Source organism: Lotus japonicus, chromosome 5 (assembly GCF_012489685.1).
Source record: "Lotus japonicus ecotype B-129 chromosome 5, LjGifu_v1.2".
NCBI lineage: Eukaryota > Viridiplantae > Streptophyta > Magnoliopsida > Fabales > Fabaceae > Lotus > Lotus japonicus.
In genome coordinates, this window is record NC_080045.1 from 11,911,568 (window position 1) to 11,972,515 (window position 60,948).

Sequence of the window (60,948 nt, forward strand, 5' to 3'; positions counted from 1 at the left end):
TGCACAATTAAGATATCATCTTTATAAGTCTTGCAAAAAAGAGTTGTATCTACTTTACCCCTTACAAACTCATTCTCCAGAAGGAATGAGCTAAGTCTCTCATACCATGCTCTGGGAGCTTGCTTCAGACCGTAGAGTGATTTCTTCAATTTGAACACATGGTCTGGTTTCTTCTCATCTTCAAAACCTGGGGGTTGATGAACATAGACTTCCTCTGAGATATAACCATTTAGGAAGGCACTCTTTACGTCCATCTGATGTAGAACTATGTTGTGATTTACTGAGAAAGAGATCAACAGTCTGATTGCCTCCAGTCTTGCTACTGGAGCAAATGTTTCAGTGTAGTCTATTCCTTCCTGCTGGCTGTAGCCTTGAGCAACTAGCCTTGCCTTGTTTCTGACTACATCTCCTTTCTCATTCAGCTTGTTTCTGAATACCCACTTTGTTCCAATAACATGGACACTCTCAGGCTTCTTCACTAAGCTCCAAACATCGTTCTTGGAAAATTGATTCAGTTCTTCTTCCATGGCCAGAATCCAATCCTTGTCCTGAAGAGCTTCATCTATGGACTTGGGTTCAATTAAGGACACCAATCCTTTCAGACTGAGCAAGGTCTCTTCAGAAGGTCTGAAGGCAGATCTGGTTCTGACTGGTTCGTCTTTGTTGCCCAGAATCAATTCCTTAGGGTGAGCTGCAGTGATTCTGCTCTTCTTCAGAGTTTGTGAGTTAGAGGGACCAGCTTCTTCCTCTGGTTCATCTTCCTCTGGCTCATCTTCCTCTGGAGCTTTGCCTTTGTCAGAAACATTAATGCTTAAATCTGCAAACTTTTCAACTAGCTTTGACTGGTCAGAGTCAAGCTTATCATCAAATCTAACATGAATAGATTCTTCAATAGTCTTAGCATCAGTATTATAAAATCTAAAACCTTTAGATCTCTCAGAGTAACCGAGTAATAGACACTTAGAAGACTTAGCATCAAATTTATGCAATCTATCCTTAGTATTGAGAACATAACAAACACAGCCAAAAGGATGAAAATAAGAAATGTTGGGTTTTATGTTCTTCCACAATTCATAAGGAGTCTTATTCAGAATTGGTCTCACAGAGATTCTGTTCTGAATGTAACATGCTGTATTTACTGCCTCTGCCCAAAAGTGCTTAGCCATGCCAGTTTCTTGGAGCATGGTTCTAGCCATCTCCTGAAGAGTTCTGTTCTTCCTCTCAACAACACCATTTTGTTGAGGAGTTCTGGGACAAGAGAAATCATGTGCAATTCCATAGGAATCAAACAGACTTTCAAACTTGTCATTCTCAAACTCTCCACCATGGTCACTTCTGACACGCACAATCCTACAAGCCTTCTCGTTTTGCACTTGAGCAATGAAGGTAGAGAACACAGCATGAGACTCATCCTTGCGGGTTAGAAACTTTACCCATGTCCAGCGGCTATAGTCATCAACGATAACCATCCCATATCTCTTGCCACCTATAGACTCAGTTTTCACTGGTCCAAAAAGGTCGATATGCAGAAGTTCCAACGGCCTTGAGGTTGAGACAACATTCTTTGCCTTGAAAGGGACTTTGGTGAATTTGCCTTTCTGACATGCTTCACAAAGAGCGTCTGAAGCGAATTTCAGATTGGGTAAGCCCCTGACAAGGTTTAGCTTGCTCAGCTGAGAAATCTTTCTCATACTGGCATGCCCTAACCGTCTATGCCATACCCACTGCTCTTCATTAACAGACAGAAGGCACTTCACATTCTGAGCCTCCAACTCAGATAATCTGATCTTATAAATGTTGTTCTTCCTCTTGCTGTTAAACAGAACAGAGCCATCGATCTGACTTACAGCCCGGCAGGACTTTTGATTGAATATAACATCATAACCCTTGTCAGCTAATTGACTTATAGACAATAAGTTATGTGTTAAGCCGTCTACCAATAACACATTATCAATGCATGGACTACTATCTACACAAATAGTACCAGTACCAACAATTTTACCCTTTTCATTTCCTCCAAAGCCAACTTCGCCTCCAGGCTTAAGTTTTAGCTCTTGGAACATACGCCTTTCTCCCGTCATGTGACGCGAGCATCCACTGTCCAGATACCATGATTGGTGTTTCAGTGGAGCTATCAAGGATATCTGCAACATAGATAATCTTGTCCTTAGGTACCCACTTTCTGGGTCCTCTCTTGTTAGTTACCCCAGAGGTTCTGATCACCTTGGGTGTCTCAACATGATATTTTAAAGGAATATTTGCATGATATTTAGTCATAGAGAAGGATCCCTTTTTAAGAGGATGTTTAGCAACTTTAGCAGGTACAGGATCAGGCAATATGGTACCAGAGGGAACAAAGCATTCATACAAGGATTTAGCTTTAGACACAGAGGGCTCATTTCTAATTGGTTTAGAATAGCCAATGCCATGCATTCCATTTCTGCTTACGCCATAGATCATTGAAGCCATTAAGCTTCTATCCACGCTTTTAGCTAGGAATCTTTGAAAAGACTTTTCATACTTAGATTCATTTCTACAATCAGAGGCATCACAGGCAACAATTTCTTCTAACTTAGCAATCTGGTTCTTAAGCACAGAGTTAGAATTGATCAAAGCATGATTATCATTTTTCAGATCAGAAATAATTTTCTCATGTTCAGAAGGAGTCTTGGAAACAGCAGATAAGTTCTTTTTCAGCTTCTTATGCTTAGACAATAAGGAGTTATACTTATCCATGATATCAGACAATGCATGTTTCAGTTCAGAGGTAGAGAAAGAAGCGAATACCTCATTTTCATCGTCTGAGTTAGGATCTCCTTCTGATTCTGAGTCAGAGTCAACAGCTTCCTTTGACTCTGCTCCTTTGTCTTTGACAATAGCCATGAGTCCTTGGACTTCACCATCAGAGTCAACATCCTCTGACTCTGATTCATCAAATGTCACCATCAGACTCTTCTTTGTCTTGAAGTGCTTCTTTGGCTTCTTGTCCTTCTTCAACTTTGGACAGTCACTTTTGTAGTGCCCTGATTCTTTGCACTCAAAACATGTGACTTCCTTGATTGATGACTTCTTCTGGCCTGAGGACTCATACTTTCCTTTTGCCTTCCCAGAGCCTTTGTACTTGCTCTGCCTGTGCTTCCAGATGCGGTTGAGTCTCTTGGAGATCAGAGTCAGCTCATCTTCATCAGAATCTTCTGATGCTTCTTCAGATTCCTCTTCTTCAGCTTGAAGAGCTTTTGACTTCTCAACCTTAGCCTTTTCAGATTTGGATTTCAAGACTATGGACCTTTTCCTCAGATCTTGCATCTCTGAGCGCTTCAGCTCATGGCATTTCAAAATGCTGATGAGTTCTTCTAAACTCATATTCTCAACATCTCTCGTGAGCTCTATTGAAGTCACCAAAGGCATCCAACTTTCAGGAAGACACCTGATGACCCTTATGACATGATCTTTTGTTGTGTAGCTCTTGTTGAGAGGTCGTATGCCAGCTACAAGCAACTGAAATCTGGAGAACATTTCTTCAATGGACTCATTTGGCTCCATGATGAAGGATTCATACTTTTGGATCAAAGACAATGCCTTTGATTCTTTGACTTTCTTGTTTCCTTCATGAGACATCTTCAGAGATTCGAAAATGCCTTTTGCAAACTCACGATCTGTAATCTTCTGGTACTCTTCATAGGAAATAGCACTTAGAAGAATTGCTCTTGCTTTGTGATGTTGTGAGTACAGCTTCTTTTGATCTGCAGTCATCTCTGACCTTGGGATCTTCTTGCCATCTGCATCGACTGGACGCTCGTAGCCATCCACAATAATATCCCAGAGATCTGCATCGAAACCCAGAAAGAAACTTTCCAGTCTATCTTTCCAATATTCGAACCTTTGACCGTCGAACATAGGAGGCTTTGCATTGTAACCATCTCTTTGAGTTTCACTGGTGGTGGCAGCCATTGTTTTTCACACCGGCCCAGATCACTGAACACTGTTAGGTGTGGTAATCAGAACTTGCGCTCTGATACCAATTGAAGGTATGAAAAACGGTAGAAAGGGGGGGTTTGAATAACGTTTTCAGTATAAAACTTCCACCTTAAAGATTTTGACAAATCTTTCGAGAACTTAAGTGCTAAAGATAAGAGATAGGAAAGCACACAAGGATTTTATCCTGGTTCACTTGATAAATCACTCAAGCTACTCCAGTCCACCCGTTAAGGTGATTTCTTCCTTCTTAGAATGAAGGCAATCCACTAATCAGGTAAGAGTTACAACTGCACTTGAAACCTACAAGTGACTAACAATTACACTGACTTAGCTCACACTAAGATTCACTCTCTTAGTCTTCTCTAGGATCCGATCAACCTTGATCTCCTAAAGGAACTAAACAAACTGTTTATCAAGAAATTGTTTACAAGAGATTTGCTTCTAAAAAGCTAATAGTAAACTCAATGAATTTCAGATGAAAGAAAACTTAGAAGATTTTGAATATGTCTTGCGCGTGTGAAAATGCTTCTAGCCGTTTCTTTCAGTCTTCAGCCTCTTTATATACTCCAAGGATTAGGGTTGAGCGATGCATTGGAAATGCTACCGTTGGAGGGCAGTTCTGGAAAATCCAGCTTCTGCTGTGGCTGAGAACGTTAGGTAGGTCGTCAGGAAGGTACAGTTGCTTTTGTACTTGGATAGCGACGCGACCTTTGAACCTATGAGACTTCTGATCAGGGGAATGCTTCATATTGGAACTTGTGAAGCCGGTTGATCAGAGTCAGAGGGAAAGCACAGATCCTCTGACCATTGTATCTTCTGATTCTGAACTCAGAGGGAAGAACATGGCCTTCAGAGTTTCTTGCTTCTGGACTTCAGAGTTTCCACTATTCAGCTTCTGCAACTTCAGAGTCTTCTACACCATCAGAACATCTGAACCTTCAGTGTTTCTTGGTTATCAGAACTTCTGGATCTTCAGAGCTTCTAGTGACTGAGTCCTCATCAGAGTTTGTATAACTTCAGAACTTCTGAAGCTTTTCCACTGTTCATGCTGAACATGGTGAATGCGAAAGCGTTGCTTGGGTCACTCTTTATACACAGTGCTTCTGATTTGTGTGAGATTGAGTTGAGGTCAGAGCCTGTAAATAGCACACTCAGAAAAACACGTTAGAGTACCACAATTGTTCATATCAAAAGGTTAACTTGTAATCATCAAAACATAGAGTTGTACTACTAGATCAAAACTTGATCTTACACTTAAGACCAGAAGTTCTAAGTGAACGGTCCAGATGCTGAAGACTTGAAGTTCTGAAGATCCAAGCAACCTCGTGACTCTAGTTAGAAGCTTCACTAGTTCCAATGAGAAGCGCCTCTGAAGATCAGAAGTCAAAAGCAAAAGGCATGGGTCACTATCAAAAGTACAACCGCAGTGTACTATCCAGAAGTCCTCTCCAACGGATAGAATCCTTCAACGGATACATCACGTGAAGCTTGGAGTATATAAAGGCTGAAGAAAGAAGAAATAGCTAAGAAACTATTTTGCAATAAAAAATACACTCAGCGAATACCTTAGCAATCTATTTATTCATTGTTCTAAAATCTGTTTACACTTTCTTTTTTAGAAGCACTTCATTGTAAACTCAAATTGTTTCAAATTGGTTTGTAATCAGGTTAGGTTAGAATCCTTGAGAAGACTAAGACTTGTGTGTCTTAGTGGTTGCTAGTTCATATGTGTGTTAGTCACTTAGCAAGTTGTGCTAGTCCAGATTGTAACAACCTTTGATTAGTGGATTACCTTCGTTCAACGAAGGAAGAAATCACCTTAACGGGTGGACTGGAGGTAGCTTGTGGATTTTCAAGTAAACCAGGATAAAATCATTGTGTCATTCTCTCCTTTATCCTTTGCACCTTCTATCCTTTGAAACCGAGATATTTTCTTGAATTTTATTTGCAAAACTTATTCAAACTCCCCATTTCTAGTGTTTTTCATACCTTCACTTTTCTACATCGGACGTCTAGTATAATCGATGTGAAATATATACATTTCACATCGGTTGAGACAAAAACACCGTTGTGAAATATATACATTTCACATCGGTTATGTTTGACAACGATGTAAATTCGCCTTTGTTTGTTTTTTAATTACTTATTTTACATTCTCAACCGATGTGAACTATATACATTTCACATCGGTTTAGACAAAACACCGATGTAAATTCTCAACCATTTTTTTTTCCGTTTGCTTTTTTTTGCGCTTTTTTTACACTAATTTAAGCTGAATATATATTTTTTTAAATGAAAATTTATTAAAATAAAAGAGATCTTGAGAACACACTCTCTCAAGTGAGTTAAACATCAAAGAAAAATACATAGCAAAACAACAAAGAAACATAATAGACTAGAAAAACTAGAACAAATCTAATTAGCACAAAAACTAACTAGTAAAGACAAGTACAAAAAATAGTCAACATATCAATAGAGGCGTGCAAGCCAGCATGAGCAAAACAATAGAGGAAGAGACCAGCAAATATGGAAGAAACCAATCTGCTCCAAGTTAACTATTCTAATGACCTTGATAAAGGATGTGTTAATCAGCACAATACACACACACATCACAGCAACAGTTCAGTAAAAACAGCAACAACTCAGTAAATTAATGCCCCAAGCAGGAAAGCCACAAGCACCATAAGCATAAATCAAAAGAGCACCAGAGAAGAGCAACTTTGAACCTTGTAAAAAGATGCAATAAATACAGAGATCAGCAATCTATGATATAATGTAGTTGAGAAATATTAGCTAATTTAGAAAACAAGTTGCCCAAGGGATAAAGCATGAGCCAATACAGGGATTTCAGACAGTTTAGGCACAAACTTTAAATACATACCAGATAAATTCTAAGGTTTAAGCAAGTTGAGAGATGAGCAACTTTGAGCCCTGTAAAAAGATGCAATAAATACAGCGATCAGCAATCTATGATATAATGTAGTTGAGAAATATTAGCTAATTTAGAAAACAAGTTGCCCAAGGGATAAAGCATGAGCCAATACAGGGAATTCGGACAGTTTAGGCACAAACTTTAAATACATACCAGATAAATTCTAAGGTTTAAGCAAGTCAAGAAAACAAGTTTTTTTTAGAAAGCAAAATATATATATTCATAGATAGATGAGGAAATTGACAAGATTAACAATCCTCCTCAAAGGGAACAAGAGCTCGCAAAGCCAGAAAGGAGCAAAGAAAGGAAAAACAAAGGAACCCCAAGAACCGGAGAAGAAAAAGCCCCCAATGCCTAGGAGAAAAACCGCAAAAGCACCCAAAAGCCCACCCGACAAAAAACCAAAAACCCAAACAATCCGCACTAACCACTAGCAAAACACCCCAAAAACCCGCCAGGACTGAGAAAAAACCAGCCAAAATTCCAATCCTGCAAGGGAGAAAAACCAAAAGGGGGCGCAACACACCCTCACCAGAAAGCCAAAAACAAGACCCCATAAGCACCCATACCAACCCAGCAAACCAGCGCCAACACTAGGGATCTCCGTAGAGACGAGGATGAGTAGCAATGAGGTGGTCAGCGAAGCTCTGAATGGCTTCCTCCTCAGGACCGATAGGGACGACTCCAACTTGTTTAGCAATTAGAAAGTCCCTACGAGCTCTTGTCAGAGCACGGGCAGAGCCACAAGCTTCCGGGAGAATCAGAGAAGACTCCTCTACCACCGGTTGCACGACGACCTCATCAACCAAAACCCCTTTGACCTTCTGATTTCCTGCTGTCAAGAAAACAAGTTGCCCAATTGTTTCGCAAATCATACAACTCTTGTTCTGTTAATGTCGTTAGATCATTGAATACCTACAATTTGTACAATAGGTTAAAATACATGTTTTGTGACATTTTGATGAAGAACTCAAACAGTGAGACAAATAGGGAGACAAACATTTTACTTATCATAAAATTAAAATTCCTCCATTCAAAACTTAGTAATATTAGCAGAGACAATGTCAAGCATATTCTTCATCACATAATATCCACAAACATTCCCATCAGGCTGCAACCTTGCCTATAAATGAATTCGATTTTTATACACTGAATATATATATATATATATATATATATATATATATATATATATCAAAACAGTACATATTACAACCAGTGACAAGAAGCATAAACAGCAACAGCAAGACGCAACCATAATCTACACTACACTTACTTTGGGACGAAGCCATTAAGACTTTTTCTATTACCCTTGGCCAATTGATAAACCTCCATAGCTCTATATCAAAAAAATTAAAAACAATCATCAAAGTATGTTATACATTTTAGTGTAATAGGACATAATAATATATAACAAAAGTGACATAAAATATACACTTACTTTGTAACAATATCCTTCATTGGTGAATGAAAATCATTGTTTAATGAACAAAGGAGAACTAAAGTATTGTCTTTAGGACAAATGATTATTAATTGTCTACGCGTGGAAGAACAATTAGTGTGTTAAGTAAGATACATTTGGATTAAAAATAAATAAGAGAAAACACAAATTCACATATACTTACGAAGCAAGATATGGTGCTAAGTAACACACTTTGTCCAAATCACGTAACTTAGATTGTATGTATGTTTGAACTTTCTTTTTAGTCTTTGGGGCATTTGGATTAAAACCCATGATTACTGGGTCCAAAATTTCAAACACTTCTAATTTGTTACTTTCGACACATAGATGATGGATATACCTGAATAAATTTGAAATTAATATTGAATATTTCAATCATGAAAGATAATAGTAAAAATAAAAGTGTACTTACGTGCACCAAACTTATAGAATAGAACAGTCAAGCCAAGCCTCACCCACCAACAACTCTTTAATAAACTTTGGTGAAATCCAAAAGTTTTCTACACCAGGATCATGTTGTAATGGTAAACATACATGTTGTTGCTCTTTCAAAAAGATGAATAACACTCTCTGAACATTGTCAGTGTTCGAGTCCTCCTTGTGATTTTCTTGTGCGGCAGAACAAGAACCTTTTGTGTTTCCATGCACAAGAACATTTTGTTCTCCTTGTTTGTTGGTTTGGGAGATTTCAGATAAACCCATAGTCTTAAGCGTCTCCATAAATGATTGTTTCATCTTCTCATTCGCTATGGTCAACTGTTGTTCAAACTCTTCTTTACATTCTGCTTTAATTTTTGCTGCAAGTTTCACCTCAAGTTGTGCTTCAATCTCCTTAACATCTATGGATTGTGTTGAACGTGAAGACCTTCCAAAGTAGTTGCTTATATTAGAAAATCGTCCAACACCACGAACACGGCCACCATGCTAGGATGTTCCAATTGCCTTTGTCAAGATATCATCACGTCCTTGTGAAACAAAGATTCCTTTTTCAGCCTCTTCAACTAGTGAGTCCTACATTTGCAAAACACAAATTTCCAGAACACATATAAATTTAATATTTCATTAGTGGCAAAGAAGGATGCCGCATACAAGGAACACACACAACCATAATCAGAAAGTAATCATGGAAAAAATATTTCACTTACAATTTTCTCTGCAACAACTCGTGTAGCCTCTGATGTGTATTCCCCCCTCGCTTTTGTCGTGCTCTCTTCCATTTGTCATGACGTGACGATGGAGATGGAATACAATCTAATTCTCCTGATGCGTCTAGTTCTTGTCTATTTTCATTAATCATTTTCTGCTCAAGCAAATCATATCCTCCACGAGATAATGTATGTGGGTAAAGATTCTTAGCCACATTATCCCTACCCTTTTGACTTTTTTCCTATTATACATTAAGCTAAAAAAGTAAGCATCATATTATGTACAGACCCTAAATCAAGCTAAAGAAGTAAGCATAGAAATAATGAAAATAACATCAACATATGTACAGACCCTAATAGATATTTTGTCAAAATGAAGAAACTCAAATCAAACACATCCAACATTCTTTTGTGTGCTTGCTTGCTTATGATCATGAATGTCATCACTTCTGTTTCTCTGAATAATATAAGTTTTTTTTTCACTTTCTATACTCCCAATGAACTACTTTTTTCCAAAAATAATAAATAACAATTAGTTTCATCCCATCTCTAATTTATATGGAATAATAACAAAGCCTATAAGTGGAGAAACCATTTCTATATCTAATGAGTAAATGCTTCATTAAACAAGCAGAGATCAATGTTAATCTAATCCACTTAATATTCCTGTTGCATTAGATCATTGGTCATCATTTCAGTTCTTTAAAAAATTCCTTTATACCATAAAAATGGCATGCTAAATTGTTTATATAACATCTCCTGTATCATATTGCATTTAAATTATCAGAAGGTCAATTCCATTTTGTGAGTGTCTGTAGTTCCTAAATCTTGAGATAGTGAATTTCCTTTCTTTGGGTAAAAACCCTCCAGATGTAGGTGATGTTGCACCGAACTGGGTTACCAATTCTCTGTGTTCTTCTTTATTATTTTGCTGGTTTTACTGTGTTGCTATTGTTGTTGTGATTTATCACGTGCCTTATGTTGTCCGCGTTGTCCTGGACATTGTGTTCGATATCTGTCCTGAGCGTGAACCAAAATTTTCACAAACCGACCTCCCTTCGTATGTCTCAGTGATAACATAAAATTGAGCAAATGATGATGTACCTAATACAAAATTTCATAAAGAAACTAAGCCGAGAATAACTTACTCTCCATGCATTATTTCATGCCACCAATAAAACTTTCCAAGTTCCCATTACATAATGTCTACAAAAACACACTCGAATATCAATGCAAAATGTTGAAGATTTAAATATCACACATGATTCCTTGCAGTCCATGAAGACAAACCATCCAAGCATTTCTTGCATCCATGTCTTATTTTGTAACATACCAAAGGACTTTTCTAATGTATCATTATAAGGAGTTACTACAAGCAACACATTACACGGTGAAAAAATAATTTCTAAAGAACCAACTCTAACTAGCACATCTCTAGTTAGTTCCATGAATTCTAAAGAGAACAGATTTAGAATTGAATCACTTTAATAGTTCCAGTTATCCTTGTCGGCAGAGCTTCACACCATTCATTAAAGAATGCATCTACCTCTACTTTAGCCCTAGAAGAGCGAGGTCGCTTACATGGAATTCTTGGTCTTCTCTTCTTTAAAGCCTGCATGTATTAAATAACATGACTTAAGTACTTCAAATGATGTTTTTTAACTAAAATTATTACTATTTATATTATATAAGTCAATAATGATAGACATTAATTTGGTGAATTCAAAAGCAAAACTTTTCCTGAAAACTGCTTGCACTTTTTTCCTGTATTCCTGTATTTTTAAATATTATGTATTAGTTTTGAAAGTTGTTGTTGCTTTTCAATTTTTTTTTATTTTTATTTAGAAATGACTAAACCGCACTTCTAGTTTTCTAAATTATTGATTCAAAGCAAAAATCTTAAAGAAAAAAATAGAAATTCCTACCCAAGTAAAAAAGAAACAAGTACAGTGGTGTACTAATAAGTGGGACATCAATCTATCGATTAATTAAATTGAATACTTTCAAAGATCTTTTGAAACTAACATCTAAAAGAAAATTATTAAAAAAATTACAAAGCATGTGAAATTATAACTAAAGAGACTTTTAATGAAAAAAATTCTCATACCTCATAAAATTTGCTTTCATCAATAGATGATATTGTTATAACATTTTTCAACTTGATGCCAGCTACATGTCGATTACTCTCAATCACGTAATCAACTAGATCAGGAAAATTCATTGTTGTAAGTGTTGTTTTTGCAGCTTCTTCACATATCTTATTCATAAGTGGAAGTTCTGCCATAGAGCCCCAATCTTCTAATACAATGGTGACCCTAGTACCAATCTAAATCCATGGGAAAAAGGAAATGAATTAGACAAACAATGGTTCAATAATTCAAATGAAACAAGAAAAAAATTGAAAATGATTTGAAGACATGTAGATAGTGTATACATCCAATAGACACTCGGGGTGAGAAATGAATAGAATGAATAGAAGTAATTGACGTGACGTATCCAAGAAGAGATAGATATAGAAAAAAAAAACTCAGATATCTATTAGATGTCTGCATTGTTTGCATGTTCAAGTATTAATATGACTAAGAAAATGCATGATTGTTCATTTTTTCCCGTACTGGAACCAAAATCAATGTACTGGAACCAAAATCAATGTTAACGGAAAAATAATAATAAAATAAGAGAAAGTGGTAAAGTTACCTGAGGGTATATAACCATCTTTTGACCTTGAACATCCTTAAATTTATCAAACCAAAGAGATATCCATAAACTTTTGGAACTGAGTGTGTGATTGAAGTCAATCATGAACTCTTGCTGATGGATTATTTTCTCAAAGATTGGGACAGAAAAAGAGGGATCATACCAACCGAAATTGCAGAAACTGAACGAAGTCAAATTTGGAGCATTAATATCAGTCATAAGAACATCGAAACATCTTCTCATGGCCAGTTTCCTCAGTTTTTGACTCAAAATTGTTATCTTAAAGAAGTGCACACAACTATCAAGCACCAAGGACTCAACGTTTGTGCATTTGGAAAATATGCGGCTGAAGGTAGAACCTCGTATGGTGGAATTGCACAAAGTTAGATCCTTTAAGGTTTCACAAGTTTGTGAGTCTATTTCCAAAACCAAAATAAAATCTTCAGACCTGCTTCTCTTGATCTCGGACAATACAAGCTTCTCAAGACCTTGTGATTGGATCTCAACACTCGTGAGATCGTGACAAGAACCAATCTCTAGATATTTGAGATGACTAAGACCAGACACCTTCAAGTTCTCCAAAGGTTTGCAATCAATCAGCCTTATTTCCCTTATCACAGGGCAACCAATAAAGAACCAATCAATGCCACTTTGGTTGTGTAGCATCACATGTTGTAAACTTAAACTCTGGAGGCTTGAGAGCTTCATACCCCCAGAGGGTTGCGCTAGACTCAAACCGCCTAACCTTAACACATTTAAGGACTCAGCATTGTAGATGTGATGAAATATTTCATACCGAGGTTTAGCACCATTTGTGATATGGAACTCGAACTCATTGATAGTGCTAGTCTTAGATACTAGCTTTATACACTTTTCGATCTCCTTTAGCGCGCTGTCTACGAGGAGAACATCTAAGCATAGCTTGAATTTGAACATAGCCAAAGGTTTTCCTTCGTTGCTCATGTTGCTCACTTTGCGTTGCATGAAGTCCTTAAACCACAAACGAGGAATAGCACGTAAAGTGTGGTCGATATTCAGGTAGGGAAGGGAAACACCAAACGATTTCCATGCCTTTGATAGGCAAGTGGATCGAATCATATCAAGCATGGCCAGTCGACCGAGAATGTTGTGGATGATTTCTTCCGGCAAGATCGAGATACGATCCACATTGCTATTGAAATCTTTCATCATCAGAATTGAAGAATTTCAAATATTCTAATTAGATATTTGTCTTAGAGTTGAACAAGTTGTTTTTGAAGACAAAATTGCATTATATATTCATAGAGTTGAGAAAACATTAATGATAAAATTAATAGGTTAAAATATTTTGACTTAATGTAATAATGATTTTTAAAATTAATATATTAATTATAAATCTTAAATAGTAAATTTATTTGTCTTAATCATTAATAGTATCTTTAATAATGAAAAAAATAACAAAAAATAAAATAATAAATATTTATAATAATAATTTATAATAACAGTTTAATAAGCTTTCCTTAAAAAGGATACAGTTACTTTTGACCATAGATATTGGGTAGTCATTTTAAGATAAAATTTTAGCTTATTTAGTTTTATCTTAAAACACATTAAAATTGACCTGACCTAAAATTAGTAATAATATTAATTAAATTTAAAAATATTCATTTATCATCAATAAATTTTTATGTAATTAGTTATATTAATTATTAATTGTAAATCATTTCTCATATATAAAAATAATTAATATTATTAAAATTTTACTTAATAAGTAAATTTGACTTGACCAGTATATTAATAACAATATTAATTAATTAATAATAAAATTTATATTATTCATTATATTAATTTTGAATTGTAAATAAATTCAGTTACTCATATTTAAAAAAAAAATTAAATTTTAATTAGGCTAAAAAACACTTTTGGCCCCTGATGTTTCAAGTTTGTGCAAATTCTGCCCCTACTCTATTTTTGTCGATGTTTTTACCCCTCATGTTTTCAAACAGTGCACCGTCTACCCCTCCGTCAGTCAAACGTTAAAAAACTAACGGAATGAGCTGATTTGGCTTTTTTTTTTAAATATTTTTTGGACCTGCCACGTGGAAATTACAAGTGAAATTGGAAAAAGGAGGCATGAGAGATTCAAACTCAAGACCTGTAAGTAGCAAAACATGCATTTAACCAGTTCAGTTACATACATAATTAATATATACATCAAGCAAATTTAATTTATATCATTTCCTTGATCATCATCAACTTCATATACTCCTCTTCATCTCTCTAATCCACTCAGGAACCTCTTATGAGAAAGCTCGACTGACGGAGGGATAGACGGTGCATTGTTTGAAAACATGAGGGGTAGAAACGTCGACAAAAATAGAGTAGGGGCAGAATTTGCACAAACTTGAAACATCAGGGGCCAAAAATGTTTTTAAGCCTTTTAATTATTAATGACAAAGTAAAATGGATAGAACAAATATTAAATTCTATTTTTAATATATAAAAATTATAAATAAATAGAATATATATATATATATATGTATATATATATATATATAAACGTAAAGTTGACCTAAAATTTTTTAAATGCTATATTTAATATTATAATATATGAATATTGAAAAGATAAGATAAGAAAATAATTATTAATAGAAATATATAAAAGTAATATTGACTTGACCTTCACATTAATAAAATAATTATTCATTTATTAACAATTTTTTTATATTATTAGTTCGTTATATTAGTTACTACTAGTGTTTCTTACCCGTGCGTTGCACGGTGAGTTTTGTTTTATTATTTAGGCATGTATCATAATTTATAACAAAATTGTCCAATTTTTTTACCCGCGGGTTGCACGGGGAATTTGTCTATTGTATTTGATACATCGATTAATATTTTAAATTATTAAATATTTAAGATGCTAAGAATGTAAGAACAATCATGATAAAGATGTAGATATTTAAAGAGCACAAATTCAGACACTCAATTTTAGTGTTTTGTAAGCATACACTGAATTAACTAATATAAAGATTTTGAAAAACACATAAGTTTATAAGCCAAAAGCTTTAAGTTTTGCATATGTGAGGTATAGCTGAACTTTGTTTGTGAAGATCTTCGTGTTGCATAAAGAGTAATGTTTTTGTGTTTTAGATATGTAACAATACATAAATATATAATTATTGTTTAAATTATTAAAAATACACTTAAGTTATAGAAAAAGTGAATTTTTATTAACTCGTACAAATTTTCATTTTTCATGTAAAATGTTCCTCCCCGTGAGATCTCGTAACTCTAATTTATTATCACTAAAAATCTAGGTCATAATTTTAAAGTACATATGTATTAATATTTTTTATTCCTACTTTTTTTACTATCAAACTATTATAGTTATATACATATATAAATATACACTCTTACAATTTTGAAAACAATACTAAATTAATTATATTAAATTTTTTCTTTCAAAATAATATCAATCAATTAGTTTAGAATATAATGATTGTATATAAAAACGTATAATAGTACTTTTTATATAAAAAAAAGATTCTCACGTAGGTAGTATTATAGTAGTTTAAAATTAAAACATATCAATTGAAAATTATACGCAAATACAAACAACAGCCGCTTTTAGGTTTCAGAAGGGTAAGCAGTAGATACGCAAATGCAAATCTAAAATTTAAAAAGGTAATAATTAAAGATAGATAAAAACTACAAAAATCTAGCAAATCACAATTAAAACTCATAAAATCCTGAATTAATTAAAAATTCAAAAATTCAATAAAAATACCATAAAAATTAATTAATGCTCTAAAAAATAAATAATAAGATAAATTAAGAAAAAATCATGAAATAAACAAACTAAATCCTAATCAAATCTAAAATTTAAAAAGGTACTAAATTAATATATATAAAAACTACCAAAATCTAGCAAATCACAATAAAAACTCATATAATCCTGAATTAATTAAAAATCCGAAAATTCAATAAAAATACCATAAAAATTAATTAATACTCTATAAATAAATAAAAAATAAATTAAGATAAAATCAAGAAATAAAAAACGTAAATCCTAATCAAATCTAAAATTTAAAAATGTATTTTTTTATGAGAATTAACCTGAGAATTACACGTGAATTTTTTTTTGTAATAAAAACAATATAATGAAAAAGGTCATTGAGATAAGAATATAAGGAGGATAAATGTCGACGAAGAGAATGGGACTTAGGGCCAGCCGAGATGGGGAAGAAGGAGAATTCGAAGAAGAAGAATGAGAGAGAGTTGAAGAGAGATTTGAGAAAAACCACCCCTTAAGCAAGTAAAAGGACATGACATATCTCATATAAAAAAGAAACTCAATAGATATCATATTAATTAATTCAGAAATATGAGAATCCATACATAAGTTTTTCCATCATAGATCGTAGCACCAACCTGAGCAATATCGCGAGTCTCAAAGGTAATCACACCGCTGTGCCATGGGATTAACTCCGTCATTACGAATACTTTATTCAACCTACAAATCAAGGAGAAAAAATCACAAATGTTATTTAACCCAAAAGTCCTAAAAATGCAGAGAAGCCAAAGACATATAAGGACTCTGTTGAATATCTGTTAAGATTTAGTTTATTATTAATCTAACAAAGAGATAAAAAGAAACTAAATCTATCTAAACCTATCTCTATTTAAATAGATATTCTCTCTATTTAAATAGATACTAATTAAAGACCGTTATGTCATTTATCAATTGATCCCATAATAAGAACCATTAAGTGATCTCAAAGGGAAAACCAATTCAGTTACAATTAGCTCAAAATTAGCTAAAGAGTTTTTCTTATAATAAAGAAGAAAGTACGTCATGCACTACCTAAACAAACATCACCTAGTTAACCAAATCATAAACCATTATCAATTTATCTGTATAAGAAAAAAAATTTAATTTTCTCTGAAAATTTGAAAAGGCAAGAATACATTAATAACCCCTAACTAACCTAGCATTCCCTAAGTAATTTACCCTTCTACTACATCCTAATATGTGACTTTCAAGTTCCGATAGGTAATAGTCCAAACTTTTTTTTAAAACATAAATGTTGATCATATTTGATATATTTCTAACACAATATAAATTGCATGATTTAATTCTACAACTTGGGTCAAACCCAAGAAATCAATAGAAGTTCAGTTCCATGGTTCACCTACAGAGTCTAAAAACATGACAAGGTAGATAAAATCATCTACATATAAAGATGGTTCAATTCAATTCATTCCATTTTTGGCTGGAGCAGCTAGCCAGAGAAGGTAAGAGAAGCCATGGCAGCATGTGTATTTGGAGAAGTTCCAACCAATCATTTTTCAAAAAGAACAAATATTACCATTAAACGCTAAGTTGTGATCTCATGTAAATCATAGAAGAGCAACGGTTAACATACCAGGCAATAATTAAGGAGTAATCTAGGTAAATCTTAGATAATTAAAGTAAATCTTTTAAAATTTTAATATTTTATGAAAACGTTACCCAGACTTAAAATTACCTTTAAAAAATCAGTTTCAAGATTTGTTATGGAAATAAATTTTAGGTGAAGAAAAAATTTATTTTTAGAGTATTAATTAAATTTTTTGTTATTTTTATTGAATTTTCGAATTTTAATTTAATTAAGACTTTTATGATTTTTTATTGTGATTTAGTAGTTTTTATTAATTAATTCAATAAAAATACCATAAAAATTAATTCATTCTCTAAAAATAAATAATAAGATAAATTAAGATAAAATCATGAAATAAACAACTTAAATCCTAATCAAATCTAAAATTTAAAAATGTACTAAATAAATATAGATAAAAACTATCAAAATCTAGCAAAACACAATAAAAACTCATAAAATCCTGAATTAATTAAAAATCCGAAAATTCAATAAAAATTAATTAATACTCTAAAAATAAATTAAGATAAAATCAAGAAATAAACAACCTAAATCCTAATCAAATCTAAAAATTAAAAAAAATTATGAGAATTAACCTGAGAATGACATGTGGAAATTTTTTTATGAGAATTAACGTGAGAACGACACGTCACTAAGAATTAACGTGAAAATGACACGTCACTAAATCAGCCTGATAGAAGTTCTTCTTTTCTAATATATATTGATTGATATTGATTTGTAAAACTTTTCTATTTCTCATTATGAATGACTACTTGAGAATAAAATTTAGAAACAATAATGATAATATATTTATTAGTTAATTAATTATTATTAACATTTTGTATTATTCATTATATTAATTTTAAAAAGTGCATTTTTTCATATTAAAAATTATTTTCTAAATTTTAATTATTTATGACAAAGTAAAATTGACTTGAACAAATATTAAATTATATATTTTTTTAGTCTTAACCAAGGTATCCCCACAACCGACAGCCGTGAGACTAATCCCTCGCCCCACGGTCACCGCACTAAGCGGTAGGGGGCTAGCCAATGAGTTTTTTCTAATATTTAATATATAAAGATTATAAACAAATATAATTTTTATATATAAGTACATTTGACGGGAAATTTTATTAAATTCTATATTTAATATAGTAATATTTTTTTTGATAGGCAAATGTTAGTGGGTAATTGTTAGTAATTACAAATGTTTCTCCCTCTGAGTTTGAACCCTGAACCTCCATCTCCAACACCTATTATATAAATATTAAAAAGAAACATAAGAATATATTAATAAAATATATGATGAGGATATATACACGATATATGAATATCAATTAATAAATATAAGTAAAATTTACTTAGGTGATGATGGAAGGATTGGAGGCTCAAATTTGGGTATATCACCCTACTTCTTGCTAATTATGCATTAGAGTATTAGACATTGCAAAGCTTTGGATGTGCTGGAACATTCGAGGACTAGGTGGGGGTTCGGAATATGCATGCGAGGCCTTGGAGTTTGCTACAAACTTTTAATAGAATAGATTATTTGATGCCTCTGGTAAATTGTTTGGGGGAAATCATATATTAAAGGAAGGCAATACTCACTACTACAGAAATGACATTTTGCCACGCCTCAATTGCCACGGTTATGGGCGGAACCGTGGCAAAAGCTCAATTGCCACGGTTATAAGCGGAACCGTGGCAATAGAGATAATATTTTATTATTTATTTTGAGGGACCGTGGCAATTGAAATTTTCTGCCCAATTTTTCCTCTCCCTCCCACATTCTCCAATTTTTTTTAGAAGAAAACCCTAAAGATGTGCAAACCCTCTCCCTCTTACGCTCTATCCCACTCTCCAGACTCCATCGACCTGCCGACGAAGCTCTGATCTGTTCCCGTCCCTCTCCAGACTCCATGCGGCAGTGGAACGCATGTTGACGGAGAGGCGAGAGAAGAACGGAACAGAAATCGCCGCCCTCTTCCAGCAGCTGCTGAGAACAACTTCGACGGAGAACGGCGACTTTGTCGGAGTGGGGGACGAAGTTACAAGGTGCGCTGCGACTTCGATGGAAGAGAAGGTCTGGGTGAGGAAGCAAAAGCGTCGAGAGGGACTGCGACCTTGGGTGAACGGCGTGAACAGAACAGCCAAGCATCTTTTAACTGAGTTCTATTGAGTAATTTCTTACATGTCTTGGGCTTTTGGTTAATTATTTCATATTAGACAACCCTTTCACTGAGAGTTATACCTCAGCTAAGCATAACTTTGGTTAATTATTTTCCATTTTCCTCTTATCAGAATGCCAAAGAGCTTTTGAAGTCACAAGGAGCAAGAGTTCTACTGATATTTCAAAGCCTGAAGCAGTTGTGTTATCAGGCCCTGATGCGAAGTAAGATAGTAGTTATGCTGGAGTAGATTTAGGCAACCAATTTCTTTTAGGGAAAGATTATTTTAGAAGTAAGAGTGTACCATTTGAGCTGTACAAAAGGCGCACATCTGTATTTGTTCGCAGAGAAACTTTTCTAGACATTATCTGTGATGCTCTGGCTGAGTACAAGTATATGGGTCCCAACCAGAGAGAAGACTTGGCTCTAGCCTGCAGGTACCACCATTGTTTTATATCTTTATGTGGACAATATTTATCTACAGTAACCTGAATAGAAGCAAGGAAAAGAATAAGTCTCACTATCGTTGCATCATATGCTTGGATCTAATGGAATCTATTAAGTTATATGATTAGATATGGTTTGCCTTGGTTTCCATTTTCATGATCAAGGAGAGATGGAACAGATAAAGGAGAGATTTGTTAAATTGCTATTGGGGGAGGATATGTCTGGTGGAGGAAAGGGTGTTTCATCAACTCTGGCACTGTCAAATGCATTCCCAAACCTTGCTGGTATGTTGACTTTTTACTTTCTTTATATGCTGCCTGCTTGAATCATGATGGATAAACATTATGATGTTACTTCCATTTTCATGAGCTCTTGATAGAAGAAATGTTTCAAATAGCTCTTGTCAGTTTCTCATTGTTTTCTTGCTGAGAATGCAGCTGCTGTTTTTGGTGAACAAAAGCGCCTAGAGCCGATGCTGCCCAAGAGGAAAGCCAGATGGAGAAAGGAAATCGATTGGCTTCTATCAGTGACAGATTATGTTGTTGTGATGGTTCCTACTCAACAAAAATCAAAAGATGGATCCAGCATGGAGGTAACCCTCCTCACTCACCCTAGTTTTCCAATGTTCCTTATTGTCCCTATGATAGTTGCTATATGATTGATCCTCATCTTTGAATGAATAGATGACAAGTGGTGGTTACCTACACCTAAGGTTTGCTAAAGTTCATTTGACTGAGGGAGCACACGCACACACTTTTGCAATATAGTATAAATAGGGGTAGGTGGGTATATTTAATGAACTTTAGAGATCATTTTATCAGGTGGTGATATAGGCTGCCGAACTTAGGTTTGGTTTGTTTTGATTATGCTTAAATGTCATTTTGGATATGTTTGATAATATACATGTTATTTGTTATTTCTTGCATGTACATGTTTTCGTTTTCTTGATAGTGAAAGTATGCTGGTAACTCATTAAAACTAAGATATGACCATCAAAATCACAACTGATATCACAGTTTGATCTGTTGTTTCAAATTTCTAATGATGATTATTATAAAAACAAGGTGATTCATACCCTTTTCGTGATCTGATTTCGGATTTGAATTTCAAATGCATGATGTGTGGCTTAACTATGTACTGGGTGTTTCACATCTTTTCTTTCTATTAATATATAATATGGTTTATTCTCAAAAAAACATATTGATAAGGCTGGGCATGAAACAACCAGCAAAGTACCAAAATACAATTTTCTGATATGTCTTATACCCTGAGTAATCAAACAAAAAGGTATATTCAACTAGCATTACCGCATTAGTATCATCAATTTTATAGGTTTAATAGGCTAATTTGTTTAATTGAGTGTGGTGTGTGTTTAGGGTTCTCATCCCTTAGCTTTGCAGTTACTTTCACTAATCTCCTTTCTGTGCGTCTCTTTTTCTTGTTTTCGGCTGCCTCAATTCATAGACATGGTCAAGGGTGTTGATTTTCTAGTCAAAGACCTCAAAGGGAGAATTAGATTTTCTTTTCCTCAAAAACCTTCTTTTTATGCAATTTTTAGGAGAGCAATCAAAGAAACATCATTTCAGACTCTTATATTAAGTTGGAATGTTAATGATTAGGAATTGTTTTGGCGTGCAAGTAGAAGACTCAATACATTAATGAAATGGAAGGAAGAAAATGATAAATGGTTCCATGCTTCAAGGGCCCAAAATCCCATCAATTAATCAAGAAAAAGTGAAAACATAATCATCCCATATCCAATTCCACTTCTAGTTAGATTATTTTGTGTGAGGCTCTCGGCAAGTATCTGATTTGTCTTTGAGGGATGATCCTTTTATATTGCTATGCTGCTATTGCTTCTGCCCCTCTATATTGCTATGTATTTTGAGTTTCTCTTGGATGGGTGCTGTTTCATAGCTTGACCCGAGGAGACTGGGATTTCTATGTTGTTGTGCAGCATTTGGCTAGGCCAAATTTGGCTTCTCTTGTTGCGTTTTTCTTCTTTAGTTGTTCTTTTATTTTTAGACTAGCTAGTTTTCCTTCAAAACTGTGCTAGTGCAGTTCTTGTACTCTGTTTTTGCTATTTTAGTAAATCACATATGTAGTTAGTTGATTGCTTAATTAACCATTGATTAGTTAGATCTATTACTGTTTTATCTTCATTACTATTTGATAACAGCTATGAATATGTACAAGAGCTGATTGTAGTAACTCGAATCTGACTTCAATTATTGCTTTTGGCTTTGTTTGATTAGATTTATTTGAAGTTGTAGATCGAAGAGCCAAACTGGTTGCCACTGACTTAGAGGACTAGTCTGATTCTAAATCTCCAGGTCTGACTCTTTCCTCTACACCCTATATTTTTCAGCAGTTAACTCATAGTGAATACTTTATCTGTAATTGGGCCCGTGTTTATTGTTGTAAAGCTATGCTTTCAATATGATCAAAAGATTAAACTTTCAAAGGGTAAATACCTGGTGATAGTCCTTACACCTACATTGACTAAATTCTTAATTTTTCCTAATTTTAGTGTGACTCTAAATTTTGTTACTTTTACCATCATTTTGCAGTACTTCTCTGATTTTCAATTTGCCTTCTACGATGAGGATCAACTGAATGAAATTAAAGAAGAGTGAGCTACTTATGCGTTAAAGAATTTTGCATAGTGTGGACTGCTATGCTTTGGTGATTTCAAGTAGTGGGGGTGTTTGGGGATGTTGTCAAGCTGCTGTTTTTTCGTCGATAAAAGAGGCTGATGATGAGTCAATCTCATTGTTGTTTTTTGTTGTTCAAGCTGCATGTTTTGTCATTGTTAATTCATGCTTTTAACTTATGTAGCTTGCTTGTTTAATTTCTTGAGAGAGTATGTTCTCAACAATTAGTATTGGTTTATTATTGTTATGTTATTTGAGTAATTCTCTTGGCTTTAATATGTGAATGTTGTTCTCAACATGAGATTTTATGTAATTTATTTTTCTTGAGAAAATGGACTGCAATTTATGCACAGACCAGGTTAAAATAAAAAAAGAAAAAAATCTAGCTGTATTGCAACGGTTAAAAAACTGTGGCAATAGAAGCCATATATTGCCACGGTTACACGCTTGACCGTGGCAATATGTGGACTCTATTGCCACGGTTAAGTGCGTAACCGTGACAATATGTGGACCCTATTGCCACGGTTACCCTTTACGAACTGTGGTCATAGGCGAATCAATTGCCACGGTTCGCCCTTGAACCGTGGCAATTGAGCAATTGCCACGCAGGCTATCGCCACGGTTAAACCGTGGCAAAAGGGCGTGCGGAACCGTGGCGCAAAGCCTTTTCTGTAGTAGTGACTTTCGTTGTTTATCTTGCAAATTAGGGATGATGTGAAGTTGTGAACGATTAGACACAGTTTGGTTTTTGTGTGAGCCTATGTAAACTGCTGGGAGATTCAGGTATTCTATGGTCATGGGACTTACAAAAGGTGGATCGTGGGTTTGCTGCTGCAGAGATTAAATTATTGCATTATTCTGGCTGTTTTGAGACTTCATTATACATTTATACTGGCTATTTTTTTTATGTGATTGGTCTGATTGAATTGAAATTGGTATATTTGGCTAGGCGGTTTCAAGCTAATTTGAATAGGCATGCAGGAGGATTTTATTTCATATGCATACATCAGGTTGGAAATAGCTCATACAGATTGACACTTGGAGTGCATGGTTATATGGTTAATTGGTTTGTTGGGGGACTACATGCTCATTAGCGATTCATATAGTAGATTACTGTTATACATGATGCAGTTTTTGGATCATTATTTTGGCTATTGTTGGAGCTTAATTAATGAATATTGGCTGGAAGGAGGAAAAAGCTTATCTCTGTACGTGTGTGAATAAGATTGGTATGGGCTATCTCACTGCAATACTGTTTGCATGCATGTGTACTGGTGTTTTATGTTGTTGTGTTTGGAGGTCAAGGAGTTTATGACTCATTGTTGGGTTTATTCTTATTGGTTGCTAGAACTAATTCTGTTAGTAGAAGAGAGTCACACGGTTAGTGGTTAGAAGATAGTATAAATATATACTTTTAATTTGTATTACACTCAGAATTAATAATCAATCAATAAAATTACAGTTTCAATTCAATCTTGTCCTCTGAAATTTGTACTCTTTTCTCTGAGCACCATACGGTTTAATTTCTTTTGTTCATAAGAGGCAATACAAAGGGGAAGGGGTAAAGAGAGAAGAAAGGGGAGAATAAGTGTGCCAGAGTTTCATTATAAAAGAAAAAGAAAATATTTAGGCTACAATAAAGGGGTTGTCTAAATAATTCATGAGAAAATTTGGGTTAAATAACCCATCATCTAATCACATTGAAAAGATAAGTTAGTTGAAATTTCTATATTTTATTTATTAATTTATTTCCAACTCACTTATCTTCAATGTGATTGGATGATGAGTTATTTAACTCAAACTTTCTCATGGGTCATTTAGACAACCCCTACAATAAAAAATAAAGAAACAATATAAATAGGCTTAATTGCAATTTTAGTCCCTTATCTATGGTGATTGTGCGATTTGGGTCCCTAATCTTTAAAACGTGCGATTTTAGTTCTTAAAATATTATTTTGTGCAATTTTAGTCCTTCTGTCAATTCCGTCAAGTTGCCTTCCAATTAATAACGGAAGTTGCTGACATGGCATTTTCACTAAAATAATTATTCAAATTTTCCCCATAAGCATTAAATTTTATTTTCCTTTTATTTTTTTTCATCCATCATATTCGTCAATCATCATCAACCTTCATCCTTCTCTTCTACCAAAAACAACCTTCATCCTTCGCACTCTCACTTTGAACATCAGCAAAAAATCAAAATTGAAATCCTCAATGTTCTCCATCGCTCCATCTTGGGAGTTGGGTTTGGCACCCCACCTATGGGGCTTGGCACCCCACTTTATCAAATACGGAATTTAAAGTTCCGTATTCTCCATATTGAATACGGAACTTAAAATTCCGTACTGTATTTAAGCATGCGTGTCACATTTTCAACCACTCATTATATACTAAAATAGATACGAAATTTTATTTTCCGTATTGATACGGAAATTTAAATTCCGTATCTATTTTAGTGGGGTGCAAAGCCTAAGGGGTGGGGCTCCAAACCGAACTCCCCTCCATCTTCAACCACAAAAGCTCCAACCCCATCCCTCCTCCTTTCCTCCCTCTTCATCACTACATCAATCCCAGAACCCGAAAAACATGTTTCTCAAATTAACGAAATATTAAGAATTGATTGGTTGGGTACATCAATTCCAATTCCTAACCCTACCCCAAATCTGAGGCTTCTGTGATGAATTTCGCTACGCACAGCTTTCCAATTTCAGAATCAGGTTCGATTCCCTGACCCTCGTCCTTCCTTTTCTTCGTCCAGTGGTGATTAGGCCCAGAAGCTATCTGACCTCATCGCCTTCTCCATCGACTTCTCCCAACACATGCAGCGACAGATCCAGCGGCTTTGAATTGCAGAGACGGAGATCCATAAAGGCTTTAATATCGAACCATCTTCCATCCCTTCCATCGCAAGCTCTTCCTGTGCCAACACCACCCCATGGGTTCGTATTTTCTAGGGAGGGATAACCCAGATCGACGAAGGGGTTGAGGGAGAACCCAGATCTCGGAAATCCGCCCCCTGCCTCCACTCCGTTCAATTTTCGCCACCACCGACGACCCTTCTCCCATCCAAGTCACTTCCAGCGTCCTCCTCTCTGGTGCCATCTCCATCTCGCTCTTCCGCTCCCTCCGCCGCATGACCAAACTCCCTCTGGATTTTTGTTTACCTGATCTTTTTAAATTTTATTTTATTTATTTCTTTTATGTTTTAATTTATTTTATTTTTCTGATGTGTGATAAAGAAAGGGGGTGCAAATAGTAAACACATGTTAAAGGGGTGCCAATAGTAGGTCAGGTAAGCAACCTCCGTCAAATGTTTAACGAACACTAACGGCATAACCAAAATCGCACAAAAATATAATTTAAGGACTAAAATCGCACGTTTTAAAGATCAGGGACCCAGATCGCACAATCATGATAGATAAGGGACTAAAACTGTAATTAAGCCATATAAATATGCAATGAATTAACTAAAGACTAATTAAGCAAATTAACATAGTAGATCAAAACTTCGTCTTTTAAGAAATGGTTGATGGTTCGATTCTCAGCTCATATGAATGAAAAAATCTTCTTAACTGACCTCTTACCGCAAAGTACACTAAGCATGGAGAGAGAAATTACACAATTACTAGCAATCGATATATTGGTTAATTAAGAAATCAAAATTAAGTAAAGACTATACTCCCATTAAAATATCGATAATTAAAAAAAAAACTATATTATCTAACACATGGTATAAGAGCTGCAAGTAACAAGCCTACACAAGGGCCAGGAAAGCCTTATCACGAAAGTTAAAGCAGCCAAGATGGTGACGTTAACCGACAGATTGGAAAGTGGGAACTGTTATAAGATCCTAGTGTTCAAAATCTATAGCATCCATAAACAATGAAGTTTTACATTGATAAATTAAATCAATGATGGATTAAATTAAGGGTTAATCCTTATATTAGTCCGAAAAGTCGCCGTCTGAAGTAAGTCATTTTCCGGAAAATTTGCAAAATTGGATCCTCTTATTTGTAAAGTGTGTGGGGAAGGTCCTCGTCGGAGCCCGGAGCTCCGGCGACTAGTGATTTGGCATGCTGACTAGGACTATTTAACTGACGTGGCAAGAAAAAAATAAAAATAAAATCATTTACATGTTAGTTTTATTAATATAATTAACAAAATTAAACCCTAATTAACTAAACTAACTCTAAAGATTTTCCTCTTGTAACAAAAATAAACTAACCCTAAAATAAGGGGGGGGGGGAATTGGGTAAGCTTTTTCCCCAATCTTCTCCTTCATCCTAACAAGTCGCACACCACTTCTTCACCCAACCGCCGTCGCTTCAGACCTTTCTTCTCCACCACCGCCGCTTCTTCACCCCACCACCGTTGCTTCTTCACCTTTCCCTCTTGATGCTGGTGTGGAGGGTGGTATGAAAGTGAAGAAAATGGGGAAACTTGAAAAAGATGAGAAGAAAAACACCTAGAAACACAAAAGGAAAGAACGTGAAAAACCCATATTCGTCCCCTACAACAGCCAACAAACCTAAATCGACCAGAAAGGAAGATGGAAACACGTTCACCACTTCAAATCGAGCTTCAATTTTAGGTGACCTCTGTGACTTTAGGTTGAGCGTCGGCGACCAAAGAACGAAGATCAAGACCACTGCTGAGAAGACGATGGACTAGAGGACGAGCTACGCCGACGAGGTGTGCTACCGGGTGCTTCAGGTTCGTTATGTTTTGATGCAGATTCACGCTTCAGGGTTCATTCTTCCACCTTCAACCCAATTCGTGTGTCAGAGTTTGGGATTAGGGTTTGTCTCTCTCAAATTACTGCTAAATGATGGAGTTCTTCTCCCTGTTTGGTTATGATTCTATCCCTAAAGTTGTATCCCTTTCTCTTTACTGCTCTGATTCACGTGTTTCTTCCTCTCCTACAAGTGTTATACAACTTCGTCGTTGGTGTGGTGGGACTTGAATTAAGAAATGGGTTTGGTTTAGGTTGCTGGGTATGGGTGGGGTTGCTGGGTTGTGGAGCTTGTTGGAGCTTGCTAGGTGAAGGAGTTGGAACCGGAAGAAGAAGTTGAATTCGAAGGAAGTGATGAGGAAGAAGAAGCTAGAATGGGAAGTTGGTTCTGATTTAGGGATTTTGGGGGGTTGATTTGTTGGGTTTTAATTTGTTTTAATTTGAGTATTGAAAAAGGGGATGAAGATGATGGGATGGAGCAGATGATCTTTGTGAGATGATGAAGATGATTATGAATGAGATGAAACTGTTTTGATTTTCTGGGTATAACCTAACTATAATTTATTTTGGAGAATTAATTTTTTAATTTAATTTAATTTTCTTAGGCTCTTTACAAAGGGACGGTTGAATTTCGTTTTCAACAGTTGGACCAATACAATGGAGAGTTGAATGACTCGTTGAACATTCAGCTGGTTGAATGTTTTCAGCTGGTTGAATGAATAGTAAGTGGGGGTCACTTAATACACTTGGCAAAATCTCATTTGTTCTTTTGATTTCCAGATTTTTATCTCATCCTAATTATTTTGGGTCAATTATTTCGTAGTAAATTAATTTTATTTTTAACCAAAGTTCATCATTTTTTTTGTCTTTAAATAGAGACTTGGTTCATTTGATTTGGACACAAAAAAAAAAAACGATCTTTTTTCCCTCTAATTTTTCTATTTAGCCTCTAATAAACTCCTGTTTGTAGCTCTAAACATCTTTTTAGTGAAATGTACATCACGAATTGCATGCAGATCTAGTCAAACACATCCATAATCCATAATATATAGAAATAGGAATTGTTCAAGGTCCCACTATTCCAAGTGGCATTTCAATAGCTATTCTTCCCCCCTAATCCACGTGGCAGATCTTCAACATTTCTTCTTTCAATCTCTCATTCACTTAAACTACGTCGTTTCTACTCTCAACTACTTTCCCTTTCTATGCGTTACTCACTCTGTATTCTCTCTCCCTAAACCCTCACACCGTTCAACTCCTTTCTTCCCTCACCGATGCCGTTCCTGCGTTCCGCGATCGACCTCCTCTCAGGCTGCGCCGCGACCTCACCGACGCCATTCCGCTGTTTCTTCCCTACTCGAAGCCGTTTTCCATCTTTCTCAGGCAAGGTAACATCAACAACCTAATCTATTGTGTATTCCGTTTGGTTTATTGTCCTTCAAAGGAGTTGATGACTTGATTTTTCACCTTTTTCATTCCTTTACTTTGCTGAGTTTGGTTGGTTAGTTTGGGTTTTGTAAGGGTTCCGTTTCAAGGGCAGAGAGGAAAAGATGAAATAATAAGGTATTATACAGCTGGAAAATGTTTGTTTTTTCTCTACATTGTCCTCTTTAAGAGGATAGGGACCCTGGGAGTAGAGAGAGATTAGATTTCAAGTTTAGAACAAAAAATTCATCAAATGGATTTCCAAGCAAGTAATTTAGTGGACATGTTTCCATTATATGATTTGATGATTTGTGACTGAATATTTCCTTTCTTGCTGGTATTGATAAATTGTATGTGAGAGGTTTTAACCAAACACTTCAACTTGTGCAGGTACTGATAAATTGTAGAAATAACAACAAGCTTTTTCACCGTGGTTTGATTTCTTCTCTCTTCTCTCACTGCTTCGATGCTTTTTTTTTCTCTCTCTATGAGCACTCTAAACCCCCTTTTGTTATATTTTGATTTTTCAAATGCTTGCTTCAATTTTAGTCTTCACACCAATGCACGGCTGGATTCAAGTGTCACTTTTTTGGACAATTTACAGCATGAACTATCAGTAATGATGTTAGTGGCAAGGTAGTTATTTAACCTTTCAATTTAGAATTTTTCATAGCTTTGGATCCTTTGATTTTTCCACATCTGAATGTTTATAGGTTAGTTTTAGTTTGGATTTGCTGAAAAAATTTCTGTCTATGGATCCTTGGATTTTTCCACATTTGAATGTTTATAGGTCTGTTTTCCAATACACAATTTGGTCGAATAATGGAAGGATATGTGGAAAAATTTCTGTCTCTGGATCCATCTTGGTTTTCTTATTCTGCATATCAACTTGGTTTTCCTTATTATATGGACTTTTCTCATCCAGCATATCAAATTGGTTCTTATAATGTTGAAGATGAATGTGATTATTGAAGGTTTAATCATTGATTCTTCTTTACTGAGTGGTGTGGTACAAATTTTTACCCTTTAGAGAATAGATTTAAATTGGCATTAGTCCCATACATATCAATTGCTGATTTTTATGAGTCTTCTAGGAAACTTGCAATTTTAAGTAGTTTTGCTGTTTGACTTATGTCTATACTCAATGACCTGATCACTGTACGGAGAAGAAATTTTCTCCATTTTTGTATTCACCAAAGTCCTTGAATACAACTAATCAAGGTTTTTTCTTCTTAACTCCTATCAACGTACGGTAAGACATAAAAATGAGTATATATTTGTCCATATCTATCAAGCTGCTTTGTATTATCAAAATATAATTGCTATCTTTCTATCTTGGTTTGTACTTCTGTCCAAATCAGTTAAATGATGGACTGTTACTTACTTACTTATCTTATTTATTTGTGTGTTGATCAAATACAGATTGATTTAGCAATGCTTAATGGATAGATTTTGTGCCAGGTATAATTAATTTGTTTATAACTGTTTTCTTCTCTTTTTTTTTTTGGGTCCTTTGGACTGTTTTCTTTTGTAACATGAGGGCCAGAATACATATATAACTTTGCTTTGAATTTTCTGTAGCCATATGCATTTCTTTGCTCTGTCAGTGACATGAAAGCCAGCAACACAGGGAGACAAAGGGGGCAAAATGTTATTGCTGGTCCTGAGGTGAGATATTTCGAATTATAGCACATGATTTCTATGTTTCTGATTTTTTCCTTATGATTCTACACAAAATCACTGTAAAATTTGTTATAACCACTTCCCTATCAAAATTTGAATTTCAAAACTCCTTCAAATTAGGAATTTCAAACCTTGCCTATTTTAACCACTTCCCTGCTCCATCTCAGCCTCAGGAATCTTATTTGATAAACTATCTGAGTTAATTGTCACTTATTATTTTGATAAAATTACGTTTGACTAAATCACTAATAATTTAAATTTCCCTCTAATTCCTACGAAAATCAAACCTTGCCTATTTTAAGTGAGAAATTTAAATTTAAATTTCGAGATATTAGTATCAATTAGTAAATTACAGTAACTAATTGTTCAGAAAAATAAGTCCGGAATTTCAAACCTTGCCTATTTTAACCACTTCCCTGCTCCATCTCAAGAATCTTATTTGATAAACTATCTGAGTTAATTGTCATTTATTATTTTGATAAAATTACGTTTGACTAAATCACTAATAATTTAAATTTCCCTCTAATTCCTACGAAAATCAAACCTTGCCTATTTTAATCAAACATTTGACTACTGTACTTGATACAATAAAATTTCTTGCACTCTATACAGGTTTGATTTCATCTTCTCCTTCTTATGATTGCTGGAAATTTGGTCCACGTGGTTCTCTCCTGCATTGCAATGACGTATTTAATTTACATTACAGGTGGGGCATTTAGCATGATGAAAAACAATGGACTTGGATGGCTGCAGCTTAAATTGATTGGTAACAACAAAGATCTTCATGTGCCTACTCTTCTGTCATACTACATGTTGTGAGTTCCTTATCTTTTACTTGGGTTCTAATTATTAGAACATTCTAATTTCATTGTTACTTTCTTACCACCCGTGCATTTAGTGATTATTACGCAGCAAGCCATCTTATTGTTATCTAGCATTATAATTGTTCAGATCAGAGCATAGCCTAAATAGAATTCATAAATTAAATCATGATTCCAAATAGGTGATGATAGACTTCAAGCTCGCTCTAGCAATACCATAGTGGACTTATTTAAATGCATTTAGTGATTATTGAGATTAAAAGGGTCTTTTTACAAGACATTTGTGGTTCTATTTTCTTAGCAGAAAAATAAAACAAAAGAATGATTAAGTTATGGGATATTCACAACTCTTCAGCAATTTAATGTTTATAGAATATCCTTTATCATTGATTAAGTTCTGGGATATTCACAGCTCTTCAGCAATTGGCATATAAGATATGGCATTGCAAGCAAAAATCATACTCTTAAAATATTAATTGCCTATTTTGTTTCATCTTCATGTCATAGTGGTGTCAACTTAGTGAAGTCAACTTAGTGAAGAATGAACTTTGCAAGTGCATGGCTGAGGATATCCAAGATTAATAATACACATGGAAACATGATATTTCTCATTTATCAGTCCAAGAACAAGAGTTTTAATTGGGGGGACAAAATTAACCATGTAGTCATAAATTAAAAACACAAATGATCACCTCAAGTTTGGCAAAACCATTAAACAACGAGAAGAACTAAACAAATAACACTGCATATATTATTTTAAATTAAGTGTAATGTGAGTTATATATTGAAAAGAAATGCAAGAGGAATTCATAATGTCCTAATTAGAACAGCCATCTTCCATCATCAGATGCGTTCTAGACAGAAGAAATGCTTATTTAAAAACTTCAATCAGATCCATTCCAATAACTTAACCAGTTTAATATGCATTTTCTGGTTTTTTAACTTACCTCAAGTATTCAGTAACCTCATCCTAGGTGAACTGATAGGTTTATGATATGTATTGTTAATTGAGCATCTTGGATCATTGTTTGTACTTCATACTCAACCTGGAATATGATCTTTTTGTAAATATAGATAAAGTCACAATGAAGTTTTGTTGTCCCGAGCTGTGGTTGAGCTTGGTTGCCCCGACTCTATGACACGGGCAGGTCATCATGTTATTTTGTGATGAAATTGATGGTTCTGAAATTTTCAGGGAGAAGAAGTTGTCTGCCGTAGCTATTGACGCTAAATTATTAATCTTATACTACATAATAAAGACACAACATGGAAACTCTCTCTTACACAATCATTCTCTTATATATTTTTTCTTTATTTTCAGGGATTTCCAATCTATTATAGAGCTGTGTAGCAAGGATGAACCGGCCACTGTCGAGTGATCATGTCAAACAATGTGAAATTCACAATGATGATGCTTTTGAAACATGTAGCAGAATGACCATTTTTCTTTTAATTCATTATCAGACTATGAAAGCAAACATGGTTTTTTTTCTTGCTTATAAATGTGCATTGGTTTCAATATGATGACATATTTGGAATTAAACTTTGGAACGTGACAATGTGCTTAAATGGACCTATTATGGTGTCTTCTAATTTCAAGATCTTTAGATAATCCACGTGTCACATTTTGTAGTATGTTTACAAAACAAGTCTTTCAAAGAGGATACTCATGTTTTAATGTACAAGAAATAGTCCATTAACCTTAACTTTTAATTTTAAAGACAAAATGTCTGATTAATACTAAAAGCTTAGATGTTGATAAGTGTATAATAACGTTTCCACTATTTCAGTTAAACTTGCATTGTTTTTTTTATTTTTTAAATAGTCATTGTTATCTACACTTAACTCCATTTACTTTATAATTTTTAAACCATATAAAAATAATACTAATATATATCAAATTTCACCCGTGAATGCACGGGTATAAAACTAGTATGGGTAAAGTTCGGAATGTTTCGTGATTAAATAGATTGTTTGCTTAGTGTATTGTATTGCATTTTAAGTTTTTTGTAATTTCACTTGTTTTAGTAATTACTATCCCTATATCTCTTTTTTTTTTACTTGCAAGAAAAAATTAATTAAGAATATAAAATTAAAAAAATAAATATAAAATAAATTATTAAACTATAAAGAAAAAAAATTAACTCTTAATTGTTTGAATTTAATTTCAATCGATAATTGTTATTAATATATAATCACAAAAACAAAAACATAAGAGAAAATAAGAATATGAAATAAAAGTGGTGAGGTAGGGTGTTGAATTTTATTAAACAAAACCATTGTAGTGAGTAAAAGTTGAATGTGTGTTGAATTATTAGATAGAAGAGAGGGTTATTAGATAGAAGAGAGAGAAGATGATGTGAAGTGTAAAAAGTGGAAAATGAGGGTGTTGAATTTTAAAACCATTGTACATAGTCTTATGTGTAATTTTTTTTTTAATTCCACATAGGCCTTATTAACACAGTCAGCATGTCAAATCACCAGTCGCTGAAGCTCGATCCGGGCCCTGGCAAGGACCTGACCCACCAGGGGCGGATCTAGACCTTATATATCAGTGAGGCTAAACATAAAAGAAATTATAGACTAAAATATATTGAATTTTTTTTTTGAAAAAGAGAAATATTATAGATAAAACCATGAGATAAAGTTTCTCATGAAAATAGAAGAGTTTACAATTCAAGAAGGACTAGGTTTACAACGAAATATAACAAAAGAAACAAAGTGAAAACAACAGTACAGTAAAAAAACAAGAACAATAAAACAGGGAAAATACAATAGGAAGACAACAATCTATACTATACTAATAGTGGAGGCCGAAAAATAGGAGATGCATGAGAAATCCACAGCAGCACATAGCAGGTTATAGCAAAATTTCTTCTAATGAATTTTTTGAGTAGCTTGAAAAGTGCTGAGTGAAGGTTTTGTCGTTTATTATAATTTATATGTTTGAGTATATTCTTCTTTATATATGTATTGTATTGGATGACATGATGAACACAATAATTTGAGTGAACATTAATTTCATGATAGATATGAACAACAGACACACAGTATCAAATACATTCAGGAAGAGAATATAATGAAAGCAACACACAGTTGTGAGAGCATATAAAATAGAAGCATATAAATATTTTTTTTTTTAAAAAAGAAAGAAAAACAGGTGTGGCTAAAGCCACACCTTGCCTCAACATGGGTCCGCCCATGTGGCCCACACACTTTACAAATGAGAGGATCTCCTTTTGTATTTTTCCTGGAGAGGGGCTTAGTTCAGACGACGACTCAAAGACAGAGACTAATATGAGGATTAACCGACCTTAAATGAAAATCAATCTAATAAGTAAATGAAGATGCCGGTATATTCAATATTATCTCACTGTTGAGATGTGGTGTGAAATTTATTATGGTGAATTGTTGCATAGTTTATTGATGTAATAGTTAATTGGCTAAACACCTAAAAACTAGTCTTACTTCTCTATCCCAGAAATTATTTTAGACACTTTTCAATTTTTTCAAAACGTTTGTTGTTGTAGAAAACCAATGTATTTGTTTCTAATTTTTTTCATTCATACTTTTATTTAATAAATTTTTTCCCACTTATTATCTTTTATACTAACCAACCAGAACTTTTTTCTATCAACTATTTTTTTTCTTTATCCAAAAGAGAATTTAATAGTTGCACATATTACTAGTAAAATTAAATAGGGATGTTTTTATAACATTATATTATCAATAATTATAATGTTATTCTTCTCTCTCAAAAAAAAAATTATAATGCTATTCTTTATATCACAACCTTAAACAATAATTTTTTTAGAATAGAGAGCGTTTCACCTATTCGTAATTGATTTTAACTTTTAAAAATGAGTTGAAGAAGTATTTCTAAATATATGCACTAAATCTTAACTTTAGAGCCATTGGACAAAACTTGGTTTTGGTTGGTAATTTCATTACTCAAACAAGGTTTTATCTAAAACAAAACTTTATTTTAGTTGGTAGTGCTATTTGGACATTCGTTTTCAAAACACCTAATCAATGTACATTTGCAATTTGGAGTAGTTTTTTACTTCCACGATTTGTAAAGTTAAAAAGAAAAGCTATGAAACATGATTTTGGTAAGAGTTATGCTAGATATTTCAATAAGATTTTTCACGAAAAGCAAGAATGTGTTATTTGGTTACTTTAATTTTCTCAAAATAAACAACAATAAAATAAAATAAAATAATAACAGCTTACGATTCAATGGCGACTATTCATAGAGTTCGTTTAAAAATCCATTGCACGACTTATATTTTTATTTTGATAGTCTATACGTATATTTTAAGACTTATGGCCATTTAAGAAAATCAGAATTATATTTTATAATTTTTTAACTCCTCAAATTATGCTAGTAAAAAACTATCACAAATTACAAGTATTCATTGAATATCTCAAATATCTAACATCCTTAGTGAAATTACTAATATCGAGGATTCATATTCTAGAAGAAGAATGGTGAAAATTCAAAGTATGAATATTATATTAGATAAGAATGGATTGAATAATGAAAATACAATAAAGTGGATTCATATAGTTATTACCGTGTTGAATCACGATATCCCCGTTTTTAGGCTCACTTGACCTCCAACACGTAGTTGCCTAGAAACTAACTAAGGATCATAGTTCAAAAAGATGATTGGGACTCAAAATCTCAACCATGAAATTGAAGGCTTTTAAGAAACCCACTTGGTCACAATTCACAAAAGCATTTAATCCTAAGGGACAAATAAAAGGACAAGTGCAACAATGTCAGACTATGTTGTTTAAATCTCTTCATTTGATCCTGATCTTAGATCTTGTCTCACATAAAGCTCCAATCCTTCTCTTATCCATTGCTTCCTTTGGTCACTGAGATAATAGACCAATTCTGTCATATTGAATCTATATGTGCTTTCACAGCTAACTTTGTTCCTGAAACATGGCACAGCACTGAAGTCCAACTCAGATTCAAGGTACACAGTACCAGCACGTCTCCATATTCTCTGAACTTGCATGAAAACTATACTGTTTCACTTTCCAAGGTACACTTCTCAGTTAGTTCAGCCCATACCCTTCTGTTCTTTATCTCAAATTTGTTCGTCTTTTGATTAATTACATTTCCACCTATTTTGTCTTCACTAATCATATCTCTATGCATTTCCAATCACATCATTTATCATATCGTCATTTCTCGATCTTCCTATGTCTCTATGAGTGTAGATGAAATTGAGGTGTGAATGAAGTACCTATTTGGATATATGGTGGAAAACCAGGTGAGGTAAAATCGAAGTGGACATAAGCAGCTTCTCTAAAGCTTTTGGACTTGTTCACCGTGATTTTGACTTCAATGTGATTTTTCACCATGTATTCAAACATGCACAAAGTATTATTGAATTTGTTCTTATCCAATGATGTCTGCTTCTTCTGCAGGGTATATATAAACTCAAGATCTATTGGAAGCAAAACCAAGAAGAAATTGATCTTATTTACTTCAACTATTTCCATCCTTTAGGATATTGATGTGAAAACATAAGCTTTTATAAAATTATTACCAAAAGATGGTTAGATCCTGTTGGAAACCTTCTGTAGATGGTGATGATGGAGATCATGGAAGTGGAAGTGAGAGTGGGAGAGTTGATGGCTTGCTATGGTACAAGGATTTGGGGAATCATCTTTATGGGGAATTCTCAATGGCTGTGGTTCAAGCCAATAGTTCCTTGGAGGATAGAAGTGAACTTGAGTCTGGTCCCTTGAGTTCCAACCATTTTGGTCCTCAAGGGACCTTTATAGGTGTATATGATGGCCATGGTGGGGCTGAGGCTTCACAATTTGTTAGTGATAATCTTTTCTTCAACCTCAAAAGTATGCCCTCATCTTTATTATACGCATATAGATTCATAGCATGTTTGGATCAGTTTCTCTTTCACTAGCATCAATTCCGAAACTCGGAAACTATTCACAGAAGCTTCATCCCATAATTGATTCTGGTTTCAGAATCAATTGTAGAAGATTTCAAACATGAGCTCAAATTCATTCAGTGTTATTTTCCTACAAGTTGCTAGATGCAGATTTCAAATGAATTGGAGACCGTGGAAGCCCTGGCACTTGCATCTTCTTCTATGACCCTGACTCTTTTTTTTCTATGAACATGTACTTCAAACTCTCCAAAATGTCTGCATTCTTAAAAACATTCTCTGTCCAAAAATGGCCTACTATGTATATCTGACTAGTGATGATACTTAGAAATCCAAACAGTTAAACACCTCCTAGACATTCTATTTTTATTTTTATCTCTCTTTTCTTATCATATCATGTCGCATCCATTACTTCTCATTTTGGTTTTCTATACTATGCGAATGTTCATTAATCATTTTCCATATGGACACTCCACAGTTGTTGGAGCCTCATGCACTGGCCACCCTTTATTTTCTAGTTGTTACTTACTGAATCCTTTTTTGTTCGTGTGATCCAGGGCTCGCAGGTGAACACCAAGGCATTTCAGAAAAAGTGATCAGCAAAGCATTTTCAGCAACAGAGGCAGGTTTTCTATCTCTTGTGAAGAAACAGTGGCTAAGTAAGCCACATATAGCATCCACTGGTACTTGTTGTCTTGTGGGGATAATTTGCAATGGCATGCTTTATGTTGCAAATTCTGGTGACTCTAGGGTTGTGTTAGGAAGAGTAGAGAGGGCAACAAGGGAAACATCAGCTGTGCAGTTATCTACAGAACATAATGTTAACCAAGAAACAATAAGAGATGAACTTCAGTCAAAGCACCCCTATGATCCACAAATCGTGGTTATGAGACACAATGTTTGGCGTGTGAAAGGCCTCATACAGGTAGAAATTTGATAGATCAAAATTGCATTTTGTTATTGAAGAAGAATTTTACAAATTCCTTTCAGTAAACAAAGAGAAGACTAATCCAAAGTACTAGCATGTTTGGATCGGCTTCTCTTTCCTCAGAATCACTTTTGACACACAAAAGCTTCTTATGCACTAAAACAGTTTGCTTGATATTATTTATAAAGACTAAAAGTGGTGCCTGCCACTCAAATGCATGATAGCTTATGCTAGACATTGAAGTCCATAAGCAAGAACAAATAAATTTTACTTCTTCTAACAACTTATAAGCGCATGTTTGGAAATTCTTCTATCATTGATTCTAGAAGCAAAAACAAATCTAAAGATAAACTTCTACCTTCTAGTTTTAGAAGAGATTCTAAAGAAACAGAAGTTTATCCAAATATGCTATAAGTCATACATTTCTTGGAGAAGATCTTAAACATTTATAGCCAAAATTTATTAATAGAACTTGGCTTTGCAGGTTTCAAGGTCCATAGGTGATGCATATTTGAAGAAAGCAGAATTCAACAGGGAGCCTCTACCATCAAAGTATAGACTAGCTGAAACATTCTTCAAGCCGATACTTAGTAGTGAGCCATCAATATCGTCACACAAACTCCATCCCGATGATCAATTTCTCATATTTGCATCTGATGGCTTATGGGAGCATCTCAGCAACCAAGAGGCTGTTAACATAGTCACCAACAACTCACCTAATGTATGCTTCCTTCCTTTCTGTCCATTCAAGGTTGTTGTTTTTCTCTTTAGTAGTAAAAGTCCTGAAATTTGGATTCCCCGCACTCGGATAGTTCCTACATTCATGCAATCTAAGAATCTGAGTCAGTTGATTAAAGATCGGACCGCTAAAATTTTATTTATATCTCTGCCGCCCATATTAATAAAATATATGAGCTGACCGATCTTGATCCAACAACTGAGATTCATTGGCAGTGTGAATGTAGGATTGCCCTAATTGCAGGGAACCCAAATCCGAGTCATGTCTGAATGAATAGTGGTATGCATTTCATGTAATGTAACAGGGAATTGCCAGAAGACTTGTGAAAGCTGCGCTTCGAGAAGCAGCTAGGAAGAGAGAAATGAGATTTGCAGATCTCCAAAAGATTGAACAAGGAGTGAGGAGACACTTCCATGATGACATAACGGTGATTGTTGTGTTTCTAAATCACAAATTTACGGATCATAGCTCTCTCTGGGGTTCTCCACTTTCAATCAAGGGAGGTGGGTCTGCCAATTACTAGATTGGTGCTGCTGATCATCCAAAAATAGCAACTACTTATAAAGGTAGACTAAAATGAAACAAGTTTTAGATCATGACCATGATCTCCCTCCTCTGTTCTGTCCATATATATAGATGTAATCATGTAATTATTGTTCATGTTTCTTAAGACAAGAATCTTTGGCCCCAGGTCATAGTTCAAAGTCAGCATTGCTGCTAAGCACGTCCTAGAAAATGCAAAGCTCTGTCTGTCTATGACGTCCATTATTTCCTTAACCATAATTCTTTGCTGTATTAAGTTATTACCATGACTACCAAAAAAAAATAGCAAAACTGCAAAAGCGTAGAAAGGTAGCTATGTAGAAATGCCCCATTCAGTTTTCAGAGGGAAACAAAAATCACATCTATTAATCTTCACACTTATATTGTCTTTGATTAATCCGTTATTAATCAATGTGAGACTTATTGCTCACCCTTAAAATTTCCAACATTCTCCCACCCAAATGTGAGTTCAGACTCTCAACATCATACTCCCCCTAAAACGAAAGCCTTACTGAGTAGTGCGAAGCCATCAACTACCGCCGAACTAAATACTCGGCCCAATAGAACCAAGCTTTGATACCAATTGCTGAATTTAATAAGAACTAACAAGATCAAACAGATCATATTCATGTAGATACAGAGTATAACATGTTATAATTTCAACAAGGTAAAGGAATTGTGCACCTGGTATGACCGTATGAGAGATCCATTGTTGTCTTCTCTGATTCTCTATGGAAGCATGAACGTGAGAGTAGAACTACTCTCATTCTGACAAGTATTGATTATTTGATTTACACCATGAATTATCTAATGGGGTACCAGTTTATATATTATCAGTATGAGGTCACGGTCCTCTAATTGGGCCTAAGTAACTAACACAACCTATCATAAGTCAATTAATAACAAAAGTCTAATATAACATACATCACAATACATGTATAAGAATAAAATTAATAATTCACGTAATTAATATCAATACTAAAATAATATATTTTAATTAAGTGATTAATGATAATACTCACAACTAAAATAGATAATTGAAATAAATAATCCAACATTGCCAACTCATCTTTTCTATTGCTATTTACATTTCCCATATCAGATTTCAATACGAGGAGAGGAGTCAGCTTCTCACCTATTTCCCTTCTCCACACTATCCTTAAAGGAGAAATGCTAGCAACACTCACTTTCATTCTCTCATTAATTTGTTGAAATTTATGTTGGTGTGTTACGATTTTTATGGTGGCAGAGGTGTTGGGAAGTGATGGTGATGGTGATGGTGGAGGGTTGTGGCGGTGGTAGTGGCAGTGGTGGTTACGGTGGTGGCGGCGGCGGTGGTAGTGTTGGAAGTGGTGGTGGTGATGGTTGTGGCGGTGGCAGTGGTGGTGGCATGGTATCGGTGAAGGAGGGAGGTGGTTGTGGCGGTAGTGGTGGTGGTGGGTCATGGCGGTATCTAGTAGCGGTGGTGATGACAATGACGTTAGATATGGATTATGTAGCTACACAAAATGAGGAAATAAAACCTGCTCAATCACCTTCAAGGTGTATTTGTGGGACGAGTTGAGATACGTTATATGGCATTTAACTTTCACTCGACCTTATATATTGATTGATCTCATTTTTAAACTTGGATCCATTTTTAAATTTGAAGAGACCTCATGAGATGCGAGTTTGAGAAAGATTGGACCTCAAAAAGACGGGTTCAGGTCGGCATAAAAAAACAAATTGAATAACAATTTCAAATCTCATAAAATAATTATAAATAATTCTCATTGTGTAAAAGTACTAATTTCTAATCTTATTATGAGCTACAAAAGAAGCTACACATATACTATTAGATTGTTTGTATTTAATCAAATTTAAGACAAAAAAATACAATGTTCTAGTAGGAGTGTTCGCGGGACGAGTTGTGCTTATCTTTCATTCGACCGTAAGTACTGATCGACCTGATTTTTAAAACTCGGACTCATTCATACATCGAACGAATGATATATAGTTTCAATTTCAATAATTTAACTTTTACATAATATATAAATAAAGTTTACATAAACAAACATATGTAATTTTACTTTTACAAAATAATACCTCGTGCATGGCATGAGTCTCGAGTCTCACACTAGTTTAACCAATAAAAAAAAGAATGTTTAAAATATATTTTCAAAATGAGTGTTAGTAGCACTCCTTATGTGGTCAAACCGGACTTTTAAGAAAATCATATCAAACCTCAACAAAAGTTCATGGCAAGTAACAAGTCGAGTTTATGACTTATACCTTCTCATGTTGAAATTTTGTGTCTAATAGAAATAATAATATATGACTATTCATGTGTTCCTTACTCAATAGCTTAAACTTTTGAGATGATTAGTTACTTTGACAAGGTATCTAGAATATTGGTTACTTTGACGATGTCTTGATTTGTTCAGTTCGATTCATAATTAGGCTAATAATTCACTCAATCCAACCCGTACGCACTTCTATCAGTTTGTGTAAGGCATATTTACATAAATTTTATTGTCACCTAAATATATTCCTGTTGGGAGTTGGGACGTAAGAGACATGAAATTCTGGAGGATTTTCACATTGGGCTAATAAGAGCGAATCACAAGTAGATTGAACATTATATTTTCACTCAAAACCTTAGGGTATTTGGTATATGGGTCTTCTCACTCACAAAGTGTTCAACACTCCCTTAAACATCCAATGTGAGACTTCTTATTCACACTTGAGTCCCCAACAATTTCCAATCCCACATGTACTTACAGTGACAAAATACAAGGTCCATGCCATATAGAAAAATTAGTCTTCTAATTAACAAGGACAAAACTTCCATCACACTCCTTCTACACCTACACAAGTACACATAATGAGAGATAAAAATATAAAAGAGAGAAATGGAAAATACATTAAAGAATTTACTAAGCTTTTAATATGTCATGTTTGAAAATGACCTCTCACTGAAATAAAGTTTAGCTTTAATCCCATATTTTTAAGAAACTCTTCAATTTTTCTACCACTCCCATACGGATGATGGATCAAAGCTGGTTTTCCAAAAATTATGGCTAAAGCTAAATTTTACGATTAATGATTTATACACACCTCACTTTCTCTTCCATCTCATTTCCACACATTTTTCTTTCTATCTCTCTCTATATTTCATGTCACATCACATATCATATCACTCATTACTTTCATTTCTCTTCTTATTCAAGTGAAGTGGAGGTGGAAAAGATATGTGTATAAAACATTATTGAAATTTTACTTCGGTGATGAATAATTTTCAAACTTGACCTATTACACAGAAATCAAAGCTAGTTAACCCAATGATAAATGATGTGATAATAAAAATGTAGTAAATGGATAGCATCGGGTAAACCAAAAAAAAGTTAATTGATGAGCACAAGTTGTAGAACCCTACACAATCCTGAGCGTGGCCACTGACCACTCTCCCTCGTAACACAGACCAGAACCTAACAACTTTATCTTGTAATTCTGGCGCAAAACAAAACGGTGGCAGAATAGAAGAAAACAGAAGCGAAGAGAAGAGGGTCATTCATTCGCTACATTTCCAATCTCTCAACTTCTCAACTTCTACTGCATCGTACCCACCACCACAGAGCTCAAGAGTTATGGGATTGGCTTCTGTTGTTCACAATTGCGTTCAATTTCCATTCAACTTCGATCACCGCTTCCACAGGGTTTCACACTCACCTTCCAAATGCTCTCAGCTTCATTTTGTTCACCACCCCATCTCTACCTTTTGCTCCGGTAAGCTCCCCCTAACAAAATCAAGAAAATCCCATGTTATTGTTTCCTTATCTTTTTTGTTTCGTGGCAGTGTATCATCATCGTCGTCCTCACCGTGTTCCGGTTCAATTCTTCAGACGAATTTTCCAGAATGCTTCAGGTAACCCATGATGCAAAAGAATAAAATTTATTTGTGGTACCTTTTACTTTTACATATATGCATGCTAATCACTCACCCATGAAATGCTCATAGTCATAGATCGTCCCACATTTATTTTAGTCTCCTAATAGTCTAATAATACCCATTACCTAATTGAATTAGTTTCAAATTTAGGCAACCCTGTTATGAACATATAACCATTTATGTAAAATCTCGGAGTTGGATCGTGGGTGTTCATTTCTGATGCTTGTATTTGCATTTGGCCTATGAGGAGTTATTTTAGAGGATGAAATAAGTCTTGACAAGTCACGACTATAAACGTTGAGATTGTGATCATATATTTGCATATGTATAACAAACTATGGTGTTATTTAAATCGCAACATTTCATTTCTCTGTTAACGGTCGTGATGATTTACCTTACCTACTAAGTTGACTCCCTCCATTTATAATTTTATCTTTCTCTATAAATAAATTGGTGGTCCGATGAATCTGCAGAAGTAAAGAAGATTTGTGCTAAACCAAATGATGGCAATAACGACCTTGAGACATCTCGTACTCAGACATCAGTTGAAACTTACAACTCTTCTATTAGAACTGTAGCCTTATGGGTGGGCAAATCTCTGCTAATATGGTTTATCGGCTTTCTTTTACACTTTCTTTGGTTGATTAGATTTACGCCAATTTAGTCACGATTTTCTTGTAGGTGTGCGCTGCAGTGGTATTTGGTATTGGTGTGGGTTTTAAAGAGGGTTATGACAAGGCAGCCGAATTCTTTGCTGGGTATGCAGAATAATTTAATTTTATTATCAACTAGAATGTCAGTCCAATTTTACAGTGCTAATATAACTAATGCTTTGGATGAGTACTCTAAGTCAATACTGTGCAAAGTTTTTGTAATCTTATTATATGGAGTGTTTCAGATGCCTTGATATCTGTTTTGCTAAACCAGACTTCATCTCTTTTTGTTCTGCTTCTGCTTCTCTATACATGACCTTAAAGTAGTATATCACCAAGAGATATATCAAACACAAGAAGTTTGAATTTATAGCCTATTTGATATTAATTTGGAACTCTTGAATCTAAGTTAATGGTTTGATCAAGTTTTCTTTTACACCACTTTTTCCCCTGTATACTTTCTTCAACTTTATGTGACTTGGAGTGTGACATTTGACCTTTGTGCCCTTTTTAGATACATATTGGAGCAAAGTCTTTCAGTGGATAATCTCTTTGTCTTTGTTCTTATATTCAAATACTTCAAAGTGCCTATGTCGTATCAGGTGATGTATAAACCTTGCCAAGGGTAGACCATGAGTAACTTTAACTTATGTTGTTACAAGTTCTTGATGTTCAACTTTTTAATATTATTTATAAAAAAAACTGAGTGCAGATAACTGATCAATTTCCTTTCATTTCATATTGAACATGCAGAGTCGTGTACTTTCCTATGGTATTGCTGGCGCAATAGTCTTTCGCCTGACAATAATACTCCTTGGAACAGCCACTCTCCAGGTTTATTTCGTAATGGATATATTTCTTAGCATATTTTGCATTTGTTTTCCTTTTTTGGTAAAAGCTTGAAACTTGTTACTGATCATCCTATCTTGTTTATTATGGTGATTTTTAGAGGTTTGAGGCAGTCAACCTTCTATTGGCTGCAATATTACTCTACTCGTCATTTAAGGTAAAGATTCACATTTTCCAATATTTAGATTCCTTGTATTTTCTGGATTTAGTACCTTTTACATTCATATTCATATTTGTCATGAAAACAACGACCCTCAAAGCTTAAGATATTAGGTTGAGGCGTATGAATATTTTTATACCCCTAACATTCATTGTGAAGGAATGAGAGTCACAGGTAAAAAAGGCTCAAACTTTTAGATGCTTAATTAATGATATCAATGATTAATCATCCTAAATGCTTAAACTTTTAGATGGAAGCACTCAAATGATTATATCTCTCTAGCAGTATCCTAGAAAGTTCATACTTTATGTTGTGGTATACTGAATTCTATGCGTCACCTTTAATCATTAGTGTGTTTCTTGTTTTATGAATAGCTATTTTCCAGTGAAGAAGATGAGTCGGACTTATCGGATAACTTTCTGGTGAAGACATGCCAAAATTTGATCCCTGTAACAAGTAACACTCTAATTATCACTATTTCTTTCTCTTTTCCTAGTCGGAGATTTGCTACTGATTGCTTGAGTGTTTTGAAGTTGAATTTTGATTCTTACTTTTGATGCAATGTAATAAAACTAGATTATAATCGTGAATAAAAATATCTTATTGACAAGGTTTTTCTCAACTAAGGGTGGTAATGGTGGGGTATAGAACTAGTGAACGGAAAAAAAAATATACAGATACACAATTGTGGTGTCTAAGATCTAACCCCTCTAGCACTCGAGAGACCTAGACTATCCCTCCCAAACTCTGCCCAAAATGATCTCTATTACTTTCTCCTTATTATTTTTATACATTGTCAAATCCCACCACTCTATGTAACTGTCTCAGACTTGCTGATTACTACTAGCTAACTAATTGGGTGGGGTTACATAACATAATTGAATGGAAGGATATGCTGGAAACTTCGTCTGAATTAGTCAAAATCTACATGATTATTTAATCAGATATGGCTGAACCGCTGAAATAAAGCTTAACCAGCAGGGGATTTAGGAACTTGTGGTTTTTTCATTTTTTCATGGAATTATTTGTCTACTTATCTTTGTCCATTTGTTTGGTACATGCAAAGCATAATTTTAATGTAATGAGTATTCTCTCATGAATTTAGGATTTAGGATATATGTATATCCCAATATAGCTTCCTTTTAGTATAAGCTGGAGTATTTTGTATTGGGTTGATACACTGTTCCTTTTTGGAATCCTGAATTAGATCGCATGTATACACACAAGTGTACCAGCATGACTACGTGTATGGCTACCATGGGAAAATGTAGACAGAGGAAAATATATTGTTTACTTGTATATTTCCTGGCGTGTGGTTATTTTCATTAAGCTTATTCAAGTTGCACTATCTAGTCTAATCGTCCAAATCTTTCCCTGACAAAACTGCTGATTGTTGCAGCATCTTATGATGGAAACCGGTTCATAACAAATCAGGGTGGGGTATGGAAAGTAAGTTATTGACTTGGTGTCAGTTTCAAATTTAAATGACTTCCATATTCTCTTGGTTTAACTATTCGTTATTATTTCACTTACAAATGTATTTAAATTTTTGTTTGATTAGCATTTGTTGCTTTCTTGTCAATAACTAAAATATTTTTTAATGAATAAAATTAATTTCAACTTGATTTCTAACAGGGATCAAACATTTTGGGCAGGCCACCCCTTTGCTTCTTACAGTAGCCGTAATTGAGCTCAGTGACATTGCATTTGCAGTAGGTTTTTCTCATCCTTCTATTTTTTGTGGAATTTTCCAGTTAACTGGGCATGGAATGTTGACACAATTTTGTTTTTATAGGTTGACTCAATACCTGCAGTTTTTGGTGTAACACGGGATCCATTCATAGTCTTTAGTTCTAATCTTTTTGCCATTTTGGGTGAGTTCTCTTGCCTGTGTTTTCGATGTAATGCAATGCTAGTATATCTGAGTTTGTTTTTAGTATTGGGATTTGTAGTCCTTAAAGGGTACTTCATCACTTAATCTATTTGCTTGTGAAACTGATTGTAAATAAATAATTTATAACAGAGAACATGTTGCAAAGAAGTATCTTCCTTTGTAACATCTATAGTTTTATGTAGCTAGTTTTCCACTAACACGTGGAGCTAGAGACATAATGAGTTCACTCTTGTTATAATCTCAGATCATGTGTTTCTTCTCTACTAAGGTTGATGCTTTTCCTCACACATTCATTGATATTTAAATAAGCAATAAATAAACTTCTGTTAATGTTCAAATGTAGGTTTAAGGTCACTTTACGTGATAATTTCTGAAGGTATGGCAGAATTGAAGTACTTACAGGTAAATATTGATTTCGTCTGTGGATATACCTTGGTTGCTGTGTAATTTTCTGCTGTTTATGTGTCTGTCTTTTAAAATAACCATAATTATTTCTTTTGGGACTTGAACTAAGATTCTGTTGTCACGTCATCATTAGTGTTTTGTTTTCCTTTGGCTTCCTGCTCAACTAGAAGCTTGCTACTTCATCCTAATTAGTGGTTGAAAACAATATAATGCTCTTTTGGTCAGGAGCAGAATCATTGCTGAAAAATAAACCTTTTTTTGTGGACCGACTGTGAAACAGAAACTTTAGAAAGACATACAGCTCATGTTCCTTGGTCAAAGTGGGATCTCCCTGCTTTTTACTTTTATCTACTATTTCATCCTGAATGAGAGATAGACAATTATCATTTTGGAAAACAAGGAAAGGCTTAGTGATGTAGGAACGGAGAGTGAACCTCTTGATAGGTACTCCCTTGACTAGGATTCTGACACTCTAACAGAGTAACAGAAACAAAATATGAATATCTATTATCTTGCAAACGATGTCTCGAATTTTTACACCAATAGTTTATTTGTAGACCCAACATAGTCAAACACCCTAATACTATAATCGAACTCCTACGCTAGAATTAGATTATAACGACAGCGCAAACAACAAAAAGTCTATTCTCCCTAATTGGGGACTTGGGGTTGACTACATGAATCAAATGACACTGTAAAGTTCACAAATATATCATTTATTCCTAAGTCTCTCTTAATGGTTTGGCGTATAGTTTTCCTGATCTCCTTGTGCATCTAACCATTGACTATCCTCCATACGATCAACTCTCCTTACCAGTGTTCTATAGTTTTCTCCACACATGCCTAAAGCACTTCTGTTTTACTACATTGGGAACTAACTACATCAATTTTCCGCCAACAATTTTTAATCCTATCTTGGTTTGTATATCCACTCATCCATCATAACATTATCATGTTTGTGACATTGAGCTTACACTCTATTTAGCTCTTTACTACCCAACATTCAATCTCATACAATATCAAAGGTTTTGCAACTGTGTAGTAAAACTTTCCTTCAAGTTTGAGTGATAGCAAATCACACTCAAAGCATTCCTCCATTTCATCCACCCTACTTGTATCTTATGGTCTGCATCTCCGTCTTTCTGTATGTTCCCTGAATTTCATATACTCTGTTTTACTTATGCTTAGGCTGTGTTTAACTTCTAAATATATAACCAAAAATCTCAAATTTAAATCCCCTAATTTTGAAATTAAAACCCTAAATGCATTTTTATGTTGGAGTGTTGGACCCTTGTGGTGGGGTTGCATTTCGATTGCACATCTACACCTCAAATGCAATATCATTTATTCCTTTTCAGAAACCAAATTTCAGCAGGTCCATTTACCTTTTACAACCTCAAATTCAAAGGTATCCCTGGTAGTTTTTCGTTCAATGACATGTGAATAAATCTTCAAATTGATTGTGATTGGTCTAAAATGCTTCTGTGTACTTATGCTTATATCCTTGCCATTGATATCTTAAAATGCTTCTGTATACTTATGCTTCTGTCCTTGTCATTGATTTCCTCTCTTTTTTATCTATTAGCCATCCATCGCTGTTGTTCTGGGATTCATTGGGTTTAAGATGATCGTCGACTATTTTGGTGGGTATACATTATTTATTCAATTATCAGTTTAAATAATATCCATTGTACTTGTATTTTTCACATGCTCTCATTCTTGCAGGATTCCATGTCTCAACGGAGGCATCTCTTGGTTTTGTAGCCTCAAGTCTTACCATCGGAGTCGTATTAAGTCTGGCAAACAAATCTGACTAGCTTAGACTAAGTGCATGCTTGAATCAACTTATTTTTTCTGATTATCAATTTTGAAACTCAGAAACTTCTTCTCAGAATTGATTATGGCTTCAGAATCAATTAAAGAAAGATTTCCAAACATGCACTTTCACTGGATAGATTGGGCTCTATGTGGTTGCTTATATTTTACTCGTAAGCAACCGAAAGTCTGACCCTCATTTTCTTGTAATCCTTGTAATAAGAAAGATTTATTTAATACGTGGTGTCAATGGCCAATAGCCTGTGCTGTGGGATTAAGTGCATGGTTGAATTGCTTATCAAAAAGTGCATGGTTGAATTGGTGGCGTGCACGAGCTCTCTAGTCCACAAGAGTGACATATTGTAGCTTATAAATTTTACATGATTTTGAGGGCTTTTAAGTGGGCACTTGACACATCAATGCAGAAGCATAATTGTAAATTGCCAATCGATTTATTTATTTATTTAAGGCTATGTAATTTAATTGAGTTGCCATATGAAAATCTCCTTTACTAGTAGTAGAAAATAGGTATGGGATTGACATTAGGTATCCATAAAATTTACTAATGATAGATGGATTAATTATATGCTAAATGCGAATAGGGATGCATGGGTAATTGTTGGTAAAAATGTATCAGGATGGAAGTGTGGTTTGTTGGTAAATTTTTTACAAAACTATAATCCATGAAAAAGTTAAAAATATAAGTTATTTTGTTTTTAATATCACTTTTTTGTATGAGCCATAGAATTGTATTAAAAGGAAGCACAAGGGGTGCTCCAACCCTTAATACAAAAGAGAGGGATTTTTTTTAATATCACTCTAATACTATAAATCAAATAAATCCAATCTTGGGAGCTCATTGCACGATGCAAACAGGATGGGAGCAGGAGAGGCTCTCTGTGATTTTGATGGGAGATGGATCTCAGACTATTCGAGTAGTTTTAGTTGTGGAGTTTGGGTCTTCGACACGTATAGGAGTTAGGGTATCATGATGTTACTTGTGCATCTGATTGCAAGAAAATTGTTGATCTTCTTACTAATGATACAAAAGTTCATAGATATTGGCTGAGGGAGAACATAGTCACAATTCGAGAGATGTTGAACAGGGACTGATTAGTTATTTTTTCTCATATCCTCATGAGCTTAATCTAGTTGTAAACATACTGACTCGTCAAACGTCTCATTTTGCGTACATATGAAAATTTTCTCCTTCCAACTTTACCTGAGGACGGACTAGTTTTGTTTCCTTTAAGCTTTCTTTCCAACTTTAACTAAAATAAAGCCAATATAATCAAACACAATATTTAAATTTGATTTCCCATTTTAAGATAAACCACCCCAATTTGTAAAACTTTTTTTGTTCCTCTATATGTGGTAAGCCCATTGCTCACTCTCCTTTCTCTAGTACCTTCCCCGCTTGACACATGTCAATTCAATGCAGCACTACTCTCGTCATTGCTGATGATACTACATGCGTTCCAACTTGTATAAAAGCCACGCGATCTTTGCTTGAACGTAGACTCAATTTCAGTTCAGATTAGCAAACCATCATTTTCCTCAAACAACACCATATCAATCAATGGCTACTGTTCGTCCTCCCCCGTTAACTTCCACCTCCGATCCTCCCCCACTTTTTGATGGAACCACCAGGTTTAATTAATTTCCTCCTCATTCTCCAAAATTCACCGGTTTTTACTTGCAAATTTAGAGCCTCATTTTGTTATTGTTATAATTTTGTTTTTGATTTTCAGGTTGTACACCAATTATAATTGTCCCTATGCACAACGTGTGTGGATAACTAGGAACTACAAGGTAATTTCACATGTTCAATGGCTTTACTTGCTTCTTTGCATTTCAGCTTCAATTTTTCATTACTTTTTTTGGTGTTGTGATTAGCTCAAATCGGATCCTAAATATCAAACTTTTAATTTAGGGATTCAAACAATTTTAGAAATAAGCTTTTGAGATAATCGGTTGATTGAGACAACCTCTATAAAAAATGAGTTTAGAGTTTGGTTCTTGTCGTCCTCAATTCTTCTAATAAAAAATGAATTAAAACACATGGTAGGCGGACTAAAACGAGTACACACTAAACGGGCAAGCTGAAATGGGTTCTTGCATGAAGAGGCGTGTTAGAAATAATAATATAAAACCATTTATTTTCATTTGACCCTTATCCAACCGCTAGCGTTAGACACTCATTGAGTTTTTTTATTCATTGTACTAATTTTTTATTTTTTAAAGTCCAAGTATGCCTGAATATTTTGATATTTTATTTTGTTCCTTTTGTGACTGTTTTTTGTTCTGTTGGTTAAACTGCAGGGGCTACAAGACAAGATTCAATTGGTTCCAATAGACCTTCAAAACAGGCCTGCTTGGTATAAGGAGAAAGTCTATCCAGAAAATAAGGTGTGTAATTTGGTAATAGAAGATAGTAAATAATTGGTAGCTAGTTTGCTATGTTGACTTGAATGAGCTATTAGCTAATTTGATGCACCAAATTGAATTGATCTTTTTAGGTGCCATCCTTGGAGCACAATGGCAAGGTACTGGGAGAAAGTCTTGATTTGATCAAATATGTGGATGCCAACTTCGAAGGGCCGTCTATCTTTCCTAATGTAAGAATTGCACATTCTCTTTTTGCCATGATGAGTTCTCATTTATTTTCAATTAATTAGAATGAACTAATGTTGTTAAGGACAAATGTTTTTAGGATCCTTCCAAGAAAGAGTTCGGTGAGGAGTTGATATCCCAAGTTGATACATTCACCAGAAACCTGTTCACTTCATTGAAAGGGGATGCTGTACAACAAACCAGTAAGATATTAAGATTATGAATATAGCAATTTGATTTTTCTAATATATATAGGCCTTTAAATTGGTAACTTAAACCAGGTCCTTCCTTTGAATTCTTGGAGAATGCTCTTGGTAAATTTGATGATGGGCCTTTCTTGCTTGGTCAATTCAGTTGGGTAAGTTGAAATCAATTTAATGGTCTTGATAATTTTTCATTTCCTTTTGAAAATTCTGCCTCTCAAGCAGTTATTGTTCTCCATGATGCATTGGATGAAAGGAAGTATCATGACTTGACCCAAAATTGATATAGCACCTGATAATATCAATTGCTGTTGCTTTTCTTTCATATAATATGTAAATGCTTGTTATGATCAGGTCGATATTGCCTATATTCCATTTGTTGAGCGATTCCACATTGTCCTTGCTGAGGTATTCAAGCATGACATCACCGAAGGAAGGCCTAAACTCGCAGCGTGGATTGAGGTAGACTAGAACCAGTTTTGTAAAACTTTTATCCTTTGTTTATGGAAATTGTGCTTGTTTCCATGCATGATGAATTCATCATAATTCAATCTAAACTTTTAAGTATTTTCTTAGCAAGTGTTTCATTCAAACTTGGTCCTCAGTCTCATGCATTTGATAAGAAGCCCTACTACTAACCCTGAGTTCAGACATATACACACTGGTTACAAAAGAAAGATTCATCTGTAAACGAAAATGTTTTTACTGCAGGAGGTGAACAAGATTGATGCTTATACACAGACAAGAATCGATCCTAAGGAAATAGTTGATATTTTCAAGAGTCGTTTTCTGGTACTGTATATGTTATGAATCTCTGACAATTGATTTTGAAGAATTGTGATTGTGATTGGTTCCTGACTGTTCTCTTTTTTACTTTGCAGCCTCAACAACAGTGAACGTTGGATTTCAGGGAGCTTCCTCTAAGATGTAGACTCTAGCCAATAAAGCGTCATTTGTATTACTAGGACGCGTCTTTAAGTATGGGTCTGTTAATTGCTCGAGTTGCAGAATGTGTTGATGCATGGTTATGTTTAGTGTTCAGGTTGTTTGATGTCATAATAATGTTTATGTACCTGCTTGTGTTCAATAATTGATGGTATTATCCTACTTGAATTATAATGACTTATGGTATCAAACTTTTACATCCCAACTTTTTGTGACCTGTATTGATTATTGAACTTCTATAATCTATATAGTTATGGATCATAATCATCACATTGACCGGACTCGCAAGTATATACCACTTTCAACAAGCTTCACATTTGAGGCTTGAAGCCTAGGGTAGTGCACCCCTCAAGATGAGTTAAGCCTTAGTCGAAACCAAAGTATTTCTTATTTATACCAATGCCTTAAACATAGGGAGCCCCAACCAACCTATGATATTAGAAAATTCATTTCCATCAGCATTGGTTTGGCATTGGCTGCACAGCTGCACACTTTAAATGTAATTGTCATGATTCTTGCAAACCTTAGCTTCACGTTTATGCACTTCATTTCCCTAAACAATATCACAACCACTTGTTTCATCTATAAATTCCCTAAAATTTGACTCATTTGACATGGTTCCTGTCTTTATCTATATTATATAATTAAGATTTTTTTTATTACAGTATTATGTAATTAAGATTAATTAAGCACAGCATTAACATAATTAATTAAGTTTAACTAAGCACCAACTTGTAAATATCTCCTTCGAAGAAAAGTAGCAACTTTTTCTTAGATTTGATTTAGAAACGCTTTTAAACGATCTCAATCTGAAACCCCGCAAAATAGCTTTTGAATACAAACATGATCGAGTGTGTGCGAAACTTCAACTTGAAATGAATAACCATTTGAGGAATTTGGCATTCGCAATAGCTCTCCCTGTACTGTAACCTGATAATTTCTATAGCTCCAACTTCTATTTAGTCATACCTTGGAAACATTGGAAAATTATTACTCAAAGAAAATTTGTCTAATAAAGTTTGCATATATAGTCTACCTTAATAAAGACTTGTCCCTCTACCAAAACTACAAATAATACTGTGAAATAATAATGGCAGCAAATACAATTCCTACATAAGTTTCCTACTATGTAGATTCAAAGCATTAGACATTCTAAGTTATTTCAAGCATCATTGTTATTTAAAACAATGTCCACAAATTGCTTCTTCATTTCCAGAGTATCCATAGTAAAAAAGCAGTCACATAGATTGTCATTGCTGGTGATCAAAATAGCTGCCCTTATCATTTCTGTTGTAGATAATCCCTCTATTTCTTCTAAAACGGAGGCAACTTGATTTCTCCGATCAGCTGTCTGTTTCTGATGTATAAAACAAGATGTCAGTTGTTGAATACTTTCAGCAGCTTGAGCATAAACCTCACCCAATTTGTTCAATGAAGTGATCAAGCTTTCAGAAACCTCATCATCATCACCATCATACTTGACCCTTTTCTTCCCACCTCCAGATAAAGAAGCATCAGAGTGTGATTGATCCATAAGCCTTGCTACTTTAGCCGTGTTATAAGTAGGTGTTTTTGGGTATGGTGACTCAATGGTTTCATCATCATTCAGATTTAGTCCAAAGTCACCCTCATCTGAACTTTCTGCATGAGCACGAGCCTTATCTTTCCTGAATGCTATTTTCAACCTTCTTTCGTCACAATCTCTTGATCTTTTTCGTTTTTTCAAGCGCCTACTTAGAACAAGGTAGCATATAACCATTATCAACAAAGTAAAGCAATTCAACATCTGTAAATGTAATATTAATATTACTAACATCCTCTTCTTCCTTTCTTGTGGTTCCATCAATTCTGCCATGATCAAAATGAAATTATTGTTGGACATATCAATAATACTATCTCAGATATATTTAAAAAATATAAAACAAAATTGTTGAAGAACTTGTCAAGCATACGCACGCATGAAAAATGCCAAACTCTATTCAAGGACTTAAATCATTTTTCTTTCTTTCATTTTACACTTGTGTCTAGATGTAACTGTAATATTAAATGGATATGGCTAATCAGCCAAATCAGAACAAAGTAAGCTAAATTAGAGGGCTTCTAAAAAAAACTAAATTAGAGGGAAAAGAATTAAAACTTAATGAAATGGATATGGCTTTATAAAAGACACATGTAATATCCAAATAAAACTTCTCTAGATTGAGATGATGCTATAAACTATAAAGTCTGGAACCTACAATTCTAGAGCTTAACACTTATAAAAGTATTAAAATTTATTTAATTTGCTGGCACCGTTCTGTCTTAAAATATCACGATCAAAATAGATTAACAATGCTTGAATAACATATATAACTATAAAAACGGTAGAGTTATAACATAACTGAGGAAACCAACCTTAAATGGACTAAGCTCCTCCTCAGAGAATGCTCTTTAGTACTTGGTATGAAAAGCTCTCTTACTTTTACTCTTCCTTAGTATTCTCTTGCTCTTCTTCAAATGTAAACTGTATTCAAGGTCAAACAAAATTAGCTGAAATAATTTGATGTAAACAACATTCATATCAATTAAAAGAATAGTATAAGTAAGGATTATACACAAAGTCAATATACCCTTATACTATCCATTATTTGGTGCACTGCTGTTCAAATGATATTGTAGCTGAAACAAATATTTACGGGGTAAAAAATTGCTTTCCTAAACTAAAACCCAAAGTGATTATGGTTTTTTTTGAAAGGCACCAAATTGATTATGGTAGTAGTGGTTGGAGGTAAATTGAGAATGTTGTTTCACTTAGCACATCCAGCCTTATTTCAAAAAGTTTGAGAATGAATGAGATTTCATAAAGTTGAGTGCATTTGGGACTTAAAGGCGGTGCCGGTATTGAAAGTTGAATTCCATAGTATAGAAAATATGCAGGTATCATCCACTATGCAACAGGGACTTGGTCACGAAAAGTGTATTGGTGAAATTTTAGCATATGATTAGGGAGGGTAACCAATATGGAGTTGCCTCTGTAAGACCTCAAAGTTATTTGTTGTTCTGCTTTTCTAAATCCCAGTTTACCAAAGGAAACTAATGCAGGATTTACCAAAAAATAAATCATGAAGAAAAAGCTCTAGCAATAAATTCACCACAATAGATCACTTCAGAAAAGTTCAGCACAAAAGAAAGATGAAGGCACAAATAAAGGCATAATTGGAAAACGTCATGCATTATGTATAAAAGAAATAAGACAGTTCTTGCTATCATATTTACAGAAAACCTGCTAGACCTCAAGCTGAAGAATCTAAATGATTTTTTATACACATAAAAGAATAATATAGCACTCAGGCTTTTGTTTTTAAAAATATAATGAAAATATTCAGCATCCTGAATTCTTAATGAATTATCAACTATTGACCAATGCATAAAAATTTACTGACTTCTAGACTTTTACATATCCCTGCAAAAATATCAATAGCCCATTTGAAATTCAATGCGGCCCAAAGAGCACTTATTGGAGCTTATCCCATTTGTTTGTAGAGAAACTCCAATATGTGCTCTTTGGTATGTATCCAAATGGGCTTCAGATGCTGGCTTTTACATATGACATATCCATGCTAAAGTGAACTAGCACCTTCAATTACAATGTTACCTGCTAAAATCTACAAGACAAAGGACACAACCTAAAATAATACCTTATCAAACCATTCCCAAATTTCAACAGGAATGAATTTTGTGAGAAGAAACAATCACTGAGTTTAGGATCAACAATAGTATATATAGCTATGGCAGCCTACCACAAAATCCCTTTTCGAACTTCTTTATTTGGGAGAGGGGGATGAACCTCCAGCTCATACCATTAAACACATATCAATAAGACTCCACATTCAGACAATGAATCAATATTACATGGTACAACTATATAAAACAGAAAAGATAAAATATAGTAATCAAATTCAAAAAAACATTCATTCAAATACACGTGCTCGGCTTTATGAATGAGGACAATTTTTTTAGTTTCCAGTGCAGATCTAACAACACCACTAGCAAACATAGCAACCAGCATTGACACAAGACTTTTTATGCCCTCACCATTACTTTTGTGAATTAAAGAATTTGAGTCTTGTGGGTTTTGATTTGGGTTACTAATAAGCATGTGCAATATTTTCAAGGCTAATTGGTTCTTAAAACAAATCACAAGGGGTCATCACATGTGCCAAAAAAATAATTTTTTTTTTCTCAATAAACTACAGTTACTTATCAGGAAAACCTGTACTTGTAAAATCAACTTCTTTATCATTAAAAATACTCCCTTTACTCTCTCATCTTCTACCTTCAACATACAATGGAATTATGGAAAGACAATTCAAATAATGCGACAGCCAAAAGATGATAACTTACCAGCAAACCTTCTTTTTATCCAACAAGTTTTGCAATTTCAATAGCTTCTTTGCTAGAAATCTACAAAAACAGAAGAAAAAAAATATAGTAAGGGTCACCATTTATCCGAGTGTAGTGTGCAGAAGTAAAAAACTAGATACGAAAACTTTGTAAATCTTAAACAAGTAAAACTCGGGCTTCTTTATGTTAAATGAATTAATGGGTGCGCTTGAACATCAACAAAGTTTGAAGCTTGGTATAAAAATAGAAATGGGTAGAACTTACAAAATGGAATTACTGATGGATGGAGAAAAAGAAGTGGAAAAGTTTGAAAACTAAAAGGAACGAGTGAGTGAAAAACCTGAAATGAAGCGAACTGAGGAGAAGAGCGAAGATCATGAATGATGCTGTAAATGGAGGCGAGAATAAATACAGCGCTGGGAATGGAGGGAGGGAGTTATCGATCGTGATTCGTGGGGAGAAAAATGCGGAAAATTCTCAGAAAACAAACTGCATCCTTGATTTTACACCCCTTTTATCGCGGGAATGAAAACTGCTTCTAATTTTTTTTAATTTTTATATCTCATAATAATTTTGAAGTACTTATATTGAATATAATTTTGAAGTACTTCTATTGAATATAATTTTCACGCTAACCTCCCATCAATAAATGTCACATGTGAAAAAATAGTTACATTCATTTTAATTTTAATTAAGTCAATAATTTATTTTGTAATTTTTTTTTTGCATGTCCTCCTTTGGAGGCAATCCTATTCGAGTGGGAACATCTACATCATGGTGGGGCTAACTCTCCCGACGAGTGTTTTTTTCCATCCACAAAACTCAATGACAAATAGAAATTTTAAACATAAATCTCCAGCTAATTATTCATATGCCAAAATATATGGATTCAGATTCTCTTCAATATGGGATACCGTGCACAATCACATATCTAAACCGTCAAATTAAGATTGAGATTGAGTAATTCATATATTTTACTAAGATATGAGAGTAGATATGAATAATAACTTGTAATTGATAAATAATAAAATTATAATATTATTAAAATTAATTTTTATATTTATTTATTAAATTATATATAATATAAATATTGAAATAATTGAGTTTATGGTCAGTGTACTAAAAAAACAATTGAACAAGCTACACTATAGTAGGGGTGTACAAGACACGGCCCTACCCGCCAACCCGTCCCAACCCAAGCCTTTAGGGCCGGGTTCAACCCGGCCCGATCATTAAAAGAGACCGGGTTCGGGTTGATGTTCGAGTTACCCGACTTCGGGTAGGGTCGGGTTCGGGTTGACACTCGGGTCACCCGGCCCGTCCCACATATATATTTTATAAAATTTTAATTTGTTATAATGATTAAAATGTGATACATGGTGCTCAAATTTATCTTATACCATGTAGATGAGATTAAAATGTTTAACATTTACCTTATGAATTAAATAAACGTTGGTCAAACTATGAACACTTTCATGCTCTAACAAGAGAAAATCATGTGTGTGTATTATGCATATGTTAGACAAGTGAAAAAATGATCAAATAAAATGTAAACATCTCAAGTGAAATAGATTATGAAAGAATTGGATCCTTTCAACTTATTTCTTCTAAAAAATAGTTCCAACTTATAACTCTTTTAGTATGTTATTATCTTTAAATTTTACAATTAGTATCAAATAGTCTTAAACTTATTGTCTCTCGGGCCAACCCGGTCCCGTCCTACATAGACCCGTCCTAAATTGGACCCGCATAATGTCGGGTTGCTTCGGGTCTAGGGACGGGTTAGGGTCTATGAATTGACCCGATCAACATTTAGGGCCGGGTTAGGGTTAACCAAAACCCGTCCCAACCCGTCCCTTGTACACCCCTACACTATAGTAGGAAAGACTTAACGTGTGGTCAAGTCAAGTAGACATGAGCTGTATAGCACACATGGGAGAGATAGTACATGCGGTCAGGTGCGAGTTTCCTCATAATTTTTTCACACCACTTGAACCCTCCCGAATGTAACTGAGTGAATATGTTGGTGTCTATTATCTTACTCGATTCCCCGCACACACCCACTTGCGTGATTCATTTTCTCGTCGGATTATTCGATTCCAAGTCAGACCTCGCGTTCCTGCTCATCGCAACACTTTCACACATTTGAAGTCATCTTAATAATCTTATAATATATAAAAGTTAAACTGCTTATTACATATATGACATTTTAGCTTTTGAGCCTCTATAATTTTTTTCACGTGAGAATTTTTTAATATTGTACGACACAACTATTAACTCTTACTCAAACCAGTTGGAGATGCTAAGAACCGTTTCTTAGCTTTTCAACCCATTGGAGCTTGCTTAGTTGGCAGTTTCAATTTCTTAACTACAGTGCATGGTTGCTTCTGCAAGCAACTTTGCTTTTTCAGTTTCTTAACTAAAATAATCTATTTTCTCTCACTCCCACAACAGCTTTCAGAGGCAAACATAACAGAAAGGATGAAATTGAACAATTCAAGTTCAACAGAGACATAATCAGAGGACGAAAATTGCAATTTTATTGAATGAATTGAAACTTTACATGAAGAAATTGAAACTTAAAACACAAAAATTGATATTTACATAAATAAAAAAAAAATCTTCTCTGGTAAAGTTCTGGAAGCTCTGATCTGAAAGTATTTTCCCTTGCATGTGTGAAAAGGAAGAATTTTTGCAAGCTTCAAGGCTTTGAAGCTATGAAACAGGGGTTGTGGGGGTCGGATTGAGGCTGTATGGTGGCGTTGGTGGTTGTTTGGTGGCCGATGGTGACTGCATGTGGTTGTTTGGTGGCGGCGGTTTCTGTTTGGTGATCGGCTGGGGCTTTGGAGGCGTGGACCAGAGAGATCGAGGGAGAAGAAGTGAGGGAGAGAGGAAGGAGAAGGGGAGGCATCGTGAGTAAGCAGAAAAGGAGAAGTGAGGCAGAGAGGAGGAAGAGGGTGGATTTGAACTCAGAAGAGGGAGGAGCTGTCGGAGAAGAAGAAGAGGGATTGATTTGAACTCAGAAGTCAGGAGAAGGTGAGAGAGCGTGAGAGAAGAGAGGAAGAAGAAAAGGAGCGGCTAGGGTTTGAGGAGGAATGGAGAGTGAGTGAGAAAAAATAGTATTTATAGGGGGTAACCGGCTGAGCCGGTTTTCTGCTCGTTATGGACCGGTCCATACCGGTTTTGACCGGCTGGAACCGGTTTTCTGCTCGTTTAGGCGTGAAAATTGACCGGTTTTACCGGTTTTGAGTATAAATATTAATTGAATTAGTTTTTAGTTGAAGTGTTGATTTAATATTAAATTTTAAATTTAAATTGGGTGAAAATAAATATTATAAATTTATGTTGTATAGTGGAACCCTTCAAATAGTAATTTAAGAAACCATGGATTGGAGCAAAATCTGCTTCAGTTTC

At 34.5% G+C, this 60,948-nt stretch overlaps 5 protein-coding genes across 12 annotated transcripts; 4 read left to right on the forward strand and 1 right to left on the reverse strand.

Annotated features, from left to right (window-relative positions):
* The first annotated feature begins 20,039 nt into the window (after window positions 1-20,039).
* LOC130718748 (rop guanine nucleotide exchange factor 12-like) lies at window positions 20,040-22,894 on the forward strand. Of its 4 annotated transcripts, none has more exons than XR_009012780.1 (5): window positions 20,040-20,221; window positions 20,410-20,515; window positions 20,669-20,823; window positions 22,487-22,564; window positions 22,802-22,894. XR_009012780.1 is itself a non-coding variant. In XM_057569373.1 (5 exons), exons 2-4 carry the CDS (start codon window positions 20,362-20,364, stop codon window positions 22,502-22,504), a joined length of 327 nt encoding a protein of 108 aa, XP_057425356.1. In that variant the 5' UTR covers window positions 20,040-20,221; window positions 20,360-20,361; the 3' UTR covers window positions 22,505-22,564; window positions 22,802-22,894. The 4 variants fall into 4 exon arrangements, 3 of the variants coding, with proteins under 3 accessions (XP_057425356.1, XP_057425358.1, XP_057425357.1); XM_057569373.1 differs by having other exon boundaries at window positions 20,360-20,515; XM_057569375.1 differs by having other exon boundaries at window positions 20,042-20,221; window positions 20,399-20,515.
* Window positions 22,895-36,151: 13,257 nt separating this feature from the next.
* Window positions 36,152-39,897, forward strand: LOC130720406 (probable protein phosphatase 2C 38). 2 transcript variants are annotated; one of them, XM_057571045.1, is made up of 5 exons: window positions 36,152-36,603; window positions 36,992-37,423; window positions 38,034-38,401; window positions 38,889-39,125; window positions 39,448-39,897. In XM_057571045.1, exons 2-5 carry the CDS (start codon window positions 37,120-37,122, stop codon window positions 39,664-39,666), a joined length of 1,128 nt encoding a protein of 375 aa, XP_057427028.1. In that variant the 5' UTR covers window positions 36,152-36,603; window positions 36,992-37,119; the 3' UTR covers window positions 39,667-39,897. The 2 variants fall into 2 exon arrangements, with proteins under 2 accessions (XP_057427028.1, XP_057427029.1); XM_057571046.1 differs by having other exon boundaries at window positions 36,152-36,534.
* Window positions 39,898-43,087: 3,190 nt separating this feature from the next.
* Window positions 43,088-49,627, forward strand: LOC130720491 (thylakoid membrane protein TERC, chloroplastic). 2 transcript variants are annotated; one of them, XM_057571139.1, is made up of 14 exons: window positions 43,088-43,451; window positions 43,522-43,590; window positions 44,088-44,200; window positions 44,296-44,372; window positions 44,782-44,869; window positions 45,021-45,101; window positions 45,217-45,273; window positions 45,651-45,732; window positions 46,676-46,725; window positions 46,932-46,988; window positions 47,072-47,150; window positions 47,514-47,572; window positions 49,161-49,218; window positions 49,301-49,627. In XM_057571139.1, exons 1-14 carry the CDS (start codon window positions 43,313-43,315, stop codon window positions 49,390-49,392), a joined length of 1,101 nt encoding a protein of 366 aa, XP_057427122.1. In that variant the 5' UTR covers window positions 43,088-43,312; the 3' UTR covers window positions 49,393-49,627. The 2 variants fall into 2 exon arrangements, with proteins under 2 accessions (XP_057427122.1, XP_057427123.1); XM_057571140.1 differs by lacking the exon at window positions 44,088-44,200 and having other exon boundaries at window positions 43,378-43,451.
* A 1,197-nt stretch (window positions 49,628-50,824) lies between these two features.
* On the forward strand, window positions 50,825-53,356 carry LOC130720899 (glutathione S-transferase L3-like). The gene is made up of 9 exons (XM_057571604.1): window positions 50,825-51,040; window positions 51,142-51,202; window positions 51,713-51,799; window positions 51,910-52,008; window positions 52,104-52,206; window positions 52,285-52,361; window positions 52,561-52,668; window positions 52,918-52,998; window positions 53,088-53,356. The coding sequence occupies exons 1-9, from the start codon at window positions 50,970-50,972 to the stop codon at window positions 53,100-53,102; spliced, it is 702 nt and encodes a 233-aa protein (XP_057427587.1). The 5' UTR covers window positions 50,825-50,969; the 3' UTR covers window positions 53,103-53,356.
* Window positions 53,357-54,126: 770 nt separating this feature from the next.
* On the reverse strand, window positions 54,127-58,067 carry LOC130716650 (uncharacterized). Of its 3 annotated transcripts, XM_057566637.1 has the most exons (5): window positions 57,875-58,067; window positions 57,535-57,594; window positions 55,546-55,654; window positions 54,966-54,999; window positions 54,127-54,881 (listed from the first exon to the last, which is right to left on the reverse strand). In XM_057566637.1, the coding sequence occupies exons 4-5, from the start codon at window positions 54,992-54,994 to the stop codon at window positions 54,314-54,316; spliced, it is 597 nt and encodes a 198-aa protein (XP_057422620.1). In that variant the 5' UTR covers window positions 54,995-54,999; window positions 55,546-55,654; window positions 57,535-57,594; window positions 57,875-58,067; the 3' UTR covers window positions 54,127-54,313. The 3 variants fall into 3 exon arrangements, with proteins under 3 accessions (XP_057422620.1, XP_057422618.1, XP_057422619.1); XM_057566635.1 differs by having other exon boundaries at window positions 54,127-54,999; window positions 57,875-58,066; XM_057566636.1 differs by lacking the exons at window positions 57,535-57,594; window positions 57,875-58,067 and adding an exon at window positions 56,829-57,013 and having other exon boundaries at window positions 54,127-54,999.
* Between the last annotated feature and the right edge of the window lie 2,881 nt (window positions 58,068-60,948).

Bases quoted from the DNA above. Each gene is read 5' to 3' on its own strand.
- LOC130718748 (XM_057569373.1), top strand. From the start codon at position 20,362: ATGGTTTGCCTTGGTTTCCATTTTCATGATCAAGGAGAGATGGAACAG. The intron at 20,516-20,668 runs GTATGTTGACTT...CTGAGAATGCAG, and splicing joins TGCATTCCCAAACCTTGCTG to CTGCTGTTTTTGGTGAACAA.
- LOC130720406 (XM_057571045.1), top strand. From the start codon at position 37,120: ATGGTTAGATCCTGTTGGAAACCTTCTGTAGATGGTGATGATGGAGAT. The intron at 37,424-38,033 runs GTATGCCCTCAT...CGTGTGATCCAG, and splicing joins TCTTTTCTTCAACCTCAAAA to GGCTCGCAGGTGAACACCAA. The intron at 38,402-38,888 runs GTAGAAATTTGA...TTGGCTTTGCAG, and splicing joins GTGTGAAAGGCCTCATACAG to GTTTCAAGGTCCATAGGTGA.
- LOC130720491 (XM_057571139.1), top strand. From the start codon at position 43,313: ATGGGATTGGCTTCTGTTGTTCACAATTGCGTTCAATTTCCATTCAAC. The intron at 44,201-44,295 runs GTGGGCAAATCT...ATTTTCTTGTAG, and splicing joins TTAGAACTGTAGCCTTATGG to GTGTGCGCTGCAGTGGTATT. The intron at 49,219-49,300 runs GTGGGTATACAT...TCATTCTTGCAG, and splicing joins GATGATCGTCGACTATTTTG to GATTCCATGTCTCAACGGAG.
- LOC130720899 (XM_057571604.1), top strand. From the start codon at position 50,970: ATGGCTACTGTTCGTCCTCCCCCGTTAACTTCCACCTCCGATCCTCCC. The intron at 51,203-51,712 runs GTAATTTCACAT...GTTAAACTGCAG, and splicing joins GGATAACTAGGAACTACAAG to GGGCTACAAGACAAGATTCA. The intron at 52,362-52,560 runs GTAAGTTGAAAT...TGTTATGATCAG, and splicing joins TGCTTGGTCAATTCAGTTGG to GTCGATATTGCCTATATTCC.
- LOC130716650 (XM_057566635.1), bottom strand. From the start codon at position 54,994: ATGGAACCACAAGAAAGGAAGAAGAGGATGTTAGTAATATTAATATTA.